Source organism: Lactuca saligna, chromosome 3, assembly GCF_052625555.1.
Source record: "Lactuca saligna cultivar CGN05327 chromosome 3, ASM5262555v1, whole genome shotgun sequence".
NCBI classification, from domain to species: domain Eukaryota; kingdom Viridiplantae; phylum Streptophyta; class Magnoliopsida; order Asterales; family Asteraceae; genus Lactuca; species Lactuca saligna.
Genome location: NC_136419.1, coordinates 48,998,646 through 49,068,240, shown reverse-complemented (window position 1 = coordinate 49,068,240; position 69,595 = coordinate 48,998,646). Strand labels below are relative to the sequence as shown.

Below are 69,595 nucleotides of genomic sequence, written 5' to 3'. Positions count from 1 at the left end.
CAGAAAGTTATTGACGAGCCCCACACTTCTATCTAGTTAATTTTGGCCTAACACATGTCGATGATCCATGCAAGAAGCCTAATATATATCTTTTCACATTTTACCCTTTGGCTCCAAAACACCAACAAAGGGTTTAGATTACATAATCAATATTATCAACATCCAATAAATCTAAACATTTTTCCCTTAAAGCCCAATGCTTTTATGCGATCTATTTCTTGTCCACAATCCCGGAATAAGAAACTTTTCGAAACAGAATGTTATAATAAACACATAATATAAAATATGTACATATGCACCAGGTGAGGAATCCACATTAATTTTGTTTTACAGATGACCAAATAATATCGAAGCCAACAATTTTTTAGTCACTAATAAGCTTAACCCTTTTGTTTTAAATACATAAATATTTCTGGCCATTACAAGTAAAACCGTTTTTGGTGACATCCCCGTCAACCAAGGCACCTCCAACGATATCTTTGGTCATCTTCTCCGGCCAATATGACTTTTCCGATGAGTTTATCAGGATCAGAAGATCAAGTTTTTGAATCTTGAGATTTGTGTTTCAAAGTCAAATTGATTTTCAAAAGGTTTTTAATTGATGCAATAGTTTTTTTTACATTAATTTTCAAAAACTAGATGCAACATGTTTTGGAGATGAATAACAATTCTGTAAATTAACTTAAACGATTTATAAAAACCAAATCGGTCTTGTGTGTGTGTGGTACATGCAAGGTGTTACCAGAAGGTTTCTGGTCTAACGGTATCTGGTATTGTTTATCTCTTTGAGATCGAGGGTCCAAGCTTTGTCGTGGACATAAATGAAATTAGGTGTTAGATTAAAAGTATATTAGATTTGCTTCTTAAATTAGAAGAAGAAGAAGAAGAAGAAACATGCAAGGTTTTTGCCCTCTTTGATTTCGTTTTTAGGATGGTTTTGATTGTTTTCTTATGCCAAGTTGAAGGTTTTAACAAGAACAAATATGATGAAAATAGGAAGGAACCATCCTATCGAACATGTTTTCGGGTTCGGAAACAATGCAAGTTCAAGAAATATAAAAACATGTTCAACCAAAAAATCGAAATATAGATATTCTTTGTCAGTGAACCGGAAATTTGATTTTGGCCAAAAAAAAATGACTAGAGATGTCAGATTCACCAAAAACCAACTAAACTTTAAATACCCAAACACAATTATATTTTTTGACAGAATCAAGAGAGTTCAAGGTAATTCGGATAAAAAACTTTTATGACTAAATGTATGTACCCGACAAAATACCCCATAATGCCATCTAACTTTTATATATTTTTTCTTCAAACTTTCACCCATGTTGTGAACAGAACCCATACATGATACCCGAACCCAACATTCTCAAAATATTTTATTTAAAAAAAAAAATCAAATAATCTTCCTCTTTTCAAAAAACGTCTTCAAGTGCCATAGCTGCAATCCTGCAACAGACAAACACATAAACAACGAAACCAAACTGAACGAACCCAGTTTAGCGTTCGTCTTCCTGTTTAGCTCTTCCATATCTCGTTCTCTGTAACAATCACACCATACAATACCCACATTACAACTTATACATACACAATTCATTCGTATAACCATTTTCATCAACCAATTAACCTTTTCCGAAGATACAACATCTCCACATGAATCCCAGCAACCATTTCCTCAATTTTCTTTAGTTCTAATTGCATCGCCTGCAAATTGAAGCGCATACAAGAAGATCTATCATGTATCGAAGCTAAGTATGTATATAATTGCAACTGTTTCTATGACTATGGACGAAAAATTAGATACTTACATCTACTGAACCTTTCTTCGCAACATTAGACCAACCTTTAGCAGCCACACCGGATCCCCAATTGAATTCCACAGAGATGTTAACGGCCGGTTGGTGATCAATGGCGGAAAAGCAAACTAAATGATCGCCATCTTCAACAACGCGAAGCGTGAATTCTCCTGATTCTACCGCTTCCGCATAGTGATGGCGGTTTCCGCTCACGGAAAACAACTGGATTAAGAAAATTTAAATAAACCCCAACTCAATTTGCAAAATGAAGATTTCGTATCAAGTTAACCACACTCGATAACATGATAGAGATCAAAAGATGTATTCATCTCATGCAGATAATAACGATTAAACAAAATTTCAGTTACGGATTCATGGAATTAAAAACGGAAAGCTGTTTTCGGATTTACCCTGACAGTGATCTTGTGATGTTCAGGCAATGGATGTCCTTCATTTGGATTAACAATGGAGTACTGACCGACTGTCATGGAATTGATTTTGATGTCTTCTCCTATGCATTTTGTGTGACCCGATTCGAGCTCGAAACGGATTGAATGAGCAATGGTGGATAGATATGCTAAAGCTAGGATGAAGATGGCGAGCCCAAGCTCCATTGTTGAGCGAGCTCTGTTTGGATTTTGGGGAAGACGAATTAGAATGTAGGGATTATGAAAATTTTGAAATGAGAAAAACGTCAATGGCATTTCCTTCTCATTAATGCTCTTGTTTATTGAATTTAATTATTTACCATAATTTGTTTCTTATGAAAAAAAATATATATATTTAATAAACAAGTCCACCTAATGTTTATTTTGGTCAATAGATTTCAGATTTTGTTAATCATACCACAGACTTTTTTGATGTGTTCAAAAACACCCGAAATCTTAAAGCCGAATTTTTTAGTTGATTTTAAGGTTAATTGAATCAAATATTAACAAAAAAATGCCAAAATGGAGAAAAAAGGTTTGCATTTTTTATTTCTGTTTAAGTGCCGATCCAATAAAGGAAATACTTTGGACAAAATAAACTGGTAATCACTAACAAAGTTGGCATATAAGGCCGGAGGGTCTGGGTGTGATAAAGGTTACGATTTGCCACCTCAGTTGTGACAAACACTATGTTTGGCTTGAGGTGTGGTCTCTCTCTCTCTCTCACACACACTTGGTATGTGACAAAGATGATGTTAGAATAAGGTAAAGAGTCTTTGCCATAATAGAACCATATGATGCCACCCTCCAGCCTAAGATGTCATGTTAGGATATACCCGTTTATATCTTGTTTGATTCATTATGTTTAATCAATATTTAGTTATCGGTTAAACATAGTTTATGATTACGACCTAGTACCCATTCATTAGTGGTTACTATGCTCCCATATGGATATCATTAGAGATGAGCTATTTGGTTCATGTCATTAGTGAAGTTTTGTAATTTAGAAGATGATTGAATTTAGATTGCATCAGGATACAAGTACATAACCAATCTTTCATAGACAATATATAGATTACAATGTACAATAAAACAGGAACAAATAAATTTTTATTATCATTTTAATGTTAAAATGTACTGATGAGGTGGCACAACAACACCTCGGCAATTGATGAGGTGTGCTTGGCACACACCACACCTTGGTCTCAACATAGGGTGTTTGGCAACCTCTTGCGGCAATGCCTAGATGTGTGAGTAAAAGTCCAAAAACCATATTTGTTGATGTTTTTCTCTTTACAACAACTTTAAAAAAATCTGAAAATGTCATAAGGTAGATCATCCCTTTTAAATGGCAAGAAGTTAGTATTGTGTGACAAAAATAAAGTGACACCTGTATAACAACAAAAATAGTGTGATAAGAATGACACCACTTCTTTTCACCTAATAAATTTGGTTGTATTAAACACCAATGTTGGTATGAGAGGTTGATCACATTTTTGTGAGATTTTTTAGCAAAGATCCCAAGACCTATTGCATTGAAATAATAAGTGATATAATGAACCATATGATAGATTTTTAAACTTTAAAATGAATAGATTTATATATATATAAGCGAATGAAACTTCTAGGACCGAGTCACATCGTATTTGGATTCGTTTTCATAAATTTATATATGTTTAGTTCAACTTTACACAAATGACATAACCTGATTGGCAACAATTAAAAATCAAATAATCTTCTTTTTCTCGAAAAATGACTTAAGATGCCATACTTGTATTCCCGCCACAGACAAACAAATAAACAACGAAACCAAACTCAAATAACCCATTATCGAGTTTGTATGCTTCATTAACTCTTGCATATCTTCTTCACTGTCAAAATCGTATAACACATGTATGTATCATGAGTTTCACTTTAAATTCTATAATGTAGCATTATAACGTATTTTGATAACATTTCGTTACAAAAATATCACTGCACACTTTCAATTCTATTTTATAAATTCATGTTTAAAGAGTATAATTATATGCATCCAATCACGTTTGAAGATAAATCTTATTCAAAATGATACAATTTTACAGAAGATTTAAGCTATCTTTTTTAAACGGAGTTTTTGTTAAAAGTAAAAATTAAAAGTTTGTAAAAACTCCATCATAATTATTTAAAATAGATATATTGTATACTAAATCTTAAAGTGAAATATGGATTCTTTATTTTGTCAATTAAATACAAAAATAACTCACTTTTACTCTATTTTTATTAGGGGTTGTTATAAAAAGAATACAACGTATTTCTTCTAAGCATTTAATTTAATATAGTTACAATTTGTTTTTATCATTTTACATAAATGTTACATAAAATAATAAAAATATTATGTAAAAAAAAAAAAGTGGCAAGTTTCTTACATTTAAAATTTAAAATCTTGTATAATAATAAATACGTAACTTCCTACATCAAATGGTTAAAAAAAAAATGTTTTTCCTAAATTGATAGATTTTGAAGGCATCCAATTTGTTTACAACCAAACATTTTATTAACAAACCTCTCTCGAAGGTCAAACATCTCCTCCATAATCACAGAAATTGTGTCCTCCATTTTCTTCAGCTCTAATTCCATCGTCTGTTCATTAAACAAAACCGATCATTGTATCCCATCAATCTATATAAGAATACATGTTCCATTTTCTATATAAATTGTAGGGGTGTGCACCAAACCGCACAAACCGCATAAACCGCCCGCACCGCACCACACCGCACCGCATAACGCGGTTTAAAACAAATGCGGCGTGGTTTGCGGATTGTAATTTGGTCAAACCGCACTACGCGGTGCGGTTTGCGGTTTTTAATTACAACACCGCGGTTCAAACCGCACCGCACTATATATATATATATATATATATATATATATATATATATATATATATATATATATATATATATATATATATATATATAACCAATTTAGTATAAAATAATTAAAGAACATAACTAATTTAGTCATACATACGAAAAAATGGATCGAACATGATGCAAATTTCAAACTTTTGTTTAAGTGAATTTGATGGGACTTCGCTTAATAAATTAGATATTTTTGCTAATTCTTTATATGTTTTTCTTTATTTTAATTATACGTTCGAACATGTACAATATATTGTTTAGAATATATATAGAATATATGTTTGTTATTCGTCTTCTAGTCTTAGGTAAAAACATATACAATATATTGTTTAGAATATATTGTTTACAATAACTTAATATTTATATACTCGTACTTAAATTTGAAAAGTCGCCTACCAAACCGCACCAAAACCGCCCACACCGCACCAAACCGCACCGCACCGCATAACGCGGTTTGGAACCTTCGTGGTGCGGTTTGCGGTTTCCAATAATTTCAAACCGCACGTGCGGTACGGTTTGTGGTTTTACCTCCAAACCGCACCAAACCGCACCGCGAACACCCCTAAATTAAATTGAGTAAATCTCATAGAATAAAAATGTAATTTTATAAAGAAAAAGATACTTACATCTACAGTCTCTTTCTTGGCAACATTAGACCAACCTTTAGCAGCAACCCCAGATCTCCAATTTAGCTCTACAGTCGTGTTTAAAATCGGCTTGTGAGCATCGGTCAAAAAGCAAAGCAGATGCTTTCCATTGTCTTCAACCTGAAGCGCGAAATGTCCTGATTCTACTAATTCCGCATGATGACGTCGCTTTTCCTTTGGTGCAAACAGCTGCATTTGCAAACAACACTTGTAAATGTAAATCGTCAACACATCTCTAAATCAATCATGAGAAAAAGCAAAACCTAATTCACCAAGCTTTCAAACGAATGGTTAGGGATTACGATACGACAGGGGTTTTGATTTTTGAATCCGAATTGAAATCAGAGTTCAAAAGGAAGCGAATCCGATGCAATTGGAATAAATAATCAAATCACAGCTACAGAATCGTGATAGGAGAAGTTGAATCATGGATCAGAAAGATCAAAATATCAAACGACGTTGCAGAAGGACGAAATTAAAACTCGGAGGTTGTTTGAAATTTACCGCGACACTGATCTTGTGATGTTCAGGCAAGGGATGTCCTTCGTTTGGATTAACAACGGAGTACTCAGCGACTGTCATAGAATTGATTTTGAGTTCATCGTGTATGCATTTTGCCACACCAGATTCGATCTGGAAACGGACTGATTGAGCAATGGTGGATAGAAATGGTAGGATTAGGATGAAGACAGCGAGTCTAAGCTCCATGGTTGATTAAGCAAGCTTTTTGGACTTGGGAGAGATGAATCAGAACTCAAAAGTTGGGTTTTAGGGTCTCATACATGGATTATGGATGCAGAAATTGGAGTAGAAAGAAGTTTTGAAAAATATAAACAAGCGCCAATGGCATTTCCTTTTCATTTATGTTTGTTAAAACAACCCATTTATAGAAATAAACTTGAAACTTGACAGAAATGAATTGAAAACGATAAAAAAAAAAAAAAAAAAAAAAAAAAAACGATTAAAGACAAACCAATTAAACAAGTTTTTTTTGTCTCAAATAGTTTTTTTTGTAAATTGTTAAATAAAATTTTATTTGAGAATGTCTGAAGATATATATTTTTAAATTAAAAAGACTATATAAAATATATACCCAAGGTTAATAATATGGCATGTCATTATTATTGTGTGTACATGTTTTTTCGGAATTTAAGATATAAAATAGCAAGTCATTGTTATTGTATGTATGTATGCAGAGGCAGTTTGTTATTGAAAGAATTATTATGAAATTGCTATTATAAAGAACAATTAAATGAATATATTGCATCAATTACTAAGACTAAAATCAATATAATATCTATAAAAGGTATATAATTAATATCCTTTACATAAATATTTGATTATCGATTAGAACCTTCAACTTAAATACATAAGCTCTAACTGATAAATTGAAACTTTGATCGAGTTTAACTCTTTTTTTTACACAAATACGATTATTATAAACCCGTATAATTAACAGAAATTTCCCAAAATCGATGAAATAAAAGTTACACATTCCTCCGAATTTATAAATAATATTCCAATCTAAACAACTCATTTTGGCTCCCAAAAAATTATGTCTCCTTGTTCTCCAACTAAACCAAGATCTCTAAGCCTCCTTTCTTGATAATATTCATATTCATCCAACTCCTTTTCCCTCTCTTCAAAAATCCCATCTATATGTCCCAACACCTTCTTCTCTCCCTCTCGTATCGCGATCGCAATCTCAACCCTCCGATTAATATCCCCTCCCTTCAACTTCTCATCCTGCAAACCAAAATTCCAATAAGTGACCGTGACAGTAACAGTGACACTCTGACATCACACAGAACGTCACCGACAATGACATTGACAATAACAGTGATAGTGTGACATGACAGATAGTGACAGTAACAGTGACAGTGATAGTGACAGTGTACCTCTTCAATGGTGGTTCGATAGCTAGAAAGAGCAGAGCGGCAAGCAGAGCGTACAACTTGGCATATGACCTCCTCGTTGTCACGGCTAACGGGTAATTCAAGGTGGTCCCACACAGAGTTTCTAAAAATAGATTCAAGTAGGAAGGAATCGGTGCCACCAAGTGCTACAAGCCTTAAATAAGGTAGCATTTTTGGTGGAAGTGGTCTTCCTAAAGTGATGTCAAAATATTGAACTGCTTTTGTGCCATTAGTTTCAGCTATATCTAACTTATCATCAAAATAAGGGTCTGAATCCGAGATCTGTAGTGTTAAAGTGTATGTATTTCTGTCTACTGTTGATTCTATAAATCCATAGTCTAGTGCCAATTCTGCATTGCTTTTGTTCAAATCGTATTGGATCAACACCTGCATAAATGCAACAAAAAGGATACTTTTTGTTAGAAAAAAATATGGGAGAACTTGATATAAACTTGAATCTTGAATGTAATAGGTTTGACTCACCTGTTGACCAGCCTTGACTGGTATAGGACTTCTCAAAGAGAATATTTGATCCCTGGAGAATAGGCCAGCACCTTTGATCTCATATGCATAATCTTCTTTGGTTATACTAGGGCTATGATTGATCTGACATTCATGTATATATATGTCAGGAAAGAACGCTGTGAAGGGCATTTTCGGAAATTAACCATATTGTGAAAAAGAACAGTTTTAGAGCTTACCAAGTCTGCTATTGGAATCAAAACAAGATTTTGACCACGAAGTCGTGAGAATGCCCTCGATCTGAGTATCCCAAAAGCCCAGATGAAATCATTGAGTGTAATTGGAGAAGGGAAAAGTTTTGTGTTTGGAAGAATCACTTGCTCTTGGACTTGAAGAAACTCATTCTTCACATACTCTTTGACACTCAATGTTGTGCTCAATAGTTGGGTTCCTGAGAAAACTCATTCTAATCATGATTTATCTTTGGTTAAGTAGTAAGAAGTAATTATAAGGTATATGGAGAGTTGAATCAAGCTATAACATAATTTAACCAACCTTCAATCTCACTGAGCTCCTCTTCTGACCTGTTCTGGAAAAGCATCAGAAAATCAGCCAACTTATCAGTTATCATCAACAAAGTACTTCCGAATGCAAAGTGGAAGAAAATCCCCAAAATTCAGAAAACACCTAGAGAAAGAATAAGGTAGACTCACCAGAAGATTGTGGAATCAGTATACTCAGGAAGAATATTAATGTAATTTCTCCAAGGAGAATAATCATCGTCTTCTCTCAGCTTCTCCTTAATCAGAAACAGAGCGACCGAAATCCATGGCTTTAATCCATCACACACCCTACCAATTTCAGAAGCTGAAACTGTATCTGGATTAATCCAAAACTTCTTCGGGACCTCCAGAACGACTTCATTTCGACCTATGTCTCTCTGAGCAACCAATCCTAGACCTTCCGCGACGATTCCGGGCTTCGCTGGCGTGTTGGAGGATACTACCTTTTCGTCACTTAGCCATTTCCAAAATGTCTGGACCGCCGGAGGAAGTGGTGGAGGCGGTGCTGCGTTGCATTTGACGGTGAACCGTTTGTTGTAATGGAGAAGTAGTGATTTGGATCTGAAACTGAGAGGGTTTGGAGTAGAGAAGGTAGGGAGGAAAGTAGCCATGGCTGGCTCTCCTGTTCTCGTTATTGGTGGTTAAAAAGTGATGCACTTATCCTTCCCGAGAACTTGTTTATGTTTATCAGTTTATGTTGGTTTAAGATCATCGTTAATAAAATATTGTTTATCAATTTATCAATTGGAAGTTTTTGCAAATCAATAATATAGTGTATAGAATATTTTCTATTATTAGAGATAAATTTTTAGGTCAATATTATCTTAACTGTTTTTGATTTTTATGAGTGGTTTATTTTAAGAATTTTGTATTTGTTATAATGGATATTATATTTCTATTTATTCAATAATATTTTATTTTATATTTTAGATACAAATTATTGTTAAATTTTAATTATTTATTGACAAATGAATGTATTTTATTTTAATTTTCAATTTTTAAATATTAAATTTGTAACAATTATTATTGTTTTATTTTTTATAATTATATCGTTTTTATTTTAAAAAATAAGGAAAAAAATATTTTAAAGATTTTTAATCTTAAATAACAAATCTAATTAGATTTATCTAACATCCCAAAATTTTCAACAAACTTAAACATTTCAAAACCATATATTTACTAATAAAAGTATTTACAACATCATTGTTTTCTAAACATTATTTAAAATCAGAGTCTTCCAAGATACAATCAACTGTAAACCAAAGATGTGTATGGTCACACCTTCGTCTTATCACGGTCCTCCAAGGTACCTGAAACCATAAATCAAAACTATAAGCACGAAACTTAGTGAGTTCCCCCAAGATACCACCGCACAAACAAATCACATGCACAAACATTCATATCTGGCTCAATCAACCTCGGGCTAGAATATCAGGCATGTCTACGATGGGCACAGTTATCCTCGGGATGGAATGCCCTCATATCATATGCATGTTTGATCCAATCAACCATCAGGTTAGAATACTAAAACATGTCGAGTTTAGTTAACCATCGGGTTGGAATACAACCGGCCTGTTGACTGATGCAGAAAGCAGTCCAGTCTCACCATATACCATAACAAGCATGTTAGGTCCAATCAACCATCGATTTGGAATACCTCCAGGTCCAGTCATCCATCGAGATGGAATACCCCAGGTTGGAATGCCAATATATATAACGGGTCCAATCATCCTCGGGATGGAATACCCTCGGCCCAATCAACCATCGGGTTAAAATATCCCCGATCTGTTGGCTCACGTACATAGCAGTAAGGCCTCAACCACCCACAATGTGTGCCTATATAACAGTTAAACATATAAACAATCTACAAACAGTCAAATAAATCCATAGATCACTAAGCATAGCTTAATCCTTTATACCAGGATACCGATTTAACAAATCGGTACAACATAACATATTATCACATAATAGGATATCAAATCCAAAGGGTCGGCCTTGGTACCTTCGACCCGTAAGTACAGTGATGAAGGACTCACCTCAAACTATCGAATATCTCGGATAAAATCTCAGACTGTCGATCCAGAAAACTCCTCGTGCGCTAGCACCAACAAATAATACCAAATTAATAATTGGTCCAAAACCCATAGTTAGGATCCAAGTCTGATTGTTCAACACTCAAGGTAAAAGTCCATTTTACCCTTTCCTCACTCGGCCCAAAATCTGAGGCCCACCAATAGCATCAAAAGCTCATTATGGCCCAACTTCCTAAAATATACCCAAAGCTCCAAATGGACCCAAACACCAAAAGGCCCACATACATAAAACTAGGCCCAAAAGCCCAAAAACCAAGAAAGCACACAAATAAGCTTCAAGGTCTAAATTGCTTCTAAGCTTCAAGGTCCTTGCACCAACTTCTTCTTCTTCAAGAACACCAACAAAGCACACAAATGAGCTCAAAAGCACTGTTCTCACTTAGGGTTTGCTAGAGGGTTGAATTCTCAGTTGGAGGCTAATTAGGGTGAAGGTCTTGGGCCATAAAGTTGTTTAAATAGGGTGCAAACCCGAAATTTTAGGGTTTGTAACCCTCGTACGTACGCCCAGCGTACTAGGTCCCTCGCATGTACACCACGAAGAGTACTCCCAATGTATAAAGTTTTTGCCAGAAATTACCAAAATGCCACTATGGGCCATTTTGCACCCCCTTCTCATGATAAGGACTATACTGCAATGTTTATTCATGCTTAGGGTTAAAATTTAAAATACCTCCACATCGGGATGCTACATCACCAATGGAGTATCATTCTGTCCTTAAGTATCGCCTCATGATTCCATTATTTTTAGTTGATGAGATATAGCTCGTTTGTTTCAAGGCATGTTTGGACTATTTTGGCAAACATGTAGTATATTATAGAGATATTTTGATATTTACGTGTCGACACAACATGTTCACCAAAATAATCATTAATTTCACAAATGATATCTGCAAAGTTAGAGGGCATTTGTGTAAATGATGACGTCATCCAAGAAATGATGACGTGGCTACCAATATGATATCATTTTGAAAGAAAAAAAACAATTCTAAAAAAACTCGCAAACCATCATATGATATCATTTTGTGTTAGGAATCTTCAAAGACTATTTTCACAACCAAAGAAAACTTCTAACATACACACAAAAGGTTCTATATATATATATATATATATATATATATATATATGTATATATATATATATATATATATATATATATATATATATATATAGTTAGGTTATATTGTTCTAACTATCTATTGTGTGCATGTAGGATTAATTCTGGACCAATTATTTTAGTTATTTTAAGAAAGTAGTTAATGCATATTAGATGTTAAAGATATAATGAGCATTAATTAGAACTTCAACATTTAATATGCATTAATTACTTTATTAAAATAACTAAAATGATTGGTTCAGAATCAATCCTACAAGCACACAATAAATAGTAAAAACATTTGAAACTAATTATATATATATATATATATATATATATATATATATATATATATATATATATATATATATATAGGGTTAGGATCAAAATGTAGATCATAAATATTGTGTGAGTGTATGACTAAATTTTGGTCATTAGATTAATAAAAATGAAAAGTGGTGATCTACGGTACATTTTATTAACATGGACTAGCATTCATTATATATAGCTACACTTAGTTAATTATAATGGCAAGTATGATAATTTATTAAGAGATATAAATAGAATTAACTACATTCTATGTTAATAAGTCAAGTCAATTAATAAAAAAATGAAATAAATAAATATTTAAATAAACATTTTTGTAAATTACTCAATTTATAAGAAAAATAATCAATTTAAACGTATCGCTTCCTCAAAATTTTAAATCACCAATTATTAGATACATTCTTAAAGAATATAAAATATTGATTTTTGAGAATGATTAAAAACCAATTTTTATAGTTAAATAAACATTTTTTAGAAGATTCAAAATCAATTTTTTTAATTAAATAAACATTTTTAGAATGATAAAGAAACAATTTGGTTAGTTGAAACTACATGCTTATTGACAAGAATGGTTAAGAATGACATTTTCCTAAAACATTATTGAAGAATCAGAATTCATTCTCTAAAATAAAAGTTAATTCGTTAAGAATCGATTAATTGATAAATGTATTTGAACCACTTAGCAAAAATTGTTGAATTTAGATTCTTTTTGGAGCTTATGTTCTTTTGAACATTTGCTTGAATTCGTAACTATTTAAATTTTTTAACTTTTCAAGTTTATCATCATAATTTTAGCATAAAGGGTTGAATTCTCTGAAAATAAGACATTTGAATATTTGATATAATTTTTTGTTCTTGGGTGCTTTATATGTTTTTTGGGGTTATGAAATAGTTTGAATGTAGTTGGCTCATTTTTTTCCGCTTTCAGATATGATCATATCCAGAGAATATAGAATGCAGTTTCATTGGTCATTGGTGGCCAAGGGAGTTACATATCAAAGTGAATATCATCATCATCATCATCATCATCCAGGTTTATAATTAACATATATTTGTCTTTATGGGCTTTTTTTTCGATGATGAAAATGATGAGGGTATTCATGTTTTTTTTCATAAACAAAAAATAGAGAGCGAGTCTCTATCCTACCTTTTTGAGTAGAGAAAAAATTACAACTTTTGTCTCATTCAACATCGGTATTAGTCAAATGTAGTACGGCTTGTCATGTTATTTGTATTGTAAACTTTGATGGTTTATTTAAGATTAAATTAGCTTATAGTTATCTTTTACATGAAACAATGAAACCTATAATCATTCAGATGGTTCTTTCCATCAAAATTCCAATGAGTCTCATTCATATCCTACTTTATTACTTTATGCCGGGCTACAATTCATATGTTGGTCAGATTTTCTTAGTGTTAACGGGTAAAATCAGCATATATTATTATAAACATAGGTGAATTGTAAGCATCCACTAAGAGTTTTCAACCCATTTCAGATGCTAAGGTCGATAAAAATGATATTGATGATCATCTAGGTGGTTATGACAACAATTCCCCTAAATATTTATATTGTTTTGTGTTCACTATACGTGCAATTAAGTTTTCACCTTATGTTTATATGTAGAATGAGGCAAGGAAAGAAAACTAAATTGCTATGGTGGCAGAAAATAAAAGAATCGAAGCTTCACAAAAGTCAACATGGTTATTAATGTTAAGCATTTTATTGTTTTTTTATATGTTTCCTGCGTTTTACGCGAGTTATAATCTAGTTTCTTTTGATGCAAGCATAATCATTATTTTCCAAAATTATGATATTCGAAGTTTAATTAGTTACCATAATTATAAGGATTTAATTTTAGATATCAATTAATTTAATTAGCAAAATTATGAAATTATCTTTATTAAATGATTGGTTCAGAATTGTTTAAACGTTCATATAATAATTAAGGTTTATATATGAACCTAACTCTCTCTCTCTTATATATATATATATATATATATATATATATATATATATATATATATATATATATATATATATTCTCCAATTTTACAATATCATAGATGTCAGGCTATAAACGGTATGGAGGTTACTTGGTGATTGAGCTATTTTTTGAATTTCTTGAAAAATAGTTCTTTTCTTTTCTGTTTATTAGTTATCCTTATAGTTTTATTTATTTATTTATTTTGCCGTGATGCGAGGAAAAAAATGATGAGAAAGTTCACACATCACCGTTTTCATTTCATGTTTGGTAAATTAACTGATCTTATCTCTACTAATCATCTAGTCCCAGTACATAATACTATTTTTCAAACTTTAGACTAATGATGCCAATATAGATCATATAATAGAAAATATATAATTTTGTTACCACTATAAAGTTATATTTGTGTGGAATATCCAATTTACTTTTTTCAAATGGTAGTTTTCTTGAGCTGCTATTAGTATATATATTGGTAATTCTGAATTTCCACCACACGTTTAAAATCCAATATGATATCGTTCATATTCATAAACCTCTACAAAATTTCACAGGTAAAAAAGATTATTAATTTTGTTGAAAGACGAAATTTCAGTCATCCTTCTCATCTTCCTCATCTTCTTCTTCTTCTTCTTCGTGGTAACTAAAAGGAAGTGGCACAGATTTAAACGCTCTATACTTTCCCACATTGTTCAAATGCTCATTCTCCAATCTGCCCACACATAAATCACATCATCACTCATCATATCTACATATCTATATATCTATATCTATACATACAAACTTATGAACGGAATATTATTTTTTACATACCTGAAAAACATCCACACCCCTCGCCTGAATATTTCTAAACAGGAAAAAAGACTTGATATAGCAGTTCCTTTGAGGTAATGCAGGTTAAATTTCAATATCAACTGAAGCCACGTAAGTCTCAACATAACATCCAACACCTGTAACACAGAAATTATAAGAAAAACGGAGACAACCAACAAATAATGATAAGGATTAAGAAAAAATTATGACTTTTGCTTTTATAATTTATACCATCACTACAAAGTAGACACTTGTATGCCTTACTGAAAGCTTATCTCTAAGGAACAAGTTGTTTGACTTCCTTTGTAAAAGTCCCCAATCCACAACTATATCCCAATACGTGTTGAACATAATCGAAGCGATTGAAGTCATAAGAGCCAAAACCTTCCATGTCTTCTTCATCTTCAATTCAAACACAGTTCTAAATACCACTGCAATAATCGTCAACAAATATCTCGAACCATTTATCAAATGCACCCAATCTTTTTCCTCAACCAATCTCCGAACACACTACAATCACAACACACAAAAATTAATACCCTAAAATCATTTATATGTCATATTATTATATATATTGTTCATCACCTGGAGGAATCGAATCCAATATGGTATAATCGCTACAATAATATAGAACACATTGTAGAGATCCATCGTATGACATTTTTGCTCCTTTTGATACCATCTCATACCGTAGTAGCATATGTAAAATTCTAAGCACCTCATCGCTTGAATCTGACTAGTCAACTGATCTGCTAAAAAAAAATCCGCAAGCGAAACCTGAAATCATAGAAAAAAAATAAAATTAATGTGTACGTAAGTTGGAAGGTGTTTACTTTTAATATATATACCTTGTAGAGAGGAGCGCAAATGCAATGGAAGAGAGATTTGATAAGAAAGAAACGACTGGATTTGTATAAGATATTGAAAGGGCAAAAGAATATGAGAAGAAGTAGAATGAGTAAGATTAATGGAACTAATTCGATGTATTTTTCGTATATGGAGTGAACAGAATCGAGTTTCATGTGAACGTGAAGAAGAAAGGTGGAGAGTGTGACAACTGTAACACCAGAGCTGACTAGAAACACATCTTGGTAGCTTAATTCGGTTCCTTGCTTGAATCCGAATATAAACGGGTAGTTGATTCTACAACGCTTCCAGAAATATATATTTCCAGCGTATAAAAGCATGTGTAGGATTATATACGCATATAAACTGCAACCAAAATCAACAATTAGTTAATTCTTTGTAGATAATAATAATAATAATTAGTTGATTACAATTTACATGATCACCTGTAAAGAGGGAAAACATTTTCCATGTACATGGTGTGCTCCTGTTTAGACATAACTTTCCTTGTTTGTATAAGTAATATGGCAGCGATCAAAAGTGCAATTGAGCAACCAGAAAAGAATCCTGAAAATTAAATAAAAAACGTAAAGATGGTGATATATTTGTAGAATTTGAATTATTGGTTGTTATTATAAATTTATGTACCTGAAAAAAATGTTACCCTGTGCTTTTCTTTCTTTCTTTTTGGTCTTAATAGTTTCATACCTTCTCTACGATTGGAGTTTGCAAAGTACTTTATGAAGGAACCCTCTACACGATCCAAAAGAAGAGTAACCTAAAAAAAAAAAATCACATTTTAGATTCCAAAAAGTCAAAGATTTTGTCAACGCTAACCTCATCACAGCTCCCGATGTAAGAGTCATCCACAATTTTCATGTATGACATTGCTGCTCTTCTTAATGCAATCTGCGTATATGATATATACAGAGTAAGATGATTAGAAAATAGAAAAAAGTCAAAAAGAAAAGACCATAGTTTCCTGACCTTTTCATATTTCTTCATGATCTTTGAGAATGCTAGGATATTTACATAGCTGTTTTTCATTTATGAACAAAGAGAAAATTCATGGCTCAATTTTCAAAATATGGTTTTAAATTCATGATTATTTTATAATTTATATTCACCACCTGTAATGCTTGAGAAGATGGAGCTTGCGATAGAATTCAATGAACACAACTTTCATTCTGCTTTCTGCTTCTTTGAGCTCCTCTTTCTTAAACCTTAAATCTTTGTCTTTTGAGTCATTAAGAACACTTCTTATGGTTGACATTGGGCTTTCAAGGGTATTGTTGATCTTTACACGATCAAGAACATCCAAGGGACCTGATTTATGTTTATCAGATTTGGAATCAATATGTCTTACTTTTTTAAAGATTTGGGATTTGGGATATGGGATATGGGATATACCTAGTGAAACTCTGCTTGGAGAATTTATATTTGAGGATTCTATGGAGCCACTATCTGTAGCAATTATTCTCTGTATATGACATTTATTTATATCTGGTTGTTCCACTTTGATGCGTAATGCAATCAAAGCATTCATTTGTTTATTTATTGAAGTTGCTTCTTCAATCACTTCCTCCACTTTGTCCCTATAAAATGTATTAACCTTGTTAAGCTCCTCATCAAGCTTCTCAAAGAATGTAACCTCACTTTGTCTTGGTGACATGAGAAAATTGGTGTTGTATACTTCTCTAGTATCATCTTGCCTCACAGTTTCAACAGCTATAACTTGGTTTTCAACATCATCTGTGCTTTCATCATCAGAGCTTGATCTTAGATTTAGATCACTAAAAGGTCTGTATAGTGACAACCTCTGCTGTGAAATTCTTGAAGGTGTTGGAGGTTCTTCTAGTAGTTTACTTTGTTTAATTTTATGTAATATTCTCTTGAGTCCATTATAGTCCATGTAGGCTTCAATCCATTCTGGCACCTTTTGTTGCTTGAACTCCTTTCCAAACTTCATTTTTGAGTATCAATTTCCTTCTTGGTAAAAAGAAAACCTTCAAGTTAGTCAGCAAGTCAAAGCTTGAAAGTATCAAATTCATGGAATTCCATCAAACAGGTAAAGGATGCCTATTAGAACTTATACAGTATGAAGATGCTCATGAAGAATCTCACAACTGATATTGGAACTTACAGAGAAAATATGTATTCTCTTGAACTGATTGATTAAGGTTACAATACAACAAAAATCTAGGAAAGTATAATCCTAATTAATCTACCTATACTGTAACAATTGATATATCATGTGATGTATCAAAATTCAGGGGATATTATATCTAAATAAGATAAACCTTAACTACTACTAAATTTTGATTAAAGAACAGATGGTTGCCCCTCGATTTTCAAAACATAAAATAGTTCTATGTTCTGTTTTGATTCCAAATAACACCAAAACGAAATTCAGATACACAAGTGCTCAATGGATGAAAAACTCATCTGTACAAATTCCAAGCCAAATACAAGAATACATATAAGTTTCTGGAGGGAGGGAACATCATTCAAGTTCTATATAAACCCTATCAACTCCAGAATAAAATTTTCTCGTATAATCATTACACAACCAAATTATGTAGTGAAAACACACATTAAAACAAATTTCAGCTGTATGAACACAAAATAAAGGCAAGTTAAACAAAAGTGTGCGTAGATTGCTATAAAGGGATATAGATACATGATGAACTCACCAAAATCATAAACACAGATGGCGAATTTGCAGCGAGAACTGAGAAGGGGAGAAAACCTTATCAGAGACAGAGAGTGAAAGGAGGCGTCTCTGTGGTGTGAGCTGAATGTGAGAGAGGTGTCGTTATAGAGTTGAATGGCGATGGCGGTTTACTTGATTTCTTCAATTTTACCCCAGGCCGTGACTATTGACTAGCCTCTGAAAATCAGGTGTGCATGCTGAAATGGTGTTGACACGTATATTGAAGAGAAACAAAGGAAATAAATATATATACTCTGTTACTAATGACGTAAGCATTTTCTCATTGACCTATGAGAAAAGGGATTTATTTTTGTATTTACTTTTAAGTTACCCGGGTTTTTTTCCATAAAAAACAAAATTTATTTTCTGTCTATACCAAAAACTTTTTTTTTTTCTTTCAAAGAGAATCCAAATTTTTACCAATAACCTGTTATTTTAGTTCAACAATTTGTTTGTGAATTATTCGGCGAGTTAATCGTTTATGTTGATTTATGTGTACTCTTTACTAATGAAGTTTTTTTTTTTTTTCTAAGTTATTTTTTTTTTTTTTATATAAAAAAACCTGATTTTTTTTCTCTTTTCCAAAACCCTTTTTTTTCAAAAAAAATCCAAAATTTACCTATAACTTGTTAGTTCAGTTCTAGTAAGTAGAACGGTAAAAACGAACAAAACATTCAACAATTTATTCGTGAACTATTCGAATGGAAAGTCCGTGGTGTATATATACTTTGTTACTAATGACATAGGCATATTCTCATTGATCTACAAAGAGAATGAAGTTTTCTAATAAACTTAGATTTTTTTTTCAAAAGAATCCAAATTTTACCTCTAACTTATTTCAATCCCTAGAAAATAGGGTTGGAAATAAACTAGACATTCAACAATTTATTCGTGAACTGTTCAGTTGAAACTTTGTTTATGTTCATTTATTTAACAAACAAAATGAACATAAGCAAAATCTTGTATTTGTTTATTTACATTCATTTATATTCATTTACGTTCATTCATTTACTTTATAATAAATAAATTATATATATATATATATATATATATATATATATATATATATATATATATATATATATTCACCCGTAGAGTTTGGTATCACATCACACCCTTATGGGTGTCCGGTAATACCCATATTGGATGCCTAAGGTAATCGATGAAAAAACTGTGATGACGTAACATTGAAGTAACATTGAAATGGAGAAATTTTTTGAGATGGTGAAGTGATGGATACACGTCATGCCCTTAAGCTGTGGGGAGTGGTCACAACCAAACCACCAACTAACTCAGCGCAACCTAAGCATTTTAACATTTCACAACCAACCCACTAGGTTGTGGAAATGATGTTCACCAGTGGGTTGGTGGTGAAGGGACAAAAAGGAGGAGAGAGAAGTAGAGAGAAAATGAAATTCACGGCTTTTGATTGGGTGTCTTTATGTGTCTTTAGTACCACTACAGCCCACTCCACACCCAACCCACCAGTCTATGGGGCGGTGTTCACTGGTGGGTTGGTATGCCACGTAGATGCTACATAGGAAACTCACGTGTGAATACATTTCCACACCGGATAGCCTTATAGTGGGGAGTTATGAGTTATGACTTCGAGACTTGCTTCTTAGTTCTTACTCAAAGCTTATCCCGTACATTTTCAAGGCCTTATAAGGGGAATTATAAGGTATGACTTTGACTCTTTAAGACTTGCTTCTTAGTTCTTAGTCAAACCTTATCATGTACATTTTCGAATTTATCTCGGCCAAATGCCCCGTTTTAAGGAAGACCAACATTCGCTTTTCTATTTTTCTTTTTCAAAGTTTAGCTTATTTAGTTTTAAACACGTCTTAAATCATAGAAAAAAAAAACTACGACTATTAGGAAGACGGTATTTAAATATTATGTGATAATATGTATACATAAATAACTCGATCTATGTGTAATACATGCTATTATACAATTATAACTTTTGTTCATAATAAGATTTTGGGTTTTAGAATATCAATTAACTTGGACAATTTCTAGGATCGTGATTGCAATGACTTTTCAGAATCTGTGATTTCGACCCTTATTCCTGGGGTATCACGAAATCCAATTTGGGATAATCCAAGAAATGCAATTTTGAAAATCAAGCCACTTCCTGTTGGTGATTTAATATCATCAATATTATTTAAGTGTAATAGGATTAAATTTTTTGACCAAAAGTGATCTTGTTGAATATTAGACAAGTTAGGATGGTGTGGGAGTGCATACTTGTTCAAGTTTTTCAATATTCAAAGTACACTATTATTTATGAGCGAAACCCCTAAACGAACGGGGGTATGGGGGAAGCGCCCCTGGGAGAGGGGTTCAAGGGGCGGTAGCCCCTGGCGGGGTCCGTTTTATGATAGGTTTGGTAGTTTTGATGATAGTTTGTAACTATCTAGTGACAGTTTCAGACATGAATCATATAACCGCTTTGGTCATTTTTCTGGTACATCTTCTTAAAGAACATTGCACATACACTTTGATTTCATATCTCTGAATTTCATCTAATTGAATGTTCGATATGTACCATTGAAATATTTCAATTTGATAATGAATTACGACTTTCAGATAATCCAAACAATCTGTTCATCTCCTATTTCTAACACTTCCAAAATTAAAACAGAAAAATATATCTTGTTGTTTTGTGTCCTGTAGAGATAAAGAGAACAAAACATATTTTTCGTGTATATGAGTTCCTACCCTTTTCTGGAACCAGAAAAAAAAAGTTCTTATACTAGAGGGAAAAGAGGTTATGACAGTTGCCTCTAGACTTAGCGCTAAAACCGGTAGCTATTAGACATAACTAACACTTACATCATCAAGATATCATCATGAGAGTTTTGGTGGGAACCACCGTCAGGGGCGCTGCCTCTAGACCCCGTCAAGGGGTTGCAGCCCTTTAGAACCCTGCACCCAGGGGCGCCGCCCCCGTACTCCCGTATTCCCAAGTTCATAATTATCACACCAAGTGAGCACCCCCGCACTTCCAAGCTTGGTTAGTAATGAAGCTCGGCCTATCTTATTATTGATAATAACGATGAAATCGATGGCTTCATTGGTGACATAAATTTTGGAGCTGCGTTGCTTCTTTAGAGTCGGAGTCGATGTCGGTAACGACCAAAATATTTTGTAAGAAATAAAACTAAAATAAATGGAGACGAACTGGAGGAGATGGTGCCAAGAGAGAAACAATCACAGAGGGTTGAAGAAGGATTGAGATGCCACAAAAAAGTGAAGAAGAACACAAATCTGAATTTGATTGGCTGAGAAAGCGGTGAAACAAAAGTACAAACAACATGTGTCGAGCAAGAATATAGACAATGACACAAAACCACTATCCAAAGCAGAAAATGAACATTTTTGAACATATATACATAAACAGGGACCCATTTTGCCAAAAGCTTAGGAACTTTACTGTTCCTAAGCATTATCATTCTTTTATATATATATATATATATATATATATATATATATATATATATATATATATATATATATATATATTACACTAAAATATGTTAATAACACTAAAATTACCAACATTAAATGAAAGGAAAAACAACATAATTTCGTTGTATGAAAAAAATGGAAGTAAAAGGCTATAATTGATATAAAACCCAACAATGATAGTTCATAATGTTAAACTAATTAATTGATTAATTTTTATATAATTAGGGAGATTTCAATTAAATGATTGGTACATATATATATATATATTTTTTTCGTTCGACGAGTCCTTTCTTTCAAATCAGTAAATTCTTTCCAAAAATCTAATTCAAGAACCAAACATCGTAAAACCAAATTACTTATGGAAACTTCTTGACTTCAGTTAGATTTTTATAAATATCGAGATTAAGATGAGTTTTGCAATTGTGTAATGTTAAAACCTAGTGTCATATTTAACATGTTTCCTTTTAGGAATTAGTTTTTTAAGATTTTTTTTTTTTTTTTTGGCAAATAGTTATTTTAGAAAACATGTTATACCGAAAATTACATGTAACACATAAAAAAATATATTAATTTTCATTAAGCAACCAACACATATAGTTATATAAGCGACAATAATAAATAATTCTCTTTTGAAAAATATCATATTTAAAACAACACAACATACAGAAAAATATGATTTTCCGTTAGGCTATCTATAATATATGTACACAATTATGTTTAGCATTTTTTTTTATGATTTGTGTTTAGAATCTATTGATTGAATGTGAACAAATTTATAGAGTATGCATAACTAAAATTTTACCTGTTTATTTTCAAACAACACAATATTGATCCACATTAATTTTGCTTAAAATTAATCTTCGATTTATAAAAATTTGTAAAGGTGCATTCCTTTATTAAAATTATGTTTTGACGCTTACCTTTTTCAGCATGAGAACCCTATCTTGTAGCCCATCCATTGCTCCATTATTCCCATGTTCATCAATTTCATGGGAAGGGTAATAAGATGAGGCTCTAATATCATCATCTTCAATTTCATCAAAATAAAGAATATATGTTTCCACACACATCTCTGCATTCAAACAATGCTAGTAAACAACTGATGCACGCTTAACAAAGATTTTTCTAATCATCCCTAAAACCGGACGGAGCGGGTGCGGGGAAAGGAGGCGGGAGCCTTCCCGCCCGGCGGAACACCGCACCGTCTGCGCGGGGAAGGTGTGTGCGGGAAACGAAGAGGGGAGACTCTCCCGCTCTCTCTCTCTCTCTCTCTCCTGTTGTGATTGGCTGGTTTCATTTTTTTTTTTTTTTTTTTTTGAAAAAATACCGTTACACAACGGTAGAAAAGGTAAAAAAAAAAAAAAAAAGTTTTTTTTTTGGCTGGTAACGGCTACTTTTTGTTTATTTAATTTTTTTTTTCATATCTTGTTACAACTACTATAAATACATATACATAACTTTTAAACACATCAAATACTCTCTATACTCTCTACTTCATATCAACAAAAAAAAAAAAAAATGAATCCCGACAAACAAACCTCAAGTTCCGATTGACGGAAAAAAAGTCATGGTTCAAGTATAAACATCCCTCCTCGCAACATTTTTGCTATCGATTCATCCTAGCAAGGAGTTTACTGCCCCCAACTCGATTCTCCCATTCAATTGCCACTACAATTCCAATACCAAAATGTTGGTCAGTATTACCCGATGCAAGTTCCAAATGTTCCGCCACAAATGTTTTCAAACTTTGTTGTGTTTTCGGATCAACAATCGCCAAATCAACCTCAACCCCAAACTCAAACTGAAACTCAAACCCAAACCCAACACCACCACCAACTTGTCGATGAATTGGATGACGCGGAAGAAGAAGACATGGTTCCCAAAACTCAACCAACACCACCACCACAAAGACGTAAAGGGAAAAAACAAGTGCATGAGGGTGTCGCACAACCGGGAAGACAAAAGCCGATAGTATGGGTTCCACACGAATAGCTAGTTTTGGTCAAAGCTTGGGTTGATATTTCTGAAGATTCGATTCAGGGAAACGCACAACCGAGAGAACATTTTTGGTTTCGCATTTTAGAACGATTTCGAAAGGAGCTAGGAAAAAGTGACGGCTATCGTACTAAACATCAACTTAACTCAAAGTTTCGAGAAATAGCAAGGGGTTTCAAAAATTAACGGGTTGTACAACAACCTAAAAACCCAACAGAAAAGCTGTCAAGGCGACGAAGAAATACTTCAAGTAGCGTTGCAAATTTACCTTGAGGAAGTCGGAAAACCATTCAAGTGGCACGATTGTTGGAAATTATTGGTCCGAAGTCCTAGGTGGATAACATACGAGCGGGATTTTATTTTTGGAGTCCGACAACCAAAGCGAACGAAAACGGGCTCTAGTGGTTACACAACCTCCTCCGATGCTCGGGTCGGTGTAAATTTAAATCAGAACGACGAACTCGAGCTAGAAGAAATTGTTCGGCCAATGGGTAGGGACAAAGCGAAGAGAAAGGGAAAAGTGACTTCTTCGAGTGCATCTGATTTCAGCGTGGACGTTGAGGAAATGCGGAAGATAACATCGTCGTTTGATCGATATAATCTTAATTTCTCCGAACGTTTGGTTTTCGACAAAGAAAAAGAAGAAACAAGGAAAAAGGAGGGCAGAGAGACAAGAAATGGAAGACATGAAGTTTTTGATGGAAAATATCGATCATCTCTTGGGACCGGCTCTCGAGTTTGTTTGATTTTTAGTTTATGTGTGTTTTTTTAATTGTCTACTTTTTTACATTTTAGGTTTAATGTAAGTTTTATTTTAATTAATGAAATGCTTTTGATTTTTAATTAAGTTTTATGTTTAATATTAATTTAAAAATTTTAATTTTAAATTTTAATTAAGTTAATTTTATTTATATAAAAAAAAAAGGGTGAGGGAAGGGCTTCTCACCCACTCTTTGGCTTTTAGGTGAGAGAAAGGAGAGTGAAGGAAGGAAGGGTATGGCCCATCAAAAGTGAGGGAACCATCCCTCCCACTCTTTCCAGTCTAATAAATAAAGAACTTTTTGTCACATGTAACATTCTTATTGATCTAGCCACATGCCATTTTGTGGTTATTTTCAATTAAATGTTTTCCACATGGTTTTTTTTAATTTTATTTTATTAATTTTCATATAATATTTAAATATAATAATTGCAAAAATATAATAATAAAGGCATATCAATTTCATTAATTGATTTCCTTCTAATTTAAAATTTTCTAAATTAAAGTTTTATTAGTTTTCTTTATTTATTTATCTAAATTATTTGTTTAATTTAAAAGATAAACAAACAATTTAATTTTAATAATTTAATATTTATTTATTTTTTTCCTATAAATTCAAACTTCTCAAATGTTTATAATTTCATATTTTTTCTTTAAAATGAACTCATGTAATACATGGGTCTTACACATAGTTTGAATAACATAAGATCAAATTGATGAAAAAAATGATGGAATTCTTATGAGTTGTGATATCATAAAAAGTGATGTGACTAATAATGTGACATTATTTGTTTTCTAAATGTTTGCAATCTGCAATAACATATGGCATGGTATACTTATATAAGATCCATTTTGTTTAATTCTTCAATCTTGAAACTAAGGCATGTTGATTAATGAATTTATCTTGGGAAGCTAAGATTTAATCAGGATGTAGATGGACATGTAAGAAATTGTAATACAAATGATTAGAAAAACATATGATTATCATTATCCATGTATCCCTAAAACTAATCAACTTAGTATCTTCATCCTGTATGATTTTGGTTATAGGCAATAAATGCTTTCAAAACAGGAGTTCAAACAACACTTAAACTAATTCCAATAAAAAACAAAGGAAGCAAAATACTAACATGTAACATCTGAATTCAGGTAATTTCCCTTATAAGTTTTTGTTGAAACTTTAGTTGGCAAAGAATACCCCTCATACGTTGGGCGTACATGCATATACGCTTAGCGTACAGAGGCGTGCATGATCGGGTAGCTGAGCCTCGTATGCAGGGCGTATGAGGAGGTATGCGGGGCGTACGTGACCTGTGTCTAAAACCTTGATCTTCGGACTTGTCCCATATTTAAACCCATTTATGGTCTTTGGACCCTCACCTTTATCATCCACTTTACCTTTAAACGTCCTTAAAACCCTAAATAGCCATTAGAGGTGATTTTGAGCTTGAAATAACAAAAAGGAGCCATTTTTGGTGTGTTTGCAAGAAGAAGATCTCGTGGTGAAAGTCTTGGACGTGGTTGAACTTCTAGATCCAACATCCACATCATCTTAGGGAGCTTCTGGAGGTTTAGAGTTCATAACTTGCTTATCTATTTCTTAGATCTCTTCTTAAGCTTACTTTGGTCATTTTTGGTCCCTTTGGGTGGTCTTGAAGAGTTAAGACCATTTGAGATGCCAATATTGTAGATCTGGACGTTTAGGGGACTCTTTAAGCTTAAAGGTACAAGCTTTATGGTGTTTGTGATCTCCATGCAAGTATAAAGTCATTTATTAAGCTCTTTTGAGCTTTAGGACCTTATTGAGCCTTGCATGCACGTAAAGTTTTGCAACTTTACATGATGAACCACTTCAAGGAGATTAGATATGAGTCTTGAGGCTAATGTCTTAACCAATTAAGAGCTAAAATGCAAAGTTGGCAAACCTGAGGAGTACGCTGGGTGTACAAGCCCGTACGTGCAGCGTACATGCCCTTAAGAGTGTACGCTTAGCGTATAAGTTGAGTATGCGAGACGTACTCAACAATGGGTTGCGGTGTTTGGGCCTTCGGTGATGGGCTTCATTTTTTTGACCCTAGGAGTTTAAGGCTGCCTTGCAGACTTCCAGAATACTGATTTGGGCCTTAGCCTGGTTAGGATAAGTGGGACTAATTTTGTTTATGGGCCTTATGTGTCATAGTTTGGGCCTTTTAGGCCTTAGGGCCGTTACTATAATGGGTCGATTATGGTTAGGCCCATTAAAGGAGAAAATGCTTTCGAGCCTTATTTAAAGAGTTTGGACTTAGGGATTTTGGTCCCATGATTGGGTTTGTGCCATAATTCTAATTATGGTAATTTTTATATATACAATGTGAGAAGTCTGGATCGGTAGCCGAGCAGTTAGTACTTATCATCAAACCGAGGTGAGTCTCTTCCCGGTATTATGGGTCGAAAGAACCAAGGCCGACCCATTATTTGGTTATGTAGTATGCTAGTTGTTATGTGATACATGTTGTGGTCGGGTTGAAACACACACCAGGGTGGGGCCCAATATGGTATAAGAGGTTGAAATATACCCCAGGGTAGGGCCCACCGTGATATATTTGGGTTAAAATATACCCCAAGGTGAGTCCCCATGGTAGGGGCCCATACTTGTTTTGCATTGGAATGAACCCCGGGGCTGGGCCCATTTGTATGATTGGTATGTGTTATTTCGGGAAAACTCATTAAGCATGAGCTTACAAGTTGTATTGTGATTTCAGGTACTTCCGGTTCTAAGGGCAAGGGTCCGAATTGATGATTTTATATGATGATGATTATGTATTGGATTTTTGGTATCCAACTTATGATTGTAAACCTTAATTAAAAATGAAAAATTTTATTTGGTTTTTGGTCTGTTGCATAACAATTTCATAAGAATCGAGTAAAAGGTTTACTTGAATATAATCTCTATCGATAATATGAAGCATTTCGTCGAGCAGGTGGTTGGTGAATATTGAAATAGAAATTTTGATAAAATACAACATCCATAATGTAATTTATGTATAATAATATCACACTAAGATATAATTGAAATCAAAATTTAAAAAAGAAATGGTTGCATGGGGTAAATCATCAAACAAACCACAATAATTGATTATAATAAAAACGAATCCTCCATTAACATAGGGGATGACGAACCTAACTTGGAGTAGGATAGAGAAAGAAGATGAACATACAATTGAATAAGGGTGAACATATTAACCAAAAAATCAAATCATAACCAAATTAACTGAACCATTTTAACCGAACCATTAATAAAAGATATGGTTTAGTTTTTAATTTTCATTAACCGAATACATATGGTTCGATTATGGTTTTCATCAAAAACCGAATCATTATAAACAGAACCGAACCATTTATATTAATAATGTTTTTAGAATAATATAATAATAAATATATGGTATGCAATTATATTGGGAATTGAAAATTTTAAGGGTAATTATCAGTGGCGAATCTAGAATCGAAAACACGTGGTTCCTAATTTAAGTGAAACCGAAAAAATGAAAGGGTAAAAAATATTAATTGTAAGGTGGGTCGTATAAATAAAAAAAATTAAACATAACTTCAACAATTATATTAATTTTCTTACAATTATATCATATGTGTCTTGTATCTTGAAATATATTCATTGTATCATTATCGACACTTTCCAAAACATATTTTTTTCAATAACTTTCGAGTTAACCATGTTAATTGTAACTAAGAACAACATTGATTTCAAAATAGTCACTAATCGTAACTAGCAAACATAACATTAATTTTATATCCACAATATTTTTCGGTAGTAGTATAATGGTTTAATATGCTACTATTTAATACTTATAATGCATAATCAAATTCATAGGATAAGTAATTAAGTAATATATTGTTTTGTGATTACTTTCAGTTTTGATGGATGAGTTGGGGCAGCGGTTCTGAAAGCTAAATAATGAGAATATCAATTTAGAACTTTAGAACTAACATACGTTTTATTATCAATCAAATATTCTCAAATCTCGACTAATTATATAAACTTGGAAATAGGCAAATGTCACAAACTTATGAGTTGTGGGGTGGAGATAGGTTCTTTAAAATTTATATGGTAGTTCTTTTTTTTTTTTAAGTATAATTTATAATATAAGTTGCAAAATAAGGTATGTCCTAGGGCCCACCTTAGCACTATGTACATACACCCCTAATAATTGTTTGGAGTTAGATAGTTAAAGTATTATTCTATTAATACAATTATATATACACAACTATTCACTTTTTATAACGATAGATTGTATTTTTAAATTTTTATAGAAATATTTTTATTTTTGTATCATCTTTGACCATTTTGGTTATCCGATATAAACCATAAACCATAACCATTAACCAACTAAAACCATTAATCAAAATCAATATTAACCGCTACCCAATGATTATCGAAATACATTAACCAATTGTAATGGTTATGGTTCGGCTTTGACCAATAACCGAACCAAACCGCCTCATTTACACCCTTGCAATTGAATCTATAAAAATGTATGAGATCATAGGACACATCTCTTGGTAAAGACGAATTTTTCAGATGGAGGAAACACAAAAATAATCACCGGATGGTCGAAAAGCTTACCAGTAATGATGATGACTTGTTGATTTGAAAATCCTGATAAAGAAGGAAGAATCTTGAAAGCAATAGTAGAATTAGGATTTTGTTCATCAAATTTGAAACATAAACACAGTATGAGATTGATAGGGAGGAAGGAAGCTTCAACAACTCGGGTTGCAGGATTATGACACTTTCGTGTGTGTGTCAATGAGAAGAACAGATTGAGGGAGTGCTAATGAGAAAGAACATGACTAAATTAGGGCACTTCTGTTTTATTCATTTTATTTTTGGTGAGTTTTAATTATATTTATTAGGTTTCCTAATTTTAAATCTTTTATTTTTGGTGAGTTTTAATTGTCTTTATTAGGTTTCTTAATTTTAAACCTAAGATACATTTTATAAAATTCGTGAAAAAAAAATAAAAAGCTTTTAGCAAAATGATCAAAGTGTGCAAAATCTAAGAAAAAAAATGTAATCAATAAGTCTGATTGTTGAAAATAACACAATGAGATTTATATTCTAATATATATATATATATATATATATATATATATATATATATATATATATATATATATATAGAGAGAGAGAGAGAGAGAGAGAGAGAGAGAGAGAGAGGGGTTCAAAAGTGGATTGACATCTATTATGTGGATTGTGGATAATGCTATTCTGTGAGAGTTACAAAGATATATATATATATATATATATATATATATATATATATATATATATATATATATATATATATATACAGAGAGAGAGAGAGAGAGGTTTAAAAGTGGATTGACATCTATTGTGTGGACATGTGGATAATGCTATTCTGTGAGAGTTACAAACAAAATATGTTGTTTGATAATATGAATACATTCAATCTTATATAATTGTTTTAATTATTAAGTATTTTCACTAATTAAATCGTCTATAAGGTTATTATAGATTTTTTTAATTATTGTTATTCTATCAAAATGTTATCAGGATGTTTATTGAGTCGTATTCTGTAAGAATTAAAATAAATAAAAACTATAAATGAGAAAAAAATGAATTAGAATTGTTGATAATTCATTAAAATAACAATAGTTCTGTGAGATTGAACGTATTCATATTACTAAACAACATATTCTCTTAGTAATTTTCATAAAATAATATTATCGACACGTCCACACAATAATTGTCCATCCACATTATATATATATATATATATATATATATATATATATATATATATATATATATATATATATATATATATATATATATATATATATATATATAAAGAGAGATCAAATAAACTAAAACTCATTTTGTTGATTTATATACCCATATAATAAGGTTTTACATTCAAAGAAACTCTTAAAAATGTTACTTTTATTGATTTTAGTGGTAAAACAATAAAAAAAAGTTTAATTTATATAGTTTATAAAATTTTATAATAGAAAATGCTTAAAATATTATTTTTAGGGGAAAATACAAATCTAGCTAAAATCCTTAATTACTTATCAAAAAATAGCCAAAAAAAAAAAAAAAAAAAAAAACAAAAAAAACAAAAAAAACACTTAGCCAAAAATAACCCACAAAAGAGTAGTCAAGTGTAGGTTGACTACTGTTTCGCCAAATTGTCTACTGTTTCGTGTTTTCTATATATATATATATATATATATATATATATATATATATATATATATATATATATATATATATATATATATATATATATATATATATATTCATTTTTAGGATACAAAACCATAGGTTTTCTAAAACCTATGGTTTCCTCTCAAAACCTATGTTTTTTTTTTTTTTTTTTTTTTTAGTTAAAACCCCCCAAAACAGTACATTTAAAAAAAAAACCGTATTTTTCCACCCAAAACTGTAGCTACGGTTTGGGAAATCGTATGTTTCGAGAGAAACCGTAGGTTTTAAAAAACCTACGGTTTTGTATCCTAAAAATGAAATTTTTTTTATAAAAAACACGAAACAGTAGACGATCTGGCGAAACAGTAGACGAATATCGAAACCTACGGTTTTGTGGGCTATATTTGGACATTTACTAATTTTTGGCCATAAATTGCTAATGACTTTCTTAATTTGGCTAGATTAGTAGTTGTCCCTTATTTTTATTGGTTTAATAATTAAAATAAAAAATAGATGGAACAAAGACAAAATTGCAAAAATGGTCCTTGTAGTTGGCAAAATTCTGCAGTTTTGGTCCAAAACGAAATGTTGGTACACCACTGGTCCGAAATTGGATTTTTCTATTGTTTTTGGTCCCTGTCAACATAAAAGACTATTATACCCTTATATTTGTTTTTATTTTTTTATAATTAATCAAATGTTTTTCATTAATTAAAATTGAGAAATCTCTCTCTCTCTCTCTCTCTCTCTCTCTCTCTCTCTCTCTCTCTCTCTCTCTCTCTCTCTCTCTCTCTCTCTCTCTCTCTCTCTCCAAATGGTTCCAAACTCTCTTTTGCGATTCCCTTCCTCTTTTCCTCACCAAAAACCCATCAAAACTAATACCATCATCACCTTTGACGTTCACCTTCATCGTCCCGTCACCATTGGAATCCAATTCCACATTGCTCACCAAGAAAAACAAAAGTTTTTTTTTTTTTTTTTTTTTTTTTTTTTTTTTTTTTTTTAAATCAAGAACAACATCAACATACTCTAAACCTTCGATTGTTGTTATAAGATACAAATACTTAAAGAAAGAGAAAAGGGCCAAGTATATATCAATGAGCTCCTTCATCGTCTTCATATCCCCTTATTCTTCAATTTCATCATCATTAACTTCATTTCGCACAAACACCTCATCAGAAACCCCAATTTCATCGTTCGATTCCGGAGTCTCTTGGTGAATGACAATCACCAAATCAAATTCGAATGGGAGAAAATTTCCTTAATGGATCGATTCCAAAAGGGCTTTTCATTTTGCCTCATCTATCACAGGTTGAGCTTCAGAACAATCTTCTATCTAGTGAATTCCCAGTGATAGATTATGTTTCAACGAATCTCGATCAATTTTCTGGTGTGTAGAAGCTTTTACTCGATGGTAACAAGTTTACCGATAACATTCCCGACGAAATAGGCAAACTACAACAACTATCCAAGATCGATTTCAGCCACAACAGTTTATCCGACAAAATCGCTCCTAAAATCATCCAATGTAAACTTTTAACATATGTCGATCTCAGCCGTAACCAACTCTTCGACGAAATCCCAAAAGAAATCACAGGCATGCACATTCTAAATTACTTAAACGTCTCTCATAATCATCTCATCAGAAGCATTCCAACATCTGCAACGTCAATACAAAGCTTAACATTCGTTGATTTCTCCTACAACAACCTCTCTAGTCTTGTCCCCGGCACCGATCAGTTCAGTTACTTCAATTACACTTCATTTTTAGCTAATGTCGATCTCTGTGGACCATATTTAGGAGAGGGTGGTGTTGGGTAAGGGTTTGATAGGAGTGTAGATAGCCGGAAACTAGGATGACGATCTTAGGTTTCCAAATCCAAGAACTGTTTCATAGTGGGTTAACGAGAGAGAGAGAGAGAGAGAGAGAGAGAGAGAGAGAGAGAGAGAGAGAGAATGTTTATTAATAATTATACATTAAATTAAATACACAAAATATAAAAAATGTATCAGAAAGACATATTCATCATTTCATGTTGGGTCTGGACTAACACACAAAAATGTTAACTAAAGGGATCAAAACCACACAAGATCTAAAATTGGACTATTGGTGAACCAACATTTCGTTTTGAACCAAAACTACAAAATTTTACCAACCATAGGGATCATTTTTGCAACTTTGTCATGGAACAAACATAAATCTTCGTTAAAGTTTGATGACATTAACTCAAAACTGAAAGCTAAGGGGCCAAAAATGTTGGTTAATTTAGTCTAGGACTATACTTGTAACTCACTCTGATAACCACCACCCCTTGTGGCAATGAACAGATGAAAAGAGTAATTCACAGTCGTCTCAAGAGGAAGGAAGAGAAGTCTAGCAACGTCGCCAAATCAACTCGCCGGAGTTCCGCCGCAGGTAATATGATATTGTGATGAAGTTCTATTTTAAATAATTGTTTGGATTTGTGTTTTAAAACAACTTACAGCTTCTTGAGATAAAATGATTTTCATAACCTAATACCCTCTCGTTCTCATCTTTCACCGACCACCATTTTCTCTATTCTCCCCTCTCATTCTCTTATTCTTCTTCTTCTCCATCGATCTTAACCACCATTGACCATCAGCTCTTTCTCCTCCTCTCTTCCTCTTTTCGTAACCAGTCCGCTGCTTCTCCATCGGTCATCACCACCATCTTCATCACTTGCGATTGCTCATTGGCTCAAACCTACTGAAGGTTCGATTCATTTTTTCCTTGCCCTAGTTTGTTTCGACAAGAATTTAATAGCTTAAATAGAGAAAACTTGAACGGAATTAGGTTCGAAATAGGGGAATTCGTTTACTGGAATGGTGCTCTCAATTTGACTTCTTTTTCTTCAAAAATTTTAATCAAATGTTAAAGTGACTGGATTTTGAATGACGAGATCCCTGTCCCTGTCTGATAACATCTTGATGGAATTTGTGATACGACTCTATACCGCTTTTTATCACCTTCATTGTTTGATTTTGTATAATCTGATTCAAAATATGCTATTTGACGGGTTACAAGTATACGTTTTTTAATGAAGATTGTGGGGTAATTGCTTCAGGGGTGATTTGGGTTCATTTTTTAGTGTGACTTGGTTCTTCTTTTTGGTTGTGGATTTGATCATGTTTTCCTGTGTAATGGCATGAACTCTGGGCTAGTTTTTTGGTTAAAAGAGGTTAATACTTGCAGATCATGATTGGATGAAATATCTTATGGAAAACCCTTTATTTCTAAAAGAAAAACTACATTATGGTATTTGTTGATGCATTTCTTTCGACTGTGGATGTGATTTTAATGAACTTTACATTCAAGAAAACAGTGGATACAATGCAATGCTTCAAACCTTTTCATTTTAATGAAACAATGAACTACATTCAAGAAAAACAAGTGTGGTTCTAAAAGTAAAAACTGCATTATATTTTGTTTGATTCAAACTTAATTTATCCAAAGTTAACATCTTGAAATTGTTGATGCAGAAGTAAAAAAGCAATGTCATTTACAAAAGGCGACTTGCTTACAAAAACAAGAAAGCTAGTAAATGGTTTGGCCAAAGTGAAGCCTGTTTGGCTCAAGGCTATGGAAAAGTATGTATCCTATTGAATTCTTCACATCTTTAAATTAAATATTTCTGATTTTGTAAAATGAATTTTGTAGGTCTCCACCTGCAGTGTTTCCACGTGCTGAAAAGAAAGTGGAACGAATCTGCCTCCCTGAGGATGTTTATGTGAATAAGTTCTATAAGAAGCATCCTGAATCATTGCATGAAGATCCCATCAAGTACTTATTTCATCATATTTCTTGCATTTATTTATTCCTTTTGATCTTCATGACAATTAATAAAATTTTGATGTTATGGAAAAAAGGATCCGTGATTTTGACCCGACCCCATCTCGTATATTTGGTTGTCGGGTGCTTGAGTTAAAGGAAGAAGGTGTAACTGAAGAGGATGCTATAGATGTAGCTGATGTAAGTAATTATCTAAAATTTTAAATCATTGTTTCAATTTCAAACAAATATAGCAATAAATAAACAAACTCTAGTAGCTTTAGCTGTTTAGCAACCCCTGAGCTGGCCCACACTGTTCGACTAGAGGGGCACAGTTGTTTAAGACGTGTATTATTATTATTTTTTACAGACGGAGTATAAGCTACAAAAGAAGGCGAAAAAGAAGGCGTATAAACGATTGAAAGAAATTGCAAAAATTAGAGGGACGAAATTGCCCCCGAATCCATATCCAAGTGCTGTGAAGGAGATACAAGCTGAGGAAAAGAAATATGTTCATGACCGTTTTTTCAATCCAAGAATCTTGGAGATTGTTGACAAGCTTAAGGAACAGCAGGCGGCTGACATGCTGGATAGAGGCAGGCCAGCTGGCACCTATTAATGATTACTCCATGCTTTTAAAAAAAATTTAAACTTGTTTTATGCATAATTGAGGTGTAATAAAACACTATAATTGGTTCAAGTTGTTTTGTTTTGACTTGATCTGGATAGAATGAGTTATTTGACCTCAAATGGTCATTTAGTTTCATTGAGATGGTTTTCATTCAATCTAGAAAAGAATACAAGATTTTATATATGAGAGCTATCATTACTCGTTTACTCACTTTATCCATGTATGACTTAATGGTAAAAAACAAGTCTCTTAGTTCTAGAATGAACTAAGAATCTCTGATCTTTGGCATCTTTCCATGTTATGTAGAATGCTTTATTTGTGGAGTTGTTTTTCTAAGCTATAAATTGCTAACAGCTATAAGGCGATAGTGCTCTAAACCAAATAAGAAAGTGAATGTTTTAGTCAAAAAGGCTTGATAGTTGATACCTTTCTTGAAGGGTAATCACTAGGTTTTTTTTTTTTTACATTCCTTCTTCTATGGCTTTACTATCCATAGGTGTATTACCTAATTCCTTTTGCTTTTACATGATACTTGATTATGTGTTTGGTGACAAGGGATACCTTTCATATTGATACATAGATATCTGATTTATTTTAAACAAATCAAACCATTTGATCATGGTTTAGAAGAAATTTAAATATAGCATACCAAAAAAGTACATTAATTCTGATATCAAGTTCTTCATTTAAATGTGACTCATTGGATGCTCTTAATCGTGTTGCATTTAAGTGATGTTTTGATCACTCCTTATCTTCGCTTTTTTGGACATTATAACCACAAGTAAAATTAAAATATTAAAAAAAGCATACAATGCTAATGCTTTATATTAGTCTAAAGAAAGACCAATTGATTCTAAAATTTAAAGAAGTGTTAAAAATATACATATAAATCGTAACAAGATATATCTTTGCTTGAGATTTGCTTTAGCTTACTTTATATTTTCATTTAAGATTCAAGATTTCGTTCTCATGTCTTTTGTTCTTTTGTTCTCCGTCTATAAATATCAAACCATAGGATAGGATAAAAAACTAGAAGGAAAAGAAAAGAAGAATGCAAAACCATACACGTGTCATCGTTTTATTGGCATACAGTCTGCCAACTACTCATTCAATATGATCTTTTCATATTTTCTCACAAACACTCGTCTCTCCATGGAACTCACTGCCACAACCACCACCATTAACAGCCTCCTATTTCCCACCACTCCAAGATCAAGAAACCCAATCAACACATCTTTCAAAAGATCAAATCTTTCCGATCTTTACACTGCCTGTTCATCTTTCCTCAATCCCCAGATCATTCTCTCATCAAACCCTAGAAATCCCCATCAAAATCCAGTATTTCTAACCCACTGTTCCACAAAACCAACAATTTCAGATGACAAAGACAACGTAATCGAAGATCAAGATTCAATAATTTCATCTGATTCTAATCTCAATATCCAAAACCTACAAAAACCCACTTCAAATCAAGAAAATTCCACCTCAAACACTTCGGTTTCCAGAGGGTTGGTTCTCGATTTGGGTTTAGAGAGTTCTTGGGATAGTTTTCAAATTGGTTCTCCTGTAGTAAAGAGGTTCCTGAGCGATGAAGAAGAGAGGTGGTACATGTGGTATCATGGAAGATCCGGAGGGAATTTGGATACGCCTTCAATCGGGTTAGCGGTTTCAAGCAATGGGATCCACTGGGAAAGAGGCAAAGGAGCTGTTCAATCTGGTAGCGATGTGGGCTTAGTCTTGAAATCGAGTACTGATTGGTGGGCTTTTGATACAAACGGTGTTATGCCAGGTGAATCAATGGTCATGTCTAGCTCCAAGATTCGAGCAAGCAATGCTGTCTATTGGCTGTATTATACTGGTTTTAGTAACGAAAAGATTGAATTCCTAGACAATCCTCTCGAATTCAGCTTAGAAAACCCTGAAAATGGTGGCAAAACATTTGGGAAGATTTGCAGGTCATTACCTGGTTTAGCAATGAGTCAAGACGGTAGACATTGGGCAAGGATTGAAGGAGAACACCATAGTGGAGCTTTATTCGATTTAGGATCCGAAGGGGAATGGGATTCCATGTTTATCGCATCCCCACGAGTTGTTTTCCATTCCAGTGGTGATCTTAGGATGTATTACCACTCGTTCGATTCCGAAAAGGGCCATTTTGGAATCGGAATGGCAAGATCACGCGATGGAATGAGGTGGGTGAAGCTCGGGAAGATCATGGGGGGAGGGCAAGTTGGTAATTTTGATGAGTGTGGGGTCATGAATCCTTGTGTTGTGAAGAACAAGAAAGATGGGGGTTATTTGATGGTGTATGAAGGGGTCGGTGTTGATGGGAGGAGGTCAATTGGGTTGGCTAGGTCTTCTGATGGGCTAAAGGATTGGAGGAGAGTTGGTGGTGAGCCCATTTTGGAGCATGCCGAAGGGTGTTGGGATGATGGAGGTGTTGGGTCACCTTATCTTGTTCATATGGAAGGCGAAGAAGATGAATGGAGATTGTACTATAAAGGAATAGGGAGAATCGGGCACACCGGAATCGGAATGGCGGTTTCCGATGGCAAAGATGTCAAGAATTTTCGAAGATGGACCGGGTTTCATCTATAGAATTTACCCTAATTCGGTTCTATTAGCTTCGGTATGTAAATCCACGATACATAATTATTTGTTTGTAATTATATGGTTCATGGTTATATACTACTTCCATACGTGCTCTTTATGTTGTGTTTGTTACACGGGATTAGACAAGGACATTCATGTCTTTTGTCTTAGATTAGAGATCAAGGGTGATTACGTTTCTTATCGTGTTTAATTTTTTTAAGTTCAGTTCATGCCAAACACAATACAAGATCTTTTGTCATGTTATGTGTAATGAACGTGGATTCGTTTCAAAGAAATTGTTGGTGGATAATGCAATCACTAACGCGACTTCAAGCGATAACAAAGAAAACCGAACGCAAAGTTCAAGGAATTCGTATTCTTCTCAAATCATTTGTATTAATTGTTTTTCAATGTATCATAATTGAACATAAAAATATGGATTCTTAATATTTCATACACAAATTAGTCAAGGAAAAACATAGAAAAAATCGCAATCGTTTTTAAACTCAAATCAAAGTGAGTGCTTCCTTTGTTGCGATAATGCTATGGCGGCAAGCAAGATTAATAGTATAAACACAACTATCCCGCCAAACGATCCAATTAGTGATCCCGATGCCCGTTGACAGAAGTCATTAAACTGTTGACAGACTGGCAGCCAGTTTGCAGAGTTGTTACCATTATGAGCCAAATACACAATTGATGTTGCCGTAGATGCTCCGGCCGTTAAAAGAGCCAACATCACCTTCAAAACCATGTTATTTTGCAACTTTAATATCAATAAAAAAAACACATCTACATTTATCACATTCAAAACCCGAGTTATTTATATAATTTCTTACCGTGTCAAGAATTACCAAAAGAATTCTACTGCCTCTTGCCGCACTCCTCATGACGTGAACGATGGACAACGGAATTGTGAGGACAAAATAGGCACATACTATTGCATTCACAATCACAAACAACCTATTTTGTAAAATACCAAATCAATAACGGTTTTAGAAATGCTAATGACATAATTGGTAATCAACTTTATCATTTATCCGACAATCCGACGTATGTCACTAAAGATACTTAAACTCGTTATTTTTTGTTATAAAAAATACCCATGTGACATACAAATGTTCATGTGGGGGTGTTAAAATTCGTTTATATTGAGAATTATGTATGGGTTTGCAAGACATTTGTCGTGTCTCAAAATTTGTTTGTGCAAAATGCAAAGTGTATTTGATATTTGTCATTTGTGTTGGATGTAGACAAACTTACCTGAAAGATGGAAAATCATCATATTGAGCATTGAAACGAACAAAACGTGTGAAAAAGGGTAAAGTTTGTTCTGTGGTTCCCATGGCAATGGAACTAGCTAACGTACCCACGACACCAACAATGCGTAGAACAAGGTCCATTGCAGAAATCCCTTTGTTTGACCTAGCTCGGGTTGAGACCTTAGATGTAGCTCCTCCTACTTCGAGTTGCTCGGCTTTCATCATCTTGTATTATGAATTTTCAATTAGAAGATAAGATGACTCTAAGAGTTTGTATTTGAAGTTGCTCAAGAAATTAGGGGATTTATACAAATCAAGATAGTTGAGTTAGTATTGTATGTAAGGTTTTGGTTGTGTTTCTTAAGAACTTTAAAAAAAAGTCTTGGACTCTTACCCACTCAAATATTGAAGAAATTGTCAATTTGTCAACATCCAACTCCATTATATGGTCTATTTTTGGTAGTTGTTGCTTGGGATCCAAAAATAACATTATGCCTTTTCAGGTGTTGATTAAAGAAATGCATATATAGATTCAAAATAAGGATATGCTTCTTTAATGATTTTATGTTTATTTATACGTAAATACATATACACACATTTATGTTTATTTATGCGTAGATGCGCAATGGATCTATAACCCCTCCCAATAACCCTAATCAAAATCTTTATACCGCATATTATACTAAAAAAGAAGATAATTTCTGCCTAGTTTGACAAATTAACTTTAATCTTAGATTGAATGAAATATAATATATATATTTTTTTTCATTTTAAAGAAAGTGCCTTATTTTAATATGAAATATAATTAATGTTTTGTTATTTTGTCAGATATAAACGTAACTATTAAGTGGTTTGCATTATCAAAACAATGTAACTTTATTTTGAACGCCTGCCTTTTAAACGATATATTTTAAAATTATTTATAAAAATGACCATATTAAGTGGAGGTGTATCTCCAACCAACTACTATAATTTTTTAGATTGTAACAAAATAGGTAGCTAAAAAGTATTCACAGGTTCTTGAACTTGAACTAGAACGAGTGAAGAGTAATGAATTAGGGTCTTGATAGATGAGTATAATATATTAATAGAATAGAGATATATAAAATGACTAAAATGCCTTCATATGAGGGGAACGGAGTTAGCCAAAAAAATTTAATCATGATTGATTTTAAAACCACTCACAAGACCATCTATGTAACTTATACGATAAAAATCAAGATTATTATTAGAAAAAACGATTAACCATCTAAAATTCTCAGTAACTATTAAAGTGCACTAACTTTATTCTTTTGTCCCGTTGATATTTGTTAAATTAAGATTTTTTAGAACGCTGTTAAATAAATCTAGATGACATTGCTTTAAGACTTTAGGAATTAGGTGTGTCCACAAAATCCTCCTATTGGAGCAGAATGATGATTCTTTGATTCTTTCGTCTTTTGGCAGGTAGTCAAATTATACCTGTATAATATATTAATATATATGCTCAAAAAACATTTATAAATTATGCCAATAAATTGCTTGCAGTTTTAAAATTATTGTGTTTTCTATCAGTAAATATTAAAAATTATACATACACAAAATGGTTTTAAAAAATTTAGGAGATGAACAGTAACGATGGTTTTGAAACACGTCTTATATTTAAACCAAAACAAGATACCTAATTAAATGCTTTTTTGATAATTATTAATTAACGAAACTTCTATATTTTTTAAGTAATTAATGTTAATTAAAAGTAAAAAATTAAAAAAATTCTGGTCCTTGTAAATGGAACGCAACAGCCTCTGAATTACGCAGAACACTCTGCCGGATTCTCTCCCTTTTTCTTCCCAACACAAATCTTGATTTCCCTTCGCAACTTCCTTGCTGATTATCGCCTCAGGTAAAATTTCTACTCTTCTTCTTCATCTTCAAATCTATGATACTCTTTAAGATTTCCTGAACTGAGTATTAGTTATTAATTAAAATTCATTTTGATGTTTGATTAATATTAGCTCTTGAGTTGTATTACTTGCGTTCTGTAATGCATGTATCTTATAGAATCCATGGATTTATGTTCTGTAAAACTTTGCTAATGATACACATTGATTCCATTTTGAGTGTGTTCTTCCTTGATGCTTACAAATTACAATCGTGAGGTGGGAGGATCGCCTATTGAATTTAGACCAGTTAAATTTCACAAAAAATGTTTAGAATTTGGGATTTTTATACGCTTTCACTGTGTGGGAATTTGATTGTATGAACATACGCTACTCAAAATTTACGCAAATCTTGCCATTTATGGGATATGACTGAAGTTTTAACTTAAAGTAATTGATTAAGCATTCAATTTTGCTGTTGAATTTGTGTTCTATAACTAAATCCTAAGGCTCATAGATTGATATGATCAATAGGGTATGCAAATTCAGTTTGGGTTCTTCATTTTTCTTGAAGTTCATGAAATGCATCCCAGTTCCTATGCGTTAAATTATGTGATTTTTGTTACAAAAACCACAATTTTGGACCCAAGATATTGTTTATTGCTTTTCTTTTTATTTTTGAGAAAAGATAACATGTATGCTTTCATTCATTTGAGATTATGATAAAATAAAGAAGGTTATTGATATATGGGACTAAATGTTTTTCCATGAAAAGTTTGAAAAACTGTAGCATTATGAAAATCTTGAAAATTATCCCACTCTTGTGTTATTGGCAGGTTTTTCTGTAAATACGTGCAAAATGTCTGAAACAAATGAGGGTTCTAAAGACCTTAATCTTGTGGATAATGATCCAAAAGTTGAAGTAAACAATGACTCATCTTCACAAGAAATCCCAAAGGATTTAGAAAAAACAGAGGACAATCCCATGCCCACACCAGCCCAAGAGGTACTTCCTTTCTTTTTTACATATCATCCTAATTTACTTATTTGCCCTTCATCATCACTATTACAAGGGATTTGTGATACAAGTTCGGATCCTCAAGATATTTGTATTCTGTCATAAGTTAAAGGCTATTTAACACATTTAGTTAAAAGTCTTTACTCTATCTTTATATCATCTTTAAACAGGAAGCAGTAATCAAGAAAAAATATGGTGGATTACTACCAAGAAAAACCCCTTTAATCTCAAAGGTAATTCAATTTCCATTCCTTTTTTTTTTTTTTTCTTTTCTCTAATTATGGAAGAAGAATTACTAACAACTAATTTGTTCCATTCAGGATCATGATCGTGCTTTCTTTGATTCTGCAGATTGGGCACTAGGAAAGGTACTTAAAATGATTTAAAAATAAATAAATAAATAACTCTTGATCTATTTTAATAAAAGTTTTGATGCTTCATATTATTGTTGTCCTTTTTACAACACCTAATAACAGGGGTCACAAAAGAGCAAAGGACCTTTAGAGGCACTACGCCCAAAATTGCAGGTACTTATATATATATATATATATATATATATATATATATATATATATATATATTATTCACTTGATGTTTTCTTTCAGCCTACGCCACATCAGCAAGTTCGTTCAAGACGATCATCCTATGCTCCTGCAGATGAAGGAGAAGGTGTGTTTTACAAAAAAAAAAAAAATTCATTACTAAATATTTGATAATTGTAATGAGTGATAATTGAGAGGGGCATTTTTGTCTTTATAAAGTCTATAAAACCTTTCTCTCTCTCTCTCTTCTGGTTACAGTAGATGATGGTAGCTTAAATCAAACTGCTTCAGAGGATCAAGGGCAAGAATTGGAATTAAGTATGGATGACAAATCTCATTCTGAAGATCAAAACCATATGATCTGATTTTTTTTTTTTTTTTTTGAAGTTTTGAAGGACCAAAAATCATCACTGGTATCAATAACATTTGCATGAATTTTGCAGCTATTGTTTCATAATCAAGAAACACATACATGTCTCATGATATTATACCCTCTGTTGTATGATGGGAAAAATAAACTTATGTTACTTGTTTACTTGTATTATTCCCTCAATTGATGTTGTATCTGTGTTATCTTTTTGATGTTATGCAACAAAATGGATCAAAACATTAATTATATATATATTTCATCATCCAATGATCATGTGGTCATAGCCTTGGGATAATTTGATTGTTGTTTGTCATAGGGTTTTCACCCTTTTTTGGGTGCTATAAGTTTATCATCTTAATAAATTGTTCAGAAGATTTGATTTTGGTTCATAAAGAAGTCACCTATTTTGTACAATTGAAAAAGATTTTAGATGGTAAACTGATACTTAGATAATTATATAGAGCCATGTACAAAAGTACTTAACTCACATTATGGAGGAAAATAAAGTATGATAAGCTTGTTTTGTACAATCTAGAAAGAGCAACTTATTAAATGTTTGTTGTGTCAAAAAATTAAGATAAGGATAGGATTGTTAAGGATGGTATGAAAGTAAAAGAAATATGTGTATGGGAGATGTTGCAAAATGCCAACACCATCCACACCCATCAACACCATCCATCTCTACCAACAAACACCATCTTCTATCACCACCATTAGCCACTACAATCACCCATTTCCACCATTTATCACCACCTTTGCCAAGAAACTAATATAAAATCTTTGAACAAAGGTGGCTATTGGTGGTTTTAACAAAAGTAGCAGGAGAGAGATAAGAGCAAAGAAATGATTGAGCGGCAACAGAAGTAAGAGGTTGGGGGTGTTTTCATCGGAGAGGAGAAATGAGAGATTTTTTTTTTTTTTTTTTTTTTGAGTTGTGTTGGCCGGTAAAGATGGCCAAAAAATTAATGATGTCTGAAAATGATTAAATATATACAAAAGTTAGTTTAATAGTAAATTAGGTAGATATATATTGGTTGGTTTAATAATATTTCTTAAACAATTAATATGAGTTTAATGATGTTTTTTAAACAAATAAACCAATTAGACCAACATGCAATAATCGATCAAAATGATAGTAGTGGCCTACTGGGTAACAAACATGAGTTTAATGATAAATTATGAGAAATTAAATATTCTCTTACTTTTTCATCCTACTTATGTGAAATGATGACAAGTATAATATTTTGGTAAAAATAATAATATTTTAAAATATTTTCATCATTTTATATGGATAAAAAGATAAATATAAAGAAAAGTAATAGGATATATAATTTCTCATGGTATATAAAAAATAAGAAAGTGATTTGTTTTACATATCAACTTAAAAAAATAATGAAATTCAATTGAAAAATATTACATCTAACAGTCGAAATGTAGATGTCATTTCATCTCTAATCTACAATTCTAGTTGCATCAATAAAATTGCGGTACTTGTTTTTAGGTTTTCAAAATATATGTTTTCTAAACTTCAAGCTATCAAATGTCACTTTTTGTTTCATTTTAATACAATTTAAGCTTCAAAAAAAAATCTTTAACCATAAAAATAATATATTGTTTTAAAGTCGAAAAAATTATTTTGTTATTTATCAAATTTACATTATATTATTTAAATCCAGTAGTAGCAAGATTCAAGAATAAGGTTTAGCCATGTTTCTTGGAATCTCTTCTTCGTTCCTTTCTTCTCCTCTCATCCAAACTTCACACACGTCCACGCCCTTCCATCATCTCAACATCAAATTGAATTTGAATCTTTCGCGCCGTAATTCTACCCCCAGATCGACCCAAAACATTACGAATTCGCCATCGACATCATCATGTAGCAGTAGCAGTAGCAGCAGCAGCAGCAGGAACAAGATTTGCTTATGTGGGAGAAGGCCATTTTTAGCAACAATCTCCACAGCTCTTATCCCAATTCGCGATTCCAATGGCTTCGATTCGCTTGCTGATGATCCCATGGTACCTAACTTTGATTTTAATGTTCGCCCGAAACGTCGACCAAGCAATTGTTTTATTTAACGAGTTTCAAGTGGGCCATCGAACATGTTTGCAAAAATTCAGAATGTTCATATTAATTTTTGAAGTTGATTTTGCTACTAATATACTGTCAGTTGTTTGGGAATTTGAGGGTTTTTGTTGATTGTTTTGCAATTATAACCAACATCGAAGATATACTAATTACTGGTTCAATTTTCACTTAAAAAACATCAATTTAAAGGGATTCAATGTTCTATGAAGGCTGTGCTGAACAGGGTTCACCCTCCAAGACCAGATTGGTACGAGGAATTTTACGCTACAGCCATGGATACAACAATGAAATCTTACGAGACTGAGGTTCGTATTCAACTAAATTTTGTATCGTAAACCAAAAATCTTATAAGAAATCCCCTTCCCTTTTACTCCTTTTGTGTAAACGACATATTATTTGACAAGATTGCAGGTTATAAGTCGCAACTTTTTGCAAATCTAATAGGAAAGGCTGCAAATATATTGGAAATAGGCATAGGAACGGGTCCTAATCTCAAATACTATGCTAGTGCGACTTCTGATGCCAATGTAATCGGTGTAGATCCGAATAAAAAGATGGAAAAATACGCTCAAGCTGCAGCAGAAGCTTCTGGTTTGCCTCAAAAGAATTTCAAGTTTATTCATGCCGTATGATCTTCACTTTCTTAATGATACACCAAGTTTAACTAGATCGATTTAACATTTATAAAAACTTGTTAACACCCACAAGTTTTCTCAGGTTGCAGAAGCATTACCTGTAAGCGATGCTTCCATGGATGCAGTGGTGGGCACTTTGGTGCTATGTTCTGTTAAAGATGTTAACAAGACCCTTCAGGGTATATGATCCATTGATCATGAGTTGTTTTTCTCTAATCGAAATCTGATTTTAAAGAAAAGTAAAGTGTCATATTTTTTATTTTGTTCAGAGATCAAAAGGGTTCTTAAACCAGGTGGGCTTTACATATTTGTGGAGCATGTAGCTGCCAAAGGTACTCCACTGAATAAAATGTTAGGCCTTAATGTAGTTAGACACCAACATATTGTTGAAATGTAAGGGTAAAATGGTCATTTAGCTTCATTCAGACGGTCTATTCAGATGCTATATTTTTGGTTTCATTTTTTTTGAGCAGATGGTTCGCTTCTGAAAGTTATGCAGAGTTTTTTAGATCCATTGCAACAGGTGGTTGCAGATGGATGTCATCTTACTAGAGAAACAGGACAGACTATTTCTAAAGCTGGCTTCTCAAATGTTGACATGAAAACAGCTTTTCTTTCTTCTGCATCATTAATAAATCCTCATGCATATGGAATTGCTTGCAAGTAATTAAGCAATTTGCACTCATGTATGCACATATGTACAATTTATCTATGTTCTATTGATTAAATTCATTGTGTTTATGCGATGGTGAGTTTGATAATTGATATAAGAAGAAATGAAGATATGATTTTTGCAAAGAAAGAACATGAATAAGAACAAAGTATAATAATTGACTCTAATTGTTACTCAAAGTATAATAGTTGATTCTAATTATTACTCAAATTGTTAGTTATTGGTTTATTTATATTTTTAATGGTTGGAGTGTTCTTGGACAAAATTCGAATGAATTAGTGGAAGTGATGTGGTCCTCGATATCACATACAAATACAGTCATATGGACTAAAAGCTTTTATATATTTGGTAATAACCAATGAATAAGTGGAGGTATATTAATGGTTTATTTTCAAATAAATAGTTATTTTTCTAGAAAAAAAAGGTGAAAATGTGATAATAATTGATCAGAGTGTGATCATGATGAATGAAACAAGCAAATGCATGATAAATTCTCAACTTCTATATCAAACTAGAAGGTGATCCGTGCTTCGCGGCGGTTCAAATATTTTTTTTTCATTGTTACATGTTTTGGTGTTTCTTTGATTTTTGTTTCTTGTTTGTTGTTTCTATTTTGTATGTATAATGTTATGAAAAAAGTAGGGCCGTGTAGTAGATTATCGAAGGTAGCGGGACGAAAAATATCAATTCCACAAACTAATATGGTAAAAACTTGAAGCGTCATATTTGGTAAATGTCATGGACTAAAAGTGGCAAATTCTTGAAACCTTTATGGCTAAAACTGTCAAACTCCAATCTAGGGACTAAAACTGTCAAACCCCAAAATTATTGTGGCTAAAACCTAAAGGATCTAAACTTTGGACTAAAATTCTCGAACATTTAAAACTATTGTAGCCAAAACCTAAAGTCTCTAAAGTTAACTATTCCTAAGAATGTTGTGGATTAATATAGTATATTAATATATAAGTGATTTTTCTTACCGATTTGATTGTATATAAATAAGATATTTTATAGGTATAATGAAATAAAAAGGTAACATATTTTTCGTTTTGTATACATTTAGTCATGAGATTTTTTCCTTGTCTACATTTACTCATTAAACTTGTTTTTTTGTTCATATCTTACCCTTATGACCTATTGGTGTGAGTTTAACCAGTTTTCGGTGTTCATTACAACTCCGGTAAGACTCTTGTAATCCTCTCCGGCGAGTCTTCGGTCAAAATGATTTTTCCGGTGAGTCTCCCTAAAACATAACACCTCCCACAGGTGGTCGACACAACCCATGCCACCAGTGCACCATTTTGTTGTACATCCACCGCCTTTAGCCTCCTGAGTTTCTCACCTCAACCACCCCCTTTTTCATCTACCATCACACTAGCCACTATCATTACCATCAACCCCGATGGCTTCTCCGCTACCAGGTAACTTTCGACGTTTTTTCCATCACCTCCACCAAGCTCACTCATAATAATAACCATTGCCAACTTCACCACCTCGTTTACAATAGCCACCATCACCATTACGATCCACATCCATTATCTCTTTCTCTCTCAACCTAGATTTGGTTCGGAGGTGTTAGGGCTTGCAGATCGGAGCTAGGGTACGAGATGGGTGGTGCTCTTGGGGTCGAGTGACACAATATGGGAAGGTGATGAGGTTGGGAAAGTTCTGAAAATTTGGAGATGAAGAACAATATCGTCGGAAAAATCATGTTGTTCGGAGAAGATGACCGAAACTCACTGGAAAAAACATTGTTGGCCAGAGACCCACCTGAGAATGTGATTGGAGTCTCGTCAGAGTTGTAAACATCGTCGGAGCTGTCGAATATGCTAGAAACATACTATAGTAGGTCATAAGGATGGGTTTTTGAACAATTCAAACAAGTTTGATGGAAAAATGTGGACAAAAAAAAATCAGTAACTAAGGTGTTGTTTGTTTTTTTGAAGTCAAAATGTCTGCAGTCTGCGGATCACATCTGCAAGCCTCTGTGGTAGAAGAGGTGGACCAAATGTCTGCAGTCTGCAATAAGAAGACTGTTTGTTTTTAACGTCTGCAACTATTGAAATAAATTAATTTTTCAAACTTAATTTCATGTCATAACGATTTAAAATGCATTTTCAGCAAAAAGAGAAAGAAAAAAAAAAAAAAAAACGGTGGTCTTTTTTTTTTTGGTTAAAATGAGGTCTGAAGACCTTTGAAGACAGTGACTCATGTCTGCGCCAGGAAGACCTCGCGCAGACGTTTTTTGGTCTGCGCACTTCCAAAAAACAAACACTCTGCGAGGGCATATGTCTACGCGGCGCAGACAAAAGTGGTTGCCCAGCTCTTCACAAAAAAAACAAACAACCCCTAAATGTGTACAAATAAAAAAAAATCAGTGTTGCAGAAATCAACCATAACAGCCGATTAATCGGCGATTAATTGCTTGACGGCCTTAAACCGATCACAATTAGGGTGCTTGACGGAAATTGATCAAAATCGATCAATGTCGGCCTTGGTGGTCTTTGGCGGCCCTTGGCAGTCTGAACGGTCATAGGCAGGAGTTTTTTAAAAAATTCAAAAAAAAATATTTTTAAAATATTACACCAAAAATTTAGATTTTCAAAATTTTAAGCTTTAAAATTTTAAAATATTAAACTAAAATTTTCAAATTTTTAAATTTTTAAAATTTTAAATTTTCAAATACTTAGTTTTTTAGGGAATATTAATTTTTTAAATAACTTTATTAATAATTAAGGATCCCTAATTAATCCCCACCTAATCCGATTAATAGCTTATCGTCAGTCGACCGCCGAACAATTTTACAACCTTGCAAAAAATATATTACCCTTTTAAATCATTATCCTTATTTTATAATAGGATAATTGGCACAAAAATAACAACTTTTTATCGATCAATAATTTTTTTTATGTAACGACAAAAATACATATTTAAATATATTTATTTATAATCGATCAAATTCTCATATTAAGTATAATTTATAATATCATTTACATGTAAATCATAAAGTAAACTTTTATATCAGAGGGGAATATATGGCAATTTATAATATCATTAACTTTTTGTATCTGCATTTTTTTACAGGTTGTCTAAATCTTAAAAAAATTATATTATACGTAAGGATCCTTGAGGCTCTTTTTTATTATTATTATTATTATTATTATTATTATTATTATTATTATTATTATATTTTTTAAAGAAAACCGGTTTACCCTAAATCACTTGTAGGTGCGTTGTAACATGAAGTTTTCAAGATTTTTAACTATTAGTCGATTTTGTTTTTTCTAGTAGGTTACTATGTCACATGATTGTTATGTTTGCAGCCGAATGAGCTCAATGAATGATGCGGGTTGCCATACCAACTTCTTGCCTCTTCATAGTCAAACCACCACCCTCAGGATATTAATGTTAACGGGTCCCACCCTTTCTCCGTCACCACAACTACAATCTGCAACAACTACCACCACTATCGTTAACAATCAATACCACAACTGTCCTCAACAACCACTGTCATTGACCACCACCAAGAATGTCATCAACCACCACCACCACCACCACTATTATCCTAACCTCAAATCAAAACCAAATTCTACAAAAAAAAATAAAAAAACATTGAAACTAAAATTAAATTCTAACCTTAAATCAAAACCAATACAATATAAAAACCCATCAATGCGATATCAAAACCTTAACACATAATGGAATAAGGGAGAATGTGAGTTCGTCTAGTTTCATCCTCTTTCATCGGGCATCAAAACCTTATACCATCACTGACAACCACCATCATCACTTCCATCTACAAAAATACTTATCAAACCTGATGGATCCATTTGTTTTCATTCTCTTTCACCAAACATAAATCATTGGTTTGAGAGTTAAAAAAGGGAAAATATGGGTTTGCAATCCACATATGGCTTGATAGTGGTGGTGGTGCTAGATCTTTTTGCTAAAAACGAGAGTAGGAACCACAAATGGTTATGATCCACGTTGTAGGTGATTAGGAACCATAAATAGTTCTAATTTTCGTCGGAGAATGAAACAGTCGTCGAGAGGGTGATCATGGGGCAGCAAGAGATTTTCATCGGAGAAGGCAGTAGTGGTTGGAGAAAGATAGTGACAGAGCACGATGTCGGAGAACAATAGTTGTGGCCAATTACAAGATAATGATGACAACTTGAAAAAGAACTAGAATGTATAATTGTTTTCTTGAGTGACGAGAATTTTGTAGGGTTTTGAACTATGTTGATATGACAAACCACGTTAGCCAATAAAACTAAGATGTTGTTTGTTTTTTGTCTGCATATCTTCTTGACCTCTTCTATTTGCACCACACAGACCACGTACAGACATTAATGTTCGCAAATTGTTTGTTTTTTTTAAGACTGCAGACCAAAAAAGGTTTGCATGTCTTCTTCTTGGTGTAATGTGGATCAGAGTATTCATACTTCTTCACGTATCTTTTAACCTAAAAAAAAATACATATAATTTTGTTGTTGTTGTTGTTGTTGTTTTTTTTTTTTTTTTTTTTTTTTTTTTTTTTTTTTTTTTTAATTTTTTTTTTAACTTAGATTTATTTCTACTTTATATATGATAAATAAATTGGAAAAAAAGTTACTAAGGTTTGATAACACAACCGTGATCTTTATGAAAAATTTATAAATAAATATTTAATTACAATAATAATTTGTGGAGTTGTTTATAATGATATGCAAAAAAAAAAAAATCATAATATTCTCTTATATTTTTTGTACCAAATTTTAAAATTATTATTTGATGTAACATCGTTCATTTATTGGGAAAAATATTTATGATCAGTTTTTAATTGATTTAATTTAATAAGTAAAATAAAAAGTTTGAAAATTTTCATTTAAAATAAAAGTTTATTTCCATTCATGTTATGCGTTAAATTATTTTATCTCTAATTACAATGTTTAGATATAACTTTACGACCAAAGTTTGTGAGTTTTTATTAAATATATACGATAATTCATACCATTTTATTTTCACTTTTTTATACAATTATACATAAAAGTTAATCTATATTTGTTAATTATCTATAATAAAGTCATAAATTTATCTAAAAAAACTGCTTAAGTTTTTTTTAATCATTCTAATTAGATTTTAGTTTATTCTAATACCCTGCAAATGTTAAAAAACAAACAGTCTTCTTCTTTCAGACTGCAGAAGTTTGGTCCAACTTTTCTACTGAAGAAATTTGCAGAGATATGGTCCGCAGACTGCAAACATTTTGCCTAAAAAATACCAAAATGACATAAATAAGGATAAAGATGTAAACGAGTTATAAACTTAAGTAAGTTTTTTTTTTTTTTTTTCCTCAAAATAACATATAAAACCGATAACATTAAACAAAGGTAAAACTAGAAAAAAAAAAAAACCTTAAAAACTTCGCACCAAAGTGACTAATCGTCATTATTTTGAAAAACTTAAAAATTTTAATGTTATTTTTCATATATATAAAAGCTATTATATTTTGATTTTTTATGGTTTAATCAATATATTTTATTTTTGTAAAAAACATCCACTTTTAAAAAGAACTTCATTGTGGCCTATATTTTTGGTTTAGCTGCTTATATATATAAATTTTTTATGTACATACTTTAAAAAACTTATATATATGCTATTTTATAAAGTATATATAATGATACGTAGGTATATAAGAAATGATAAATGTTCTATTGGAGTTTAATAAATAAATAATTTTTATTGACCAAATAAAATATATCGATTAAAAAAAAAAGAAACTATATAACTTTTATTTTATGTATATTTTCTGATATAAAAAAATGAAAATTTAACAATTATATATATGTAACTGTAGTAAGATTACAAGCAGACGATCCAAAAGGTAATTTGAAAGTTGAAGAAAGAAGGAGCGCATGAAGCAAAAATGGGGGGCAAGTAAAACAATGGCGCACTCTCCGTTTTATTAGGGTTTTTCTCCGTCGACAGCGCCACCAAAATTCATCATCTCCATCGCTTCGCTCGAAACCCCGTAATCATAGCAGTAAGTACACCCACGAGCTCTCTCTCACACTTTTTCTTGTCTCTTTGTGTTTATGCTGTTTCCCCTTTCTGCTTACCGATAAAGCTTCTTAGGGTTTTCTACACTGTTTATTTGGCATCCTGAATCATTTTCATTGTTAATAGATGTACACACAGTATCATCCGTTTTCATAACTTCCCTGACCCTTTTCTATGTCCCTTCTAACGAATGTTTACTTTCGATTGAGTCGCAAAACATCATAAAGTCACTAAATTGAAGTTATTAAAAGGGAAACAACCATGCAATACTCATTTTTGCTAAATTTCATGGTCAAAAGTGTCGTCTCCGAATCTCCGAATTGAAATGAATCCGATTTGTTCTAATTAATGTGATATCTGTAATCATTGCGAGGTTTATTTTTCTCATGTAGACGCCATAATCCATATACTAGTTTGTGAATCAGTGCTCTTCAGTTCTTAATCTCAAAAGTCAAATATGATTCTTTGGTTTGACTTTCAGATAATTGACTAATGAAATACGTTCCTTATTCCTTATTCCTTAATCCCTTAAGTTCTTTGTTTGTTTTGACTTGAATTATTATATATTCTTTTTTCATTTGTACAGATGTTTGATGTTTGATATATGAGTTGACATTATTAAAGATTGAAGAAAGCATAAAAAAGAATAATTTAGGCGTGTGACAAAACATAGCTAAAACGGGGTCTCTTTGTTGTGTGGCTGCTAGGCCACATGGGTCAAATGCGGTTAGCCAGGACTGGTCCATGGGCCCACATGAACCCTACTGGCGAACCAACACCAGCTTCTCTCCTCCACCACCAAGATGGGATTTCCGATTCCATTCCGAAGTTGAATCATTCGATTCCCAAGAAGGAAACCGTTTATACGGATCTTCAACATCTTCAAACAGTAGAGAAAGTAGAAACTGGTTGAGAACAAATTACTTACCAAATCATCGGCATTCTAATTCCGATGGAATTGGGGCTTTTTTTGGTACCCCATCTGACTTATCTCCAGCTCAGCAATGGACTCCTCCAGCTATACAAGAAATCAGCCTTCATGAAAGAGTTTTGGTGCCATTATCATTTTCTCCAACTTCTGAGGTATTATTATATTTACATTCTGGTACCCTCAACTTACAACTTGTTGTCAGTCTTTACACCGGACTAAAAAATATTAAACTTTTTTTTAGGTACTATCTGTTCCCCATGAAAACAGAGCTTCCATTTCTTCCAATTCAGACAGTAGTGATTTCGCTGGTCGGGGTTGTTTCATGTCCAAACCGGTCCATCCAGTCAACTCCGGAATTCATGATTCCGATGACAGACACCGTTCCAGTTGTGAGTTTGAGTTTTCAGATGTTTCAGAACCAATTGAATCCGATTCTCTTGACAGATTAAGTGGTGGTTTTGATAAATGTGGCTTCTGTGAGAGGTTTCTTTCACAGAGATCACCGTGGAGTTCCCGCCAGATTATCAGAAGCGGAGATTTTCCGGTGACCGGAGTTCTCTCCTGCCGCCATGTCTACCATGTAGAATGTTTGGACCAAACAACACCAAAAACACACAAAGGGGATCCTCCTTGTCCCATTTGTTCTAAATCTGAATCTAAAAAAGATTCTCCTGAACAACGGGTTTTGTCAAAATTGAAAAACGGGGTCCCATGTAATGCTATGTTGTTGATTAACCAAAATCGGATAAAAAAGGGGGTGTTGATGAAGGGGAGCTCCGGCAAGGAGTTCGCCGGAAAACTTAAGGGTTTTTCACAATGGGGTGGTGGTGGTGGTGGGGATGGGGTTGGATCATCAAAGTCAGCATCAAGTTCAAGAAAGAAGTTATGAAGTGGTAATGGTACTTTGTGTGTATATAAACTACAAAGCATAAAAGGTTGGTGGTTTTGATTTTTAACTTGTAGCAAGAGACCCAAATTGCTCATCTTGGGTTGAAAATTTTCCTTTTTTTGTAAGGTATGTAAAATATGATATCTAATTTGCTGATTTTTGGTAGTCAAGATCGCATAGGTTGTGTTGTATGTGATAGGAGTAAAATTGATTTGATATTGATCATACTTGTATCTACATTTGCTTGTGCTTAATGTGGATACGGAAATATATGTTTTGATTGTGACTTTACTTTTACAAACCGGTCGAACAACCCCAAACTACAAGGGTTACTAAGAAAAGAAAGAAAGAGAATACATATGGTCTTGATTGTTGGGTTATGATGAATGGGAGGGAATATACTACATGTTGAGGAAGATGGAAGTTGTGAAAATAAGGATGTTATGGTAGACATGCGATACAAAGATGTAGAAAATATAAATAAGTTAGGGTGATGGACATGTTAGGCAACAGGAAATTCTATTTGTACCTTCCTAATTGCTTTGTGTACCACCTCAATGTGAGTGTAATAGTGTGTACCCCGTTACAAATTATGTGGGTGAAGCAACTGATGGCTAACTGTTCACATTAAATAATGTTTGTTTGTTTTGTTTGGTTGATTCAGTTCGCGTTAGTGGTTATTAGTTTCGTGTTTGTTTTAAACGATCAATTATGGACCCTTAGTTCCAGTAGGGGTTCAACACCACAAAAGATTAATGGGCAGTCGAGATGTGATCCTAGACATTCAAGAATTGTTGTGATAGAGATAAGTTTGGGTAAGAAGCCGAACAATGCACATTTATTTGCCACAATATGGATAAGAAGAGATAAGTTAATGGGATGATCAAAGTAGAAGTGTCAAGAAGAAATGTTACATATACAAGAATGTCCTATATAAATATGAGCTTGGAACAATTCATGATAGAATATGGAAGTTATATAGTAAAGAATACGTAATTTTTGAAGAAGTTACAAGAAAATATGCTGCATATCTTATCCATTATTTCAAATATAGGGGATAGGGGTTTTTAAATGAACGGAGGCATAGAGGATATTGAACATTTAAACTTTGAGACCACATATAAAGTAGATTTATGCTCCGTTTGATAGTTGCTGATTGGGAAAGGTCTATCTGGATAAGAAATTTCGACTGAGTTAAAAACAATGGTGTTTGATTGTACATCTGACTGAATGTGTTAACTGATGAAAAATGATCATTTTACCTTGTTGCTCTATATAGTGATGGATAAAGTTGCTAAATAATTATAAAAACATACAGATTGTCATAAAAATGTAAATTACACAAAAATCATTTAATCCAAATAAAAATTGTCATACAAAATGTAGATTAAACATAAATAATTTAATATCCAAATAAAAACATAATCAAATTTAAAATAACATAATAATTTAATATAAAATAGGTGAAAATAGTTGATTTGCAATATGATCACACAAAACACGCATATATTGAACTCATCATCGATAACATCTTCTTCTCCAAATAGCACTGTCACTAAATAGCAAAAGACCGGTCTTATGTCTTTCATCTTCTTCTCCCCATTCCATTTTCTTCAATGTATCTATACATGCATCAACATCCCTACCCATTTCACTTTTCTCAATTCTTTCATTTCTTTTCCACCAACAACCTTGCAAGCTTAACAATCTCCTCCTCAACTTCTAGTGCCCTTGCATCTCTTTTTCTTTTCACCAACTCTTTTGTTTCCACAAACTTCCTTATTTTTTGAATGCCCCAAAGATTCTTCACTTGCAACTACGTGTTCTGTTGCGATTTCCATTGGAACATCATTGTCAAAATCATGGGCACTAAACTCTTCTACAAAACGAGGGAGTGTAGAAGATGACCCTCAAATTTGAAAGTCAGTCGAGGTCGACCCTTCAAATAGTTGGGTACAAAAATCAGGGAATAGTGGGGGTTTAGTTTTCAATGACAACATGAACTTGTTCAATTGTTTACAATATTTATAAATAATAGTATTTGTTATAAAAATAATCATACTAGTATTTGTTATAAAAATATTATCTTCCCTTCTTCCCTCCATTGTTCATCTGTTATATTAAATTTATTTTTTATAGGATCATATATATTGTCGGTTTTGTTTTTAGTTTCACCCAAGCACCATACTTTGATTTGTAGTAGTCAAAGTGGTTCCTCATTTGCTTCTGATCAACCTCTTTACTGTGTTCGTTTATCAATTTTTCACGTATTGTTTTCTATGAACTTGCCTTAACCCCAGAACCCTCACGACCATTAATAGTTAGTTTGTGGATACATGCATCAAGAAATGTTTTATCCTCACACTCGTTCCAAACCATCATCCTAAAACAAAAATATTTAAACATAAAATAATTTTCTACCAATGAGATCAACATAATCCTAAATAAAAATAGCACAATTAAGGTCAACAGTTTTCTACAAATAAAACCATATACCTAAACAAGATTTCTGATTTCATAGCATTAGAACAAACACGATTTCTAATTTCATACGTTATAAATATTTATTTTATTTATTTTATTTTTTATTTTTTAATGATTTCATAGCTTATACATACACAATTTGAGATTTCATAACATTAGAGCATTAGGAGAAACAAGGTATCTGATTTCATAGATTATACATAAAAAAATCTTGTTTTTATAACTTATACATACACAATTTCAGATTTCATAACATTAGAGCATTAGAAGAAGTAAGATATCTGATTTTACAGATTATACACAAAAAAAAAATCTTGATTTCATAATTTGAGATTTAATAACATTAGAGCATTAAAAGAAACAAGATATCTGATTTCATAGATTATACAAAAAAAATTCTGATTTCATAACTTATACATACATAATTTGAGATTTCATAACTTTAGAGTATTAGAAGAAACAAGATATCTGATTTCATAGATTATACACACTTTTTCTTTTCTTTCTGATTTCATAACTTATACATACATAATTTTAAATTTCATAACATTAGGGCAAAAAGGATTCAAATTCAGAGCTTATACACAAACATTTTTTGACTTCCTAAACATTTTCAGAGCTTTTCGTATTTCATAGATTATTCTTACCTGTCTTGACGATTCTGGCTGGAGAAGACGGACAGAGCTCAGACAGAAGGAGGGCAGATGTCTGACTGGAGGAATACAATGACGATTGGGGTGATTGGGACCTGTCGAAGGGGAGCTGTCCAATGGAGGCTGCACGTTTTTCTTTTAGGTTACGAGGAAGGAAGAAGAGATCGGGGGTAGGGATAGTCTTTTTACCCAGTCGACCGAGCCTTGCAAGCCGACCAATTCAACCATTTTAGCCAGACATGTTTACTGAATCAACAAGATCAAACAACCTTCGTCTGGCCGAGTCAACTGAAATCACTGACTCAGACCCAGTCAGACGAGTATCAAACACAACCTTAGAAAACCCAATCATAAAAGAGATTCACAAGAGGGAGAAGTCATTGAACCAGATACTCTCCATCAACAAATTGTTTTCTATTGATTGAGAATTGTAATAAAAGTCTTATAGAGAGGCTTTAAGAATAACGATTCCATATAGTGGATGAAAATAATAAACGATGAGATGAGTTCACTTAGCAAGAGCCAAACTTGGTAATTGGTCGAGTTACCAACAAGAAAGAAAACATTACGGGTAAAGTATGAGCATGGTGACAACAAAATATACAAGGTCGTATTGGTGGTTAAGGGTTCCAACCGAAAGAGGAGTTTGTTACAACGAGATATTTTTTCTACTCGCAAAGATGAAAACTATCAAATTGGTTGCGAATATACTAGTTGTAGAAGACTTGCATGTAGAGCATCTAGGTTTAAGATAATTTTTGTCGCATTGAGATGTTAATAATAGCCATATATATGGCATAAGCACAATGTTTTCATATATCTGATAAGCAAAATTTGGTGTGCAACCTAAAGAAAAGCTTATATGGGTTAAATCAAACACTAGGATAATAGTATTTGAAGCTTGATAACTTCATGTAGATGAATATATATACGAGTTGTGAGATTGTGAAAGATCTTTATGCTCAAAAATCAATATAGAATAAAGTAACATACAACCTTTTATGCTCACACCTTATAGCAAGTAGACACTTATTGATTATTTATTATAATTTGAGTATTAATAAATACTATCAACTCTTGTATTTAATTGAGAAGTTATTATTTTATGAAAATAATATTTTTCAAGAGAGAAAACACCTAATAACTCACAAGGTATGATTTATATGTTGTGTGTATTATTTTGGGCTAGTTATAGTTCATTTATATAATGTTACAAAATACAAGAACATGTTATAAAATAAGATGGAGTAAAAAACAAAAATCTATTTCTTTTTCATTCTCCATGCCGTGAGTTAGTGGAGAGGGTAAGAGGTTGCTTTTGAAGCAAAGCCTTACATCCCCATGCTTCTTTCAAGAGTTATGCTTTGAATTTAATGGAAGTATGGTCTTAAGTATATGAATGGCTAGTTGTTTTGGCTAATCTTTTCTTCTCTTTCTCTCATCAAAAGCCGATTGCATTAGGTACTCTTCCCTTCTTCTCTCTTGTAAAGTATAGTGTAGATTTTAAGTGTTTATGAGTGCTTCTCCTTAAGACTAATTTGGTATTACTCTTTAATGACTTAGTAAGTACTTAATACAAGAGAAGATATGTTTGTGATTGGACTACCCATTAACATGGTCAATATATATTTAATTTGATATAAGAATTTGGAAGTAGTTAGATAGATGCTTGGCATCAGTATAGTCAAAGATATAACTAAAGGAATTCTAGAAATTTGCTAAGAAAGTTATGTATAGAAATTGATGGAGAAGTTTGGGATGATAGATCTAGAAGTAAACATTTCTGCAGTCTAGTAAAAGCAGTGGCGGACCGTCTTAGGGGCTGGGGGAGGCCATGGCCTCCCCGATTTTAGGCCTTCTAATGTCTTATATACATAATCAGATATTATAGTTGAAAAAAAAGTATACTGGAATGACATCTTTGCCCCCCCCCCTCCCCCCCCCCCCCCCGTTTTCTAGATCAAGTGAATACACATGAAGGAATAAACGGTATCAAAATTATCGGAAGATCACAAACAAATCAAAGCTAACCTTATTTATTTAGGATTCTATAAAATGAGAAAACATAGTATCTATAAAAACCCAACGATCTAATCCAAATTATAACAATTTAACCCAAGTTTGGGTTTAAGAAAACTGAAAAGTTTAAACCTACGATCCAAAGTTTATTCCGACCGCCATAATACGATTTCTCAAACTCACCGGAAGAACATCGCCGCCCGTTAGAACCACTGCTGTCTTGTACTCTTTTCCGGTCGCCGGATTGTTAAGTCCGTTCGTATTGTATGCTCTCTCTCCTCTTTGCTAGTCGTCGTCTCGCCGAAGCCTGGCCTGAACTCCGACTCCATCGTCGTCGGAGCCTGCACCTTATTCAGTCTCCGTTGTCTTCGTTCTCACTTTACCAGGTACATGAGTTTCCTTCTTTTTCTTTATACATCTATTAATCATCGATTATATATATATATGAATATATCACAGTCTACATACTAGGGCCTAAGGGCTAAGGCAAATAGACAATACTTTATTAAAAAAGTAAAAGTTGTGCATTTTGAATTGACTACACTCTGACATACATATATTGAATCACTATATTAGATATACAAATTGAGTTAATATATACGTACTATGTATATATTATTTTATATTATTTATTATTCATGTTGTCTTATTATATGTATTAGTTTATTATTCATTAAATAAATGTTGATTTATTTGCATATAAATTTCTAAGAATTGTAAATCGTTGGACTAATATATATATATATATATATATATATATATATATATATATATATATATATATATATATATATATATATATATATTTGTTGTTTTGATATGAAACTAATTTATATCATAAACATTTTATATTATCTTTTTAAAATAAAAAAAAACCATTTGTTTGTTGTAGTGGATATCAACATGAAAAAACAATCAACTATTGATGGGTTTTTTAAAAGAAAATACCAAAGTTCTGATCAAGATTCCGAAAAGCCACCGGAGATCGTTTTGGATGAAGATGCCCCCACACCCAATGTTCCTAATACTGATAGCCGTTTCAAAAAACCTCATCTTGAAATTAATGAAATAGATCTTAACACACTTGAACGAGATCCTGGTTTGCGTAAGCAAATTTATGATTATCCGGTTAATCAACGAGATACTATTAGGCGAGCATATATTAATCTTGGTCCCTTTCAACGAACACTTTCTGTATATCCAAAATCTGGATCAGAAACCCATAAACGTAGTTTTCAAGCTTCTTGGTTTAAGTTATATCATTGGCTTGAATATTCGGAGAGCTTAGATGCTGCGTTTTGTTTTCCGTGTTTTCTATTTAACAAGCCTTCTGGTATGCAAAAGATTGTCGCGTTCCACTTTGATTAACAATGTAACAATATTTATATTAGTTTTATTGTTTAGACTTTTGATATGTCATTATTTTGAACCAAATAAAACTTGTTAATATAATTTAATTATGAAGTTTTGATATGTTATAATATAGTTCAATTATGAAGTTTTGATTCTGGCCCCCTCCGGGCCCCCAAGCTGTAGTGCTTGTGTTCCGCCCCTGAGTAAAAGCCTTAAAGAACTAATCACCACAAACAAAGGAAGAGAAGGACCAGATGGTTTGAGTTCCTTAGGCACCATTGGGAAAACAAATTGGTGTATGACATGGTATACATGTGGCTAAACATTGCGCATGCATTGGAAGTTGTTTGTAGTTTTATGTCAAACTAGGTGAATATCCGTGATTCCGCACATTGCATATAAAAAATCATATAGTTAAAATTTGACAACTATATGTTGTTGAAAATGATTATGTCATTGACATAACTATAAAATAATATTTTTTATACTATGTTGATAGGTAAATTTGTAACTAATTAATTTGAACTATAAGATAAAATAAAAAAATCTATTAAAATAAAATCACTTAATGACATCTACTCATAACTTACTCGTAAATAAAATTAAATATACTTCATAAGTTTTAACTCTTATATTGATTAAGTGATTTAAAATTTATTTATTTGACTATATCTTAGATTTTGGCTCATTATTTAAACTATCAAAGTTTATAAGGCAATGTAATATAATTTATAATTTTATGTTATTGCACATTATTATTATTATTAAATTGTAAAAACACTTATTATTATAAAAAAAATTATAGAAGTTTAAAGTTTATGTATAAAGTTTTTGTTATATATATCTCATATTAATTAACCGATTTAAGTATTATAAGAATTTTGAAAAGTAATAAAAGTTTATAAGAAATTTAAAAGATCATGAGAGTTTCAAAGTAATGTGGTACAATAAATTTTGCCTATTTTATTTTATAGTAAAAATATAGATATGGGAAAAGAGCATTAAGATTTAAGAGGCAATTAAGTGGTTGTTACACTATTTAAAAGGTACTTTCGATGTTTCCTTGTGTTTTAGATGAACAAGGTTATCTTAGAAGGATTTAAGATGTAAACTTGCATAGATGTTCAAATTTAGGGATGAAGAATACATGTTATTTGTTAATGTTGAGTTTTATTCAAAAATAGTCTAATTAAAGTGTCAAAAATGATGTGATTAGCAACAGAAGAATATTTAGATTTGAATAAACTAAAACCATGTTACCCATAAAAGATCATTTTGCAAAGCTTAGGAAGATTAAAACACAACCATAAGAAGAAAGAATTACAACATTTGAAGAATTTGATCCTCATGGGAGGTTGGGAGTTGATGAAGATGTCATGAAGCTCCAAAGAAGAAGCTCTCTACATATATCCACCAAGCAAGGAAATACTACCAAAGATGTTAGTATTCACTTGTATGTTAGTTGTTCTTAAGCCTTACAATTATATACCAAATATATATTCAAAGGAGAAGAAACTAAGAGCCTCAAATCTATACAACATTTGCAAGGTGAAAGAGAAGAGAGAGTGTTAAATGCTCTCGACATTTAAAGAGAAAAGAAAGGAATAATGCTTGGAACAAACTAGCCATTTGCAAGTCTCTTTCTTATATACTAACACACATAGGAAAGGACCATATATGTATTAGGTGTGCAAAAATGGTTATGTAAAAAGGTATGGGTTATCTGTGCAAGTCAAACAAGCAACCCATCACTTCCTATTTTGAATTCGGCCATCATTAAGAAAAAGACGACCAAGAGTGTTTTACACATAACCGTTTAACCTAACCTTTATATTTTATAAAGTTATGAACTTCTATAAGTCAAACATAATTATAAATATATATATATATATATATATATATATATATATATATATATATATATATATATATATATATATACCATATGAATAGATAACTGGTTTGTTCTCTATTATTATTATTATTATTATTAGAAATAATAATTCTCAATATGTTGGTCAAATATTATTTTTATAAAATAATATTTTTCCAATTAAATACAAGTGTTAATATTGGTTAATAATAAAAAAAATACTCTAATAAATAACCAATTAGTATTAACTTGTTACAATGTGTGACCCAATAGGGTCATATGTTATTAGAAAATATCATCCTATGATAACTTTTAGGCATAAAGATGTAACATCCCAAAAATCGAGGTTAAACTTTCATTTTTGAAATCAATCCAAAAACTATAAGTATTTACAAAACATAGTTTCCAAAAGTCATAAACATGAATCAGAGTATCCCAAAATCAAAATCTCATAAAACTTCGGGAGGACGTGCACGATTGTAACGCCCGTAGATTAGGGTTAGTAATTTGAAGGACAATAAGCGTCAAAATTACTTTTTTATGGAAGATTATTTTGAAGGAATAATCTTAACTAAGTTGTAGTATATGTTACAAGTATTCCGTACATATAAAGAACCCTGAAATCCAAGTTATAACGAAGAAGTTATGACCTATCGAAGTTTCGCGACAGAACCAGCACGACGCTGAATAACGTAAAAAGTGAATTTAAGTTAGAGTGATATTTAGCCTTAGAGATCTAAAAGAAAGTCGTAGAGTTCGTTAAACCGTGAGAGTGCATAAAAAGAACGTCAAAATCTGACTTCGTATAAGGAAGTTATGATTTTTCTAAGTTTCGACTTAGCGGTATGCAGCCTGAATACTCGATTTGAGATCGAACGGTTTTTAGCCGAAACAATCTAAACAAGAATCGAAGATCTTGTTGATAGTAGTGCAACGGTAAAAAGATAGACGAAAACGGACGTCGGATGAAGAACTTATGAATTTATAACGAAGTTTTTTTGTCCCAGCCTACTAAAAATAAATAATAAAAATAAATTCAAAATTAGCCGAAGGAGTCTAAACGAAAGTTGTAGATCGTAGTCTCACTTACGCGGGGATATAAATAACATCGAAAAAGGAGCTCGTATAAGGAAGATATGAATTTTTGAAGTTTATTAAATAATTAAAGTATTTAATTTAAATATAAATTTGGAAATTATCCAAAGGGGGGGAGTCACCGGGCTTATCCGGGTTACACCCAGCGTACCTGGATTTATGCCCAGCGTAATTCGAAGAATCATCCCCTATATAAAGGGTGCGAGGGCAGCCGAGTTCCTTGCTCAATTCCTCTCCTATCTCTCCCGTTTTACCTCGTTTTTCGTGCAAGAAATATCCCGAACCCCCGGTATCATTCCCGAGACCCAAAGCAAGTCCCGAAGCCCCAAAGATCCCGAGAAGTGGAATTCCCGAGCCGAAGCTCTGCCCACGAGAAGCCCAGTTTTTTTGAAGATCTTCCAGATCTACTGAAGAATACTACTTCTACAACTCGTAGTGCTGTCCGAGCATCGTCTAATCAAGTGAGTGTACAGTTATTTTATTCTAACACATAAATATAAAGTATTAGCTATGAAATACGTGATATGTGTTATATATTGTTTCTCTATTTGAGATGGGCTTGGAATTGATGTTTTTATACGGGTGTTAAATGATTTAAACTGCGTTTGTATTTATATCTACAAAAATGTTGGGTAGAACATGGGTAGATGGAATAGTTGGTGACGATGTGACTTCGTGCCTATTGAGTAAGCCTTGGTGACGATGCTACTTCGTGCCTATTTGATAAACCTTGGTGACGATGTGACTTCGTGCCTGTTGTGTAAACCCTGGTGACTACGAGACGTAGTGCCTATCGTATGAACCCTGGTGATTATGTGACGTAGTGCCTGTTGTATAAACTATGGTAGCAAATGGACTTTGTGCCAGTTCCTTATGTAAATCCTTAGGAATGAATGAATGAAGGATAGTTGGTTCTTAGGGTAAACCCTTAAGAAATAAAGGAGTTATGGGGATGGGTATTTGGGTTGATTGTTTGATGATTGAATAATAAATGTATTATTGTGAGTTGAAAACCCTATATGCTCACCAAGCTCCCAAGCTTGACCCACTCAGTTTTCTTTGCATTATAGGTAATGACACAAGAGTATAAATTGGTGGACTTGAGGAGAGATTTTTGATTATAGATCAGTAGTTACAAATAACTGTTGTAAGGTCTGTATTGTACTGTTTATGCTTTTGGTATGTATCGGAACATGACATCCCAAGGTTTTATTATTTAATGAAAATACATTCTCTTGAGAAACATTTTGATAAATTTTATCATATTTTGCTTTGGGAACAAATTCTGCAATTCTTTTAATCAATGGATTACTCTGATTTTATAAAACAAAGCATAAATAAATCTGTCTTTTCTGGCCGTGAAAATGGGGATGTCACAACGATCAAGCCTTCGCCTTGCCCCTGTCCTCTAAAGTACCTGAAACCGTAACAATCAAACTGTAAGCCAAAGCTTATTGATTTCACCCAAAGTACCACAGACAACCAAATAGATAACAACATGAATATATGAGCTTTCAGCCTGACTAGACTGCCCCGTAGGGCCTACAACCTATCTGGACTGTTCTTCGAGCTTTCAGTCTAACCGGACCACCTCATAGGCCTTCAATCTATCCGGACCGCCCTAGGTATCTTGGCCTTCAACACAAAGCAAGACTACCTCAACCTAACAAACCATGACATGTCGACATATAAAATAGCAATTAATAACTAGAAAATACAAGTAATCATACGTATCTACCAGTCTAACACTTATCCAGTGAACATAGGTAATCATACAAATCTACCAGTCTATCATATAAACAACATAAAGTCATTCAATATATGCTGATATATAATCTAGTGGGCTGACATTGGTGCCTTCGATCCACGAGTATAGTGAGGAAAACTTACCTCACAATTTGAGAGATAATTGAAATGAATGTTGCTTTAAATACCAACTCTACGGGTCACCTATACAACAAACATGGTCCTAATCTCAAACTACTACTCAAATTACCTAAAATGCCCTTGAGGAAAACTATGTCAAATCCCTGGTCAAAGTCAAATTCCAAAAGTCAAAAGTCGACACAGACTGAATACGCCCTGCGTACTCAGTCATCACGCATGGTGCAAAGGAATTCTTTCCAAATTACAGAGCCTTTTCCTAATACACACTGCGTACCACCGGGTATGCCTGACGTACTGGACCGACTCCCACTTTTTCCATTAAGTGCTTATTCCATTAAGATCTCATGTCCAAAGCTCAGATCTAGTCTCAAATATCATTCTAAGTCATAAAGTTTCCAACTTTATGACTTTCCATGGCTAGAAGGAGTCCAAAAACCAAAACCCCAACTTAATACACAAACTCAAGCATCATAACTCTTGTATGGAGGGAAGAAAGGGACCAAGATCATATTTTTATGGTTCCTAGCACTCAAAAACGTCTGAAAGGACAACTCTTATGGTTTAGAGTAATCCATAATCATGGATACCAAGATTATGGAACTAAAATGCATACAAACTTAATAACGAGCAAGATCTAAGGAAACATTCATCAATTTCATAACTTTATACCTTCTAGAAACACACAAATGGATCAAAACTCACAAATGAACCCTAGGGTTTGTAATGGTTCGATTTGAGAGGATGGAAGCTGGAGGTGGAAAGGGTTTTGAGGGTTAAGGATGATTAAATAGTGCTCAAACCTAAAAATTAGGGTTTACATATATGTCGAGTATGCTCTGCGTACCACATGAGTACACTCGGCGTACTCACATGCACCCCCAATCATTTTAATGAACTATGATGTGACAACCCAAAATTTCTATCTTATTCAGTTATTCAAATCAATCAAGGTCAGACTCGTTTTTACTGTCTGTTAGCAATGTTTAGAGTCAATTTGAGTGTTCTAAGCCTAGTATACTCAAGGTTTGCGGATAGGGATGAGTGTATTTGAGTTCAACACCTTTCAATTGAGCCAAACACCCCATCATGAGGTGTGTGCGGCCGCATACATGGGTGTACGGCCGTACACCCATCCTAGCCGTACACTCTCATGTATAAATGAGAGTGTTAGCCTTCATTTACCTCTTTTCACACTCCTAAGCCAAGAAATCAACTTCTCTCTCAAGTATCATCCGATTTTCATCTAGATCTTGTGACAACCCGAAACTTTCATTATGTATGATTGGTCAACTTTATTGACATTAAACTCGATTCTGTTATCTTTTGACGCCGTTTAAGGGTTCATTTAAGTGTTCTAAGCTTGAGTACATCCGGGAATGAGGTTAGGAATGATTCAACAAGTCGTATAGGGACAAAACCGGGCCATACACCCTCTTGAGAGGTGTGTACGGCTGCACACATGGGTGTGCGGCCGCACACCCGTCCCCCAGCCGCACACTCCCCTCTATATATAGGGGTGACACCCTTTATTCATTCTTTTCCCTCCTTGGCTGCACTCTAGTTTCTCTCTCTAAAATCTTCATCCAAGAACACTCTAAAGGCCTCAAAAACGTGAAAAACTCCATCATTTAGCTTGTTATACTGGTAAGACACCTTAATCTAAGTCTGCAACTCTTCATGTTCTTCGTGTTCTTCATCACTTGAAGGTGTACGGCCGCACACTCCTGTGTGCAGCCACACACCTGCCCTGACTACACACTCTGGCCGTACACACCCTCTGTACGACCTTACACCTACCTTTATGGCCTTACACCCACTTTAATGCTCATATTTGGCCTTAAACTTGCAAAAACCACTAAGTGTGGGACCCATAACACTTAGTACAAGCATTTCCAAGTCCTTAGGGTGGTTTCCCATCATGTTTAGTCATGAAATACCCTAATCTAATACGTATATGTGTTATGTTAATAGGGTCCACTTGCATACGAAACATCAGTTGACACTCAACATCTATATCGATCGTACACTCGAATCCTACGTTAAACAGTGAGTTCATACCCCTAAGATTTTATAGTTTTTATAACGTTTTCAGGGGGAATACAAGCCACACATAAAGGTTTTCATAACTTAAAAATTGATGCAATTACACTGGTTTTCTATCAAACAATTAGATACTTTATCCCTTTAGTAATATGCGGAGCACAAGGGACGTTTTCTAATCATAGTTGCATAGTTTTCAAAACGATACATGAACGTAACAAACAAATCAAACTATAATAGGTATAGGTTGGGGATTTCATTACCAATCTTACGGATTCAAACTACATACAAAGTCAAACACATAAACTATGTCGGAATTAGTTTATCCATTACTACGTACAGAAAACTAGAGTATCTTGCTAAATAATTATTTTTTGTATAATTATATATACTCTACACCGTTACAAACGATTTCGAACTCGAGAACAACCGAACAACACGTAAACTAGTTAATACAGGATTGTGAGACCTATCTTCGTTATGCCCCTCGGGTAACCAATAAATCATCTCTAGTAGTATAACCAGAGTCTCCTGGAGGGAGAGCGTGAAATTTGTGAATAGATCTATTCAGGACCGACAATCCGACACCTGAACTGTTAGCTACAATTAGGCGGGCACGACTGGGGTGACAAATTCTGTAATTGTACGACGCCTGAAGAAACGTCAAGGAGGTCACTGGTCATATTAGTATGGTTACACGACTCACAATAAGTATAAATTAACCTTTGTTTACGGGATTTCTTTCTTCTATAGTTTTATTTAAATTAATAAAACTATATATCTACTTACTGGAGGGTATTCCAGGGACACAACCTTTGGTTTTATTTTAAATAATAAAACTACTATACATACTGGTGATAACCAGGGTTTTCGAACAGATCTTACACTACATACTGGTGGTAACAAGGGTTTTCAAACAGATCATACACTACATACTGGTGGTAGCCAAAGTTTTCAAACGGAATATACTTTTCATACAAAAACCAACAAACATGTTAGAAAATATTGGATTTTCTTGGAGAGCATGCATACATACTTCAGAACTTGATAACAATGGTATTCGATACAAACAACATTTTACTTATAATGAAAAGAAACCAGTTTTACAAACTTAGTGACTAGTTTTCAATAGAAAAACATGCTTATGAACTCACTAGCTTTATGCTGATACGTTTTCAAAACCGCTTGTATTCTCAGGGCAACGGTAGACAGGTACCTTCAACAGCTTCTAGAGAAGACGGAGCATTTTTGGAGTCTCGTATTTATCTTTTGCTATATATAGTTTGTATGAATTATTTCTTCAAACAAATGTAAATATTCATATTGTAATGTATTGGCTGTGTTTACTTTGATTGCTATGATACGATTGTTGTGATACTACGCATGACGTCACACGCCTTGGACGTTTCCGCCGTTGTTTTTCGGACGGTTCGGGGGTATGACAGATCTTCAAGTTGTAAGTGTTTCTTCCTTTGATTTGTTGATTCATTAGACAATCTAGTAAGAATTCATGACTTCATCCATGAAATTACTCCTTTTGTTTAGATCTTCAAGTGTTCTCCAAGAACACCAAGAACTCAAAGAACACCTACTAAGTTTTTGAACCTCAAACACCCCTGAAGGCTTCTATATCATAAGTACCACTCCTCATGCGTGTTACTTACTATTTATGCTCCTTAGAAATCGTCCAAACCATGATCATCAAGGAGTGTACGGCCGTACACACCCCATGTGGCTGTGCACCCCTTTGTTTAGTGTTATTTGGCTTCAAACTCATGTTCTATGCTAGCACATGATCAAGAACACTTAGGGGATACAAGTTTGAGACTTGGGATGC

General features: G+C 32.9%; 10 protein-coding genes across 17 annotated transcripts; 5 read left to right on the top strand and 5 right to left on the bottom strand.

Moving 5' to 3' along the window:
- Positions 1-1,218: 1,218 nt before the first annotated feature.
- Positions 1,219-2,476, bottom strand: LOC145033643 (transmembrane emp24 domain-containing protein p24delta9-like). Its single transcript, XM_078982220.1, has 4 exons — positions 2,210-2,476; positions 1,812-2,021; positions 1,631-1,707; positions 1,219-1,544 (listed from the first exon to the last, which is right to left on the bottom strand). Exons 1-4 carry the CDS (start codon positions 2,411-2,413, stop codon positions 1,400-1,402), a joined length of 636 nt encoding a protein of 211 aa, XP_078838346.1. The 5' UTR covers positions 2,414-2,476; the 3' UTR covers positions 1,219-1,399.
- A 1,452-nt stretch (positions 2,477-3,928) lies between these two features.
- On the bottom strand, positions 3,929-6,620 carry LOC145036460 (transmembrane emp24 domain-containing protein p24delta9-like). Its single transcript, XM_078984909.1, has 4 exons — positions 6,276-6,620; positions 5,751-5,960; positions 4,770-4,846; positions 3,929-4,098 (listed from the first exon to the last, which is right to left on the bottom strand). The coding sequence occupies exons 1-4, from the start codon at positions 6,477-6,479 to the stop codon at positions 3,954-3,956; spliced, it is 636 nt and encodes a 211-aa protein (XP_078841035.1). The 5' UTR covers positions 6,480-6,620; the 3' UTR covers positions 3,929-3,953.
- A 584-nt stretch (positions 6,621-7,204) lies between these two features.
- On the bottom strand, positions 7,205-9,387 carry LSMT-L (Rubisco methyltransferase family protein). The gene is made up of 6 exons (XM_078984908.1): positions 8,863-9,387; positions 8,705-8,733; positions 8,389-8,600; positions 8,171-8,293; positions 7,670-8,074; positions 7,205-7,517 (listed from the first exon to the last, which is right to left on the bottom strand). Exons 1-6 carry the CDS (start codon positions 9,321-9,323, stop codon positions 7,305-7,307), a joined length of 1,443 nt encoding a protein of 480 aa, XP_078841034.1. The 5' UTR covers positions 9,324-9,387; the 3' UTR covers positions 7,205-7,304.
- Positions 9,388-14,747: 5,360 nt separating this feature from the next.
- Positions 14,748-17,835, bottom strand: LOC145033642 (EXS (ERD1/XPR1/SYG1) family protein). Its single transcript, XM_078982219.1, has 10 exons — positions 16,997-17,835; positions 16,854-16,902; positions 16,704-16,775; positions 16,515-16,644; positions 16,313-16,433; positions 15,869-16,232; positions 15,606-15,797; positions 15,252-15,530; positions 15,021-15,157; positions 14,748-14,919 (listed from the first exon to the last, which is right to left on the bottom strand). Exons 1-10 carry the CDS (start codon positions 17,833-17,835, stop codon positions 14,799-14,801), a joined length of 2,304 nt encoding a protein of 767 aa, XP_078838345.1. The 3' UTR covers positions 14,748-14,798.
- Positions 17,836-33,319: 15,484 nt separating this feature from the next.
- Positions 33,320-35,665, top strand: LOC145036458 (uncharacterized). Of its 2 annotated transcripts, XM_078984906.1 has the most exons (6): positions 33,350-33,450; positions 33,695-33,768; positions 34,536-34,643; positions 34,714-34,836; positions 34,923-35,025; positions 35,195-35,665. In XM_078984906.1, the coding sequence occupies exons 3-6, from the start codon at positions 34,549-34,551 to the stop codon at positions 35,441-35,443; spliced, it is 570 nt and encodes a 189-aa protein (XP_078841032.1). In that variant the 5' UTR covers positions 33,350-33,450; positions 33,695-33,768; positions 34,536-34,548; the 3' UTR covers positions 35,444-35,665. The 2 variants fall into 2 exon arrangements, with proteins under 2 accessions (XP_078841031.1, XP_078841032.1); XM_078984905.1 differs by lacking the exon at positions 33,695-33,768 and having other exon boundaries at positions 33,320-33,450.
- Positions 35,666-36,484: 819 nt separating this feature from the next.
- On the top strand, positions 36,485-38,165 carry LOC145036455 (Arabinanase/levansucrase/invertase). The gene has a single exon (XM_078984903.1). It carries the CDS (start codon positions 36,569-36,571, stop codon positions 38,051-38,053), a length of 1,485 nt encoding a protein of 494 aa, XP_078841029.1. The 5' UTR covers positions 36,485-36,568; the 3' UTR covers positions 38,054-38,165.
- A 264-nt stretch (positions 38,166-38,429) lies between these two features.
- On the bottom strand, positions 38,430-39,585 carry LOC145036457 (casparian strip membrane protein 1-like). The gene is made up of 3 exons (XM_078984904.1): positions 39,311-39,585; positions 38,887-39,010; positions 38,430-38,789 (listed from the first exon to the last, which is right to left on the bottom strand). The coding sequence occupies exons 1-3, from the start codon at positions 39,532-39,534 to the stop codon at positions 38,559-38,561; spliced, it is 579 nt and encodes a 192-aa protein (XP_078841030.1). The 5' UTR covers positions 39,535-39,585; the 3' UTR covers positions 38,430-38,558.
- Positions 39,586-41,043: 1,458 nt separating this feature from the next.
- Positions 41,044-43,371, top strand: LOC145036454 (uncharacterized). 6 transcript variants are annotated; one of them, XM_078984902.1, is made up of 8 exons: positions 41,044-41,191; positions 42,005-42,174; positions 42,357-42,419; positions 42,507-42,554; positions 42,663-42,713; positions 42,792-42,855; positions 42,990-43,046; positions 43,172-43,371. In XM_078984902.1, exons 2-8 carry the CDS (start codon positions 42,028-42,030, stop codon positions 43,183-43,185), a joined length of 444 nt encoding a protein of 147 aa, XP_078841028.1. In that variant the 5' UTR covers positions 41,044-41,191; positions 42,005-42,027; the 3' UTR covers positions 43,186-43,371. The 6 variants fall into 6 exon arrangements, with proteins under 6 accessions (XP_078841028.1, XP_078841026.1, XP_078841027.1 ...); XM_078984900.1 differs by having other exon boundaries at positions 43,116-43,371; XM_078984901.1 differs by having other exon boundaries at positions 42,987-43,046.
- Positions 43,372-44,770: 1,399 nt separating this feature from the next.
- LOC145036453 (uncharacterized) lies at positions 44,771-46,560 on the top strand. 2 transcript variants are annotated; one of them, XM_078984895.1, is made up of 6 exons: positions 44,771-45,114; positions 45,394-45,489; positions 45,589-45,810; positions 45,902-45,998; positions 46,089-46,151; positions 46,293-46,560. In XM_078984895.1, exons 1-6 carry the CDS (start codon positions 44,806-44,808, stop codon positions 46,484-46,486), a joined length of 981 nt encoding a protein of 326 aa, XP_078841021.1. In that variant the 5' UTR covers positions 44,771-44,805; the 3' UTR covers positions 46,487-46,560. The 2 variants fall into 2 exon arrangements, with proteins under 2 accessions (XP_078841021.1, XP_078841022.1); XM_078984896.1 differs by having other exon boundaries at positions 46,089-46,212.
- A 5,791-nt stretch (positions 46,561-52,351) lies between these two features.
- Positions 52,352-54,645, top strand: LOC145036452 (uncharacterized). Its single transcript, XM_078984893.1, has 3 exons — positions 52,352-52,517; positions 53,121-53,617; positions 53,707-54,645. The coding sequence occupies exons 2-3, from the start codon at positions 53,279-53,281 to the stop codon at positions 54,352-54,354; spliced, it is 987 nt and encodes a 328-aa protein (XP_078841019.1). The 5' UTR covers positions 52,352-52,517; positions 53,121-53,278; the 3' UTR covers positions 54,355-54,645.
- Positions 54,646-69,595: the final 14,950 nt, after the last annotated feature.

What these genes read in the sequence shown, in the direction of transcription:
- LOC145036455 (XM_078984903.1), top strand. Translation starts at nt 36,569, where the DNA reads ATGATCTTTTCATATTTTCTCACAAACACTCGTCTCTCCATGGAACTC.
- LOC145033642 (XM_078982219.1), bottom strand. Translation starts at nt 17,835, where the DNA reads ATGAAGTTTGGAAAGGAGTTCAAGCAACAAAAGGTGCCAGAATGGATT. An exon ending in CAGGGTAACATTTTTTTCAG is followed by an intron (nt 16,434 to 16,514) that starts GTACATAAATTT and finishes TTTAATTTTCAG; the next exon opens with GATTCTTTTCTGGTTGCTCA. An exon ending in GGGGTGTGGATGTTTTTCAG is followed by an intron (nt 14,920 to 15,020) that starts GTATGTAAAAAA and finishes ATGTGTGGGCAG; the next exon opens with ATTGGAGAATGAGCATTTGA.
- LOC145036452 (XM_078984893.1), top strand. Translation starts at nt 53,279, where the DNA reads ATGGGCCCACATGAACCCTACTGGCGAACCAACACCAGCTTCTCTCCT. An exon ending in CATTTTCTCCAACTTCTGAG is followed by an intron (nt 53,618 to 53,706) that starts GTATTATTATAT and finishes ACTTTTTTTTAG; the next exon opens with GTACTATCTGTTCCCCATGA.
- LSMT-L (XM_078984908.1), bottom strand. Translation starts at nt 9,323, where the DNA reads ATGGCTACTTTCCTCCCTACCTTCTCTACTCCAAACCCTCTCAGTTTC. An exon ending in TGATTCCAATAGCAGACTTG is followed by an intron (nt 8,294 to 8,388) that starts GTAAGCTCTAAA and finishes CATGAATGTCAG; the next exon opens with ATCAATCATAGCCCTAGTAT. An exon ending in ATCGAACCACCATTGAAGAG is followed by an intron (nt 7,518 to 7,669) that starts GTACACTGTCAC and finishes TTTGGTTTGCAG; the next exon opens with GATGAGAAGTTGAAGGGAGG.
- LOC145036453 (XM_078984895.1), top strand. Translation starts at nt 44,806, where the DNA reads ATGTTTCTTGGAATCTCTTCTTCGTTCCTTTCTTCTCCTCTCATCCAA. An exon ending in CGCTTGCTGATGATCCCATG is followed by an intron (nt 45,115 to 45,393) that starts GTACCTAACTTT and finishes TGTTCTATGAAG; the next exon opens with GCTGTGCTGAACAGGGTTCA. An exon ending in TGTTAACAAGACCCTTCAGG is followed by an intron (nt 45,999 to 46,088) that starts GTATATGATCCA and finishes TATTTTGTTCAG; the next exon opens with AGATCAAAAGGGTTCTTAAA.
- LOC145036458 (XM_078984905.1), top strand. Translation starts at nt 34,549, where the DNA reads ATGTCATTTACAAAAGGCGACTTGCTTACAAAAACAAGAAAGCTAGTA. An exon ending in TTGCATGAAGATCCCATCAA is followed by an intron (nt 34,837 to 34,922) that starts GTACTTATTTCA and finishes TATGGAAAAAAG; the next exon opens with GATCCGTGATTTTGACCCGA. An exon ending in ATGCTATAGATGTAGCTGAT is followed by an intron (nt 35,026 to 35,194) that starts GTAAGTAATTAT and finishes TATTTTTTACAG; the next exon opens with ACGGAGTATAAGCTACAAAA.
- LOC145036460 (XM_078984909.1), bottom strand. Translation starts at nt 6,479, where the DNA reads ATGGAGCTTAGACTCGCTGTCTTCATCCTAATCCTACCATTTCTATCC. An exon ending in CCAAGAAAGAGACTGTAGAT is followed by an intron (nt 4,847 to 5,750) that starts GTAAGTATCTTT and finishes TTTAATGAACAG; the next exon opens with ACGATGGAATTAGAGCTGAA. An exon ending in ATGTTTGACCTTCGAGAGAG is followed by an intron (nt 4,099 to 4,769) that starts GTTTGTTAATAA and finishes CGATTTTGACAG; the next exon opens with TGAAGAAGATATGCAAGAGT.
- LOC145036454 (XM_078984898.1), top strand. Translation starts at nt 42,028, where the DNA reads ATGTCTGAAACAAATGAGGGTTCTAAAGACCTTAATCTTGTGGATAAT. An exon ending in TGCCCACACCAGCCCAAGAG is followed by an intron (nt 42,175 to 42,356) that starts GTACTTCCTTTC and finishes ATCTTTAAACAG; the next exon opens with GAAGCAGTAATCAAGAAAAA. An exon ending in AAACCCCTTTAATCTCAAAG is followed by an intron (nt 42,420 to 42,506) that starts GTAATTCAATTT and finishes TGTTCCATTCAG; the next exon opens with GATCATGATCGTGCTTTCTT.
- LOC145033643 (XM_078982220.1), bottom strand. Translation starts at nt 2,413, where the DNA reads ATGGAGCTTGGGCTCGCCATCTTCATCCTAGCTTTAGCATATCTATCC. An exon ending in ATCACAAGATCACTGTCAGG is followed by an intron (nt 2,022 to 2,209) that starts GTAAATCCGAAA and finishes TTCTTAATCCAG; the next exon opens with TTGTTTTCCGTGAGCGGAAA. An exon ending in ATGTTGTATCTTCGGAAAAG is followed by an intron (nt 1,545 to 1,630) that starts GTTAATTGGTTG and finishes TGATTGTTACAG; the next exon opens with AGAACGAGATATGGAAGAGC.
- LOC145036457 (XM_078984904.1), bottom strand. Translation starts at nt 39,534, where the DNA reads ATGATGAAAGCCGAGCAACTCGAAGTAGGAGGAGCTACATCTAAGGTC. An exon ending in GATGATTTTCCATCTTTCAG is followed by an intron (nt 39,011 to 39,310) that starts GTAAGTTTGTCT and finishes TTTACAAAATAG; the next exon opens with GTTGTTTGTGATTGTGAATG. An exon ending in TTTTGGTAATTCTTGACACG is followed by an intron (nt 38,790 to 38,886) that starts GTAAGAAATTAT and finishes ATGGTTTTGAAG; the next exon opens with GTGATGTTGGCTCTTTTAAC.